Below are 72089 nucleotides of genomic sequence, written 5' to 3' on the forward strand. Positions count from 1 at the left end.
GAGTTGGTTGTACATTGATTGCACGAAAACGCATTCGGTAACTCGGTGTTATAAAACGTGCCTTTGTGTATGATTCAACAAGTAGTAGAACAACCCATATGAGTCAAATTTTATCCATTCCTTTTACCTTCGGGATAAAAGCGATATCTATGGGCCCCTCGATGATTTGATGATGACAAATGGAAGTGCTCGGCCGGGCCAGGACTGATTTGATTTGTTCAATTAGTCAATCGTCATAAATCGGAAATCGGGAAACAACAAATGGACAGGGAGAATGATTATAATCCATGTCTCAGTCCATATGATATCTAGAATGGAGGAATATATGATCCCTTATCTAATGGACAAGTCATTGACAAAGGTCAAAGTTTATCGACAAGGTTAGAGTTCGACAGAAGCTTTTGAGAGCTACGATTGCCAATCGGTTCCTGAAGTCATACGCAATAATAGTTTTAGACTTATCCAAGTGGGATACTGTTGGATTAATGTCTAAGTCCATAACTATAATTGGTAAGAATTTACCCGAACCGGCATGGTCCATTTGGGTTGCATGGCATCATGCACTTGGATAGGCTATAATGAGAGAAATAAGACACTTATGGTTATTAATATATTATAAGTTCTAGTATATTAATAATAAGAATAATAAGATTATTTAATTAGCATTGATCAAGAATTAATATAGGATTAATTAAGTGATCAAAAGAAGACTAATTAAATATATGGGCTGATTGAGCAAATCATCCATACTTATATATAATGGGCTAATGCTCCATGGATTATCTAGTTGGGCTAAAACCCATATGATGCTCCATGGATGCTCTATGGTGTTTTTGTACCCATGGATCATGGAAATGAAAGGCCATGTCAATTAGGGTTTACATGGTGTAACCCTAACTATATATGCATCTTATTCTTGACCAAAATCGGCCACTAGTGTGTGTAAAAGAAGGGCTAGCCAATTTCATGAAGTGTAGATTTCTCTCAAGTTATTCCAAGTGTATTTGGTGTTGTGTGAACCATTTGAGGTGTCACACTTAGGGCACTAGGCACTCAAGCTTCATGAAGACTTTCTACATCAAATAGGTATGTATTCTATCTTCATTGTTTTGTATGCTAGATTAGGATAATACCTTGGATGTTCATATTTGCATGTATAATAGAGAAAACATAGATCCAAGGTATTTAGGGTTGCATGTACACTTAGGAGTGTTAGAATGCTCAAAACCCAACACTTATTTCTAATAGGACTTGGAATCTTGTTCCGAGACCCCTAAGGGCCAATGTGGTTAGGTCTATGTGGTTATTCAAGAAGAAATATAAGGCCGATGGCACTCTTGACAGATACAAAGCTCTCCTTGTAGCAAATGGGAAAAGCCAACATCCCGGAATTGATTGTGATGAAACCTTTAGCCTGGTGGTTAAACCAGCCACGATAGGTACTGTTCTCAGCATTGCAGTATCCAAACATTGGCCCATACATCAGCTAGACGTCAAAAATGCATTCCTTCACGGTCAACTACAGGAAACGGTCTACATGCACCAACCCCCTGGTTTTCGTGACAGCACCCATCCAGATTATGTTTGCAACTTACAGAAGTCTCTTTATGGCCTCAAGCAAGATCCAAGGGCGTGGTTTCAACGATTCATAGAGTATATTACCCACATCGGTTTTGTTCATAGCAAAACCGACTCCTCACTTTTTATTTTTCGGCGGAAAGACGAGGTTTCTTATTTACTTTTATATGTTGACGACATCATTCTCACAGCATTTTCCTCAGCGCTACTTAAACATATCATCACCATGATTTCCCCTGAATTTTCCAATACTGATCTGGGACACCTTTCATACTTCCTTGGCATCTCCGCCTCTCGTCAGCAGTCTGGCTTATTCCTCTCTCAACACAAATATGCGCTGGAACTTCTTGAGCGTGCTCACATGTCTACATGTAATCCATGTCGCATTCCTGACGAGCCTCAGTCAAAGTTATCACATGATGGTCCTCCTGTTTCCGACCCCACTCTATATCGTAGTCTTGCAGGTGGTCTCCAGTATCTTACCCTCACTCGCCCAAACATCTCATATGCAGTGCATCAAATTTGTTTATACATGCATGGCCCTCGCGAGCTTCATCTTCACGCCCTCAAGTGCATCCTTCGCTACATTCGAGGCACGATTGATTGCGGTATTCATATCTAGCCTTCCACAACATCCAGTCTTATTGCGTACTCTGATGCTGACTGGGGAGGGTGCCCTGACTCCAGACGTTCCACCAGTGGTTATTGTGTTTATTTGGGTGACAACATCATTTATTGGTCTTCTAAACGCCAGGCTAACGTGTCTAGATCTAGTGTAGAGGCTGAATACCAGGGGGTGGCGAATGCTGTTGCAGAAACCTGTTGGCTTCGAAATCTACTTCGTGAACTTCATTGCCCTTTGACAAAAGCCACAACTGTATACTGCGACAATGTCAGTGTCGTGTATCTTTCTTCCAATTATGTTCAACACCAGAGGACAAAACACATAGAGATTGACATTCACTTTGTACGGGATCGAGTTGTTACCGGTCAGGGCTGAGTTCTACATGTTCCATCCTCTCTTCATTATGTAGATATCTTCACGAAAGGGCTTCCACACTCTTTGTTTTCTGATTTTCAATCCAGTTTGAGTGCTTGACCTTCATCTACCCCTCGAACTGTGGGGGCGTATTAGTGTATATTACTCTTAGTCCATGTATTGATTAGCCCATTGTTCTGTATATGCCCAATTCTATATTTGTACAGTGTATATATTCTTGATTGATAATGGAGAAAGGCAAAAACTGATTATTTCCATTCAATTAGGTTGTTGCTTTATTTATTGATGATCAGGTTGAAGACAAATAACGAAAATAAGGGTGGGTTAAACCCTAAAAACCTTTTGCTTTGAAATGGTGATTGAGGATGATGATGGTAATGACGGTGGCGGTTGAGTGCGACCGAAGAAGGGAGATGAATGGAATGGAGGTAGGTATGCTGACATAAGGTAGGTTGGGGGTAGGTTTTATTTGTTGTCTTTCATAACTATAAAAAGTAAAACAAAAAGACAAAAAAACATATTTAAAAACATACAAAAGTCAGTTTACATAGTTATCTATCAGTCACGCAAGTAACTGAAACCATAACGACCATACTCGTCAAGATAAAAATAATAAGCACTGAAATTCTCACTTTTTTAAAAGCACATGGGTTGATTTAATCTAATACAAATAGGCACATAAAACAAGTAAATGAAGACATGGTTTTTGAAAAAATCGAGTTCTCTTTTGCAAAATTTGGGTTTAATGAAGGGAAAGGTCATATGACCTTTACTGTCCCGCTGCCTTCCACTTGATTACCCTCTTCCTTATGTTTCTCTACTTTCTCAGTACACTCTTATCTACAAACATAACAAACGGATTTGGGGGTCATTTAGGTTACGATATGGTATGATAAGGATTTAAAAGGTCGAGTTTTACATGGGATGAAAGCGAGATAAGTGTTACCATCGACCTCGATGAAGGATCTCCTCCTCCATGTGAGTTTGTGCAAGTAAGAAGAATTTGTCAACTTTGGTACCTCCTTTCAAGATGTTACCATTTTAAGTTTTAAAATTATAGTTTTTACTTATTTGCCAAAAATACATATCATTTTATGTTACATAATTAATAATAATTATCTTTTAATGTTATTTATATATTTATTGTAACTCTTAAGGGAAATTCAATAAAATTAAATAATGACACGAGTGTTATAATATATTGCATTTATTTATAACCATGGTTGTCTTCCTAAGGTTACTCAAGAACTCATAAATGAGACAATCAGTAGGAATAAATGTAAGTGGAGACTACAATCGTGCATGTTGTCTTGTTTGATTTCTCCATATTCGCTTTGAAATGTGGAAGTTGTTTCTCCTTTGGAAACCGTGGATGAGAGATGTACACTAGATGATAAGTTGTTTTCACTATGAGGAAGATGACGCACGGTATTTGAAAGATAAATCAATGATTTAATTTTATTAAGATTATTTTATTTTATAGTTTTTTCGTATAAGATATATCTTTGTTAGGAATTTTTATGCCCTATATAAATAAAATATTTAGATTTATATAATCTCCTACTTTAGATGATTTCAATCATAATTATGAGTCATTAGGTTTTTAGTTTAATTATAAATAGGTTAGCTGCTTTTCAGTTTTAGGAGTTGATTTTGATTAATTAAGAATGGTATTTAAAACTCTATTTTCTTTCATTTGTGTTCATGTGGTTGTAATCAGATATTCAAACTGATTGTCTTATGTCATGAGTAACATATTGTTTTGTTCTTTAATCCATGAAACTTAGATTTTTCATTTTGTATGTTATTGGGTATTGATATGGATGTAACTACATGTGTTTAACTTGTTTGAAGTAGCAAACAACATGCATACGTTTTCTTTTTCCGTTCATGACCTTGTATTTTTGACATATTTGTTTGTATGTTTGATGCTCTCACTTTCTAGTTACCAATGAATGTCAATAGAAGCTCTTCTGTGGCTTTTTCAAACATAGATTTGTGTGTTTTACTATGTATACTTAATTTTCTTTTAGTTAACGAAATCTTGAAAGGCTGGTCGGAGACCAAACCAATTCGTGATTTCTATTTTTAGGCTTGGATCTTGGGAGGTTTTTTCTTTGATTATAGATGGATATGTTGAAGATAGATGATGCAAATAGGTTTGGGTAAAACCCAATCCACCTTCTGGATGACAACGGTGGTGGAGGCGGTGGAATGCGACAGAAGAAGGGAATGGAATGGGAGTTAGGTAGCTTGAAGTGAGGTGGATGGGGTTGGGGATTATTTAGTTTCGTTGTTAATTATGACAACTAAAATAATAGAGTTAAAAGGATAAAAAAATTAAATTTGTATAGGTCGTTGACCGAACTAGTAACTAATCAAAATACCAAGGACCATATTAACCTTTTTGAAAAATTTGATGGTTGAACTTCTAGTCTTTCTAAAGCAAGTGGGTTATTTACGTAAATTTGTCTTTGTGATTTCTAAGTCTATTTTTGCACACGCTTAGGTTGGTGTTTGTGATTTATAAGTCTATTTTTTGCACACCCTTGGGTTTTTAGTTTATATCTTAATTAGTTTTGAAGTAGTTAATTCCACATAAGTAAATCAAAATCATTATGACAGGAGTATATATATATATATATATATATATATATATATATATATATATATATATATATATATATATATAGAGAGAGAGAGAGAGAGAGAGAGGAGGAGGGTTCAATTGAGAAAAAAAAGGTTGAGAATGGGGGAATCATTCTCAGCCACTCATTTATTTTTGCCGCAAAAGCCTCCGTCGTACCAGCAGAAATGGGAAAGGAATAGACATGTGTTTTGGAACAAAACATGTTTTCTTAAACTATGTTAATCATTACCTTAATCTATACAAAAACATAGTTTTTTCGATTTTTTTAATTTTTAAGAAGCTATTTTTATCGAAAAATGATTTTAAATCTACCAAAATTCATGATTTTTTATTCTCTACAAATAGACATCCATATTGATATAGTTTTAAGATAAAATAATAAAAAAAAATTTATATTTTCAGCTATCGTTATTCATAAGTGAATAAAAATGAATCAGATTTTTGCTACAGTATATTCGTTATTCAGTTATGAATAAAAACTATGATTAATTTTTTTTTTTTTTACAGTTTAACTATCATTCATATATGAATATAGCATATAATAAACATAGTATATTCATATTTAAATATTAGACGATGCATTCACTTATGAATATTACATAGTATATTCACTTGTGAATATTAGATGGTATATTCACTTATAAATATTAAATAATATTTTCATATCTGAATATTACATAATATTACATGGTATATCACATGTAAATGTTACATAATATATTCATTTGTGAATATTAGATGATATATTCACTTATGAATATTACACAGTATATTCACATATGAATATTACACAGTATATTCACATATGAATATTACAAGGTATTTTCACAAATATATATAATTTTTATATGTTATTCACATATGAATAACATACAGACTTGCATATTTTGTTTTTTGTTTTAATAATCATATACCGAGAAAACATATTCATATATGAATATAACGTGCTAATTTAGTTCATGCATTTAATCAAACAGTTGGAGTGCATACAATTTAACTTTTTTTAAAAATGTTAGAAACATGATATTTTGACTATTTAAATCTACAAAAGAGTAGATTGATAGAGAACTATATGAAATTTTTCAGAAAAAAAAAACGATTTCATATTTTTCTAACCTCAATTTTCAAGTTTTATTTGATAATCGATGTTGAATGAATGATATGAAGTGGATTTTTGTTGATTATCGATGATGTTGATCTAATAACGCTGAGAGTATAATTAATCATAGATGTTGAAGATCTGATCGTATTCAAGCACAATTGAAGGTTGAATTAAAAGAACCAAAAACGAATTTTTGTTGTTAACTGTTAAATCATGTTGATTATTGACGAAAATCGATGATTGATTAGCACTGGATGATGTTGATGATGGTTTAATTGAAGAAATCTGGATGATTGTTGAAAGTTGGAGAAGAAATTTGGATGATGAACGATGAATGTGTTTGAACTACAGATACGTATTTGAGATTGAAGGTTGTTCTCATCTTTACAAGTTTGTCACCGTGTCTTTTTATGCTTGAATAAAATGAATGGCTGAGAATAATTCCCCCATTCTCAACCTTTTTTATTTTCTCAATTGAACCTCTCTCTCTCTCTCTCTCTCTCTCTCTCTCTCTCTCTCTCTCTCTCTCTCTCTCTCTCTCTCTCTCTCTATATATATATATATATATATATATATATATATATATATATATATATATATATATATATATATATATATATATATATATATATATATATATATATATATAATTCCATTTTAAATATAATAACATAAACATAACAAATACCACATCTTTGATAAGAAAATCAACATTTTAAAAGCATGTAAAAGCTAGAATTTGGATTGAATTTGATAGATGACGTTGATGTCAACTTGAAAGGCCTTCGCAAGAATATCTCCAGCGATATCGGGATTTGACCCAAAAACAGCGTTTGCAATGGTAATAACACCTGGATTTTGACTACTCAAAGCTGCGATAGCAACAGCATAGCCACTTCCGACGTTTTTCTGGAAGTGAATCAGGCCTTCTGGGAAAACGAAAACATCGCCTTTCTGAAGTTCTTTGGTGATGAGTCGGATTTGAGGGTTGGACGTGACAAATCCGACTAGAATACGGCCTTCCATAACAGTCAAAATTTCAGTGGCCCGAGGGTGTGTATGTGGGGGGTTAATACCCTGTGGTGCAAAGTCAATACGTGCCATTGAGATACCAAGAGTGTTAAGTCCTGGCAACTCTTCTACGGTCACTGGAGTCACAGCAGACCCAACCGCATTCGAGGTATTTCCCATTAGTTGCAGTCCTCTATAAAAGAAATCATCAGCTTGTACAAGCCTCGCCTCTTTACAAACCAAGCCATTCACGAATACTACCAAGAAAAATAAATAAACTATTAATCACAATTAAATATGATATGTTTTCAAATCATGCATGAAAATGCTGGAGAGTTTCTCGACTTTCACAAATAGATTCTTACTGTGCTATTTTGGTCTGCCACACAGAAGTCCTGAAGAGGACGAGGGTCCGAAGCAAAAGCAAGGGAGCAGCCCGCCACCAAGAGACCAAATAAAAGCCAATGAGATGTCATTGTTGAGAAGGGGAAACTTATGCTTTGATGTCTTTGTTAATTAGCTTGAGAAGTTAATTTGTGAATAACATGCAACGTGGTGATGCTTTTATAGTAAAAAACATTGGAACATATCAAGGTAGCCTATGTGTGGATAGAGTAAAAAAATAAACAATGACTTAATCAAACTTGTCATCTTAAGACACATTCAACTTTTTACATTGTCCAATTCTTAACTAGATAAAAAAATCGCATAAAGTATCTTTGATCGGTGGATTTTATTTGTCTAACTTTTTTCATATTTTAGATTTATTTGACTGGAACCTTGAATGTTTATTAGGTCTTGATATGGTCCAAAAAAATTACTTTAGAAAACTAGTATTTGTGTTTACACCACGGATAGTATTTGTGTTTCTCACCACCGAACCAATAGTTGGGAACTAAAGGTAAAACAACGATACAGTCATAAAAAATGTCTTCTTGATCATACATTGAAATTATTTTGTCCAGTTAAAAAAACAAAGTAAAACATTTTGTTTAACTTTTAAGAGGAAGATTCATTCAATTTTGGTTATTTAGTATATTTTCAATCTATAATGAAGGATTGAGTCATCACTCTCATGCGGGTTAGATTAATCTTTGTGGAACGTTGTGTATGTTTATTAGGCATTGATATTCTGAAATGTTTCATTTTAAGTTTACTCACAAATCTAAAGAAACGAATAGTAAATTTTGTTTTTTTACTTTTACCCTCAAAGCTCATTGTTGACACAATGGTCAGTGTTGACATAGTGGTCTGGTCTACGAATAAAAATGATGATTATGACAATGAGCAAGGGTGGATAGCGATCAAAGGGAGGAAAGCAAACAAAAGTCGATCATAAAGGTCAGTATCTTGTGTATCAGAAGTTGGTAAATCACTTGTAGGGGTATCATTGGTACTAAGGACCATAGAAAAAGATGGTATCTAGTGGGGATCTAATGTAGGTCGTTGTTGTCTGGTATGTATATGACTAATTGGCAAGTTAATAGGTTCTTCAGAATATGTGGAGTCACATGCGCTACAATACTCAAGAAACAAGTAGGGTATATACTAAAAAATCATCACTCACTGTAGCGACTTTATAATCAACAATCAAAGCAACGAAAGTGGAATATAAGTAAAACAATTCAGATTGAACATTACAAGAGAGGATTCATGGATAGCTTAATGATTAACAGTAGTAGCACAAATTCTAATGAAGTCTACTAAGCTTTATGCTAGAAAGATGACAACGATTATGTCTAGCTTGTTATATGATTGACTTATCCAACCACATATTTATAGTGGACATGAGATATTCAAATAAGGGACTCACCAATCAAACAATGACACCTAGAATATTACACATGAATACAAATAACCAACTGTGTATGCTAAGATGTACTTGGGTATGTGTAGGGTAAGAAAGGAGTCTTAGGTGGAATCTAGATACAACAAGTCTCCTGATACAAAAGGAAAAACCTATGTATTGATAATATACAGACAAGAAGCTTAACACAGCAAAAATAAGCCCAACAACCATCCCTTTTATGATTCGGTCTTATCGTAGGCTTGTAAGGTAAAATCCAAACTGCCAACCACCAAGAGAGAGCCATTGTACGAACTGCCAACCACCAAGAGAGAACTTTTGCTACGTCATTATTTTTCTCCACATAAATAATTATAAGAACGTGCATTCTCCATAGTATACTCTTAATTGTTCGAGTAGGAAAATGTTCCATGTGAATTAGTCTAGAAAGTTGATTAAAAATTGGATTATGAGAATTTCGCATGCCGTAAACAACTCCTCGGTCAAGTGTTTAAATAATTTTCCGTCAACATACCTTTGTTGATTATCAAGACTACCTTTGGGATGTAACTCATCGAGTTTCAAAAACATTCGCACATCACAGTTAGTCTTGTCAATTTCATTGAAATATTCTACCATATATCGCTTGATATAAGTGGTTGGCAAAGTCTAATCAACGATTTTTTTCTATCAACAAAGTTTTGTACAAGACTATCAAATCTAGAAAATCGATAAGAGAAAAGTACACAACACTAAAATTATAACTTTGAACATCCATTCACAACAAATCAAATGAATAGTCTTAAATTATGTTCTTAGACTTTACCATTGGATTGATGGAAACCAATTATCTATTGTCTTCAAGCGTCTGAACATCCTCTTGTGGTTTTCCATTCATGGCAAAAAAATCTTATCAAAAGATTGCTATTGAGCATTCGATCCTAGTAATATCCTTCGTCTAAAATAACTTAAAAGTGAAAGCCCTTTGTGTGATAGGCCTGTCCAATTGCGCACCCGAAAGATTTATTGTAGAATAACTCCATGAAGGAAGATGATTAAAGAAATATTCGTCTCCAAGTGCCAAATTATGGATGGAGGCTTATTTAATTCCAGGCGTTTTTTGCAAACCTTAATATTGATACGCTTGTTTTCATTTTGGATTTCTAGTTAATCAATTTGCCATCAATAAATTGCTATACGCCCGAAGTTCTTTTCCATTTAATATGACATCCACCCATATCTATATCTAAATATGCTTGAATACAAAATCTTGTTTTGGCTGGATACCATAGACCATGATTTTGAATCTTGTGTTGTTATCAGAAAATGTTCTATATTGCTTGCAAATGAAGTTCTCTCGGATTAGCTTGAAACCTACCTCGGGTTTACTCGCGGTGTGATAATTGCGCATTTCCACAAACAGTTTACCCTTAGGCAGACATAAGTTTGTTTGAAATTCCATTGGGAATATTCCATCCGAATAATTTTTCATACCAAGTATTATCAAGAGACTTTTGGTATAAGATTCTTCATTTATAAAAATTTTGTCACAAAAAATTGCTTTATTCACAACCTAAAATGAAATTTATTTTACCCATCATAATCATTTCAAACTTGATTTGCAATGATTGTTCAAATTCTTTGTAAGAGAAGATCCATAGAACCAAAAAAAATTATGTCATACGTGTAGATTTTCACCAACATGAGCTGATTGCCATCCTTTTTTGAAAAAAAAAATTGGATCTACCAAACCTTCTTTGAACTATGAGATGTTCATAAAAAAAACAACCAATTGTTTCACACCAAGCACATGGAGTATGTTTAAACCATAAATACATTTATAAAAAATATAACTACAATACAGATACTTTTTATTCATAAACCTTAGAGGTTTCTCCATGTACACACTTTCTTCATGTTCATTGTTGAGAAAGGTGCACTTACATCCATTTTATAAATATCGAAGTTTTGCTGAGCATCATACATAAGAAATATTCGGACAACTCCTAATTATGAAACTAGTGAAAAAGTTTCATCATAATCAATGCCTTCTTGTTGACCATACCCTTTGACAACCAATCTTTCTTTATTTTGGATAATATTCCTTTCTTTCACAACCTTATTTCGCAAAACCTACTTTAAACCAACAATAAATGCATCAGAAGGTTTATGAATTAATCTCCAAACATAACTTCTTTCAAACTCCGATATTATAATCGGATAGCTTCGACCCATTCAGAATATTCTAAAGCAACTTTGACATTCTTGGTTCAACTTTGGACAAGAACACATGAAACGTGCAATATTTTCGATGAACATTCATTAAAACTTGATATTCATTTTGTTGAGCACGACTCATCACCCTTTGGGATGGATTACCAATAACTTGAGAAATCAGATTATCCTTTGTCCACTTAGTCAGAGGAGGAAACCTATGATCGTAATCTAAGAGAGCATCTTCCACATGCTCTATAGTATATCCTTACGTAGGAGCATCCTTATCCCCTAAAATTGATCACAACTTTCTTCATTTGCTCCCGTAGAATGTGAGCATCGGATAGTGTAGAATGTTCCCCTTCAACCATATCATCGGGTGATTTGTATTCTCCATGGATAGGTGTAGATTCTGGATTAATTAAATAAGGAGAGTCCATGTCATGAATTTAAGCACTGGGAGTGGTTTGAATTTCAGATAGTTTAGTTTTAAAAAATTGTAGATTTCTCGACATGATTGTCCAAAGAATTAACTTTTTAGGTTTTTCCTATCTCTAGAGATCCGCAGAATAAATCAATATGTACATCAAAGTCTATTAAGGTTAAGGTTTAAATGGGTGGGGAAGAAAATTTTTTGGATGGAAGAATGTACACTTCAATTTTCTTGACATAGTGATCATCAAACATGAGATTGAATGGTTCTTTACTTTTCCTTGTTTTTTTTTTCATTACCTTATAACCCTTTTTTCATTTTGTGAATAACCAAGATATATGTCTTCATTGAATATAGATTGGAATTATGAACGAGTATTTTTCAAATTCATTATGAATCACCTACAACCAAACACACGAAAAAATTTGACATTAGGTTTATGACTGTTAAGTACTTCATAAGGAGTGATGGTGATGAACTAAAGAACGGTTAGATATGAAGCCCGCATTTGAGATTTCTTCTACCCAGCAGTAGAATTGTATTTTTTTTCAAAATTTAACAGTGATGGGTTAGCTTCACAAAGAGATCGATTTCTTCTTTCAAAAACTTTATTCTGTTTTAGAGTGTACGGAGCGGAAAATTTGTAACCGATTACTTTCTCCATAAGATATATATGATATTTTTTATTTTTAGATTTTGAACCATTATCATTGAGTATACTTCTGGTTTAGAAAGATGCAATTTTTTGATAGAGTTGATGAGATCTTGTGAAGTTTCGAGTTTTTTTACAGAGAAAGTAGACCCATGTGAAGCTTGAAAAAATTATCAACAATAACGATGATATACATCTTTACTCTATAATTTTCTTTTGCTGAAGGTCCGTAATGATCAACATGTAGCAGCTAAAGTGGTTTCATGATGTTAGTGTCAATTGTAATTAAAGGACTTTGAGGATGTTCCTTTCCGTGTTCATATACAGCACACAAGTGATCATTATTAAGTTTTAAAATTGGTAATCCTCTCACCAAATCTTGTGTAACTAACTTATTAATGTTCTTGAAATTTAAGTGAATGATTCACTAATGCTACCAACAACATATGTCATTTACCACTGATGCAGCGGAAACCTAAGATTAGATAAAACAATCACAGGTGTTGATTTGTACACACAAATACCAACTGTAACTCTTCCAAACCCGTTGATTCACAGTTACGTGAATACTGGATCAAGGCATCAATACACAATCTTACAAAGAATTAAGTATTGGAACAGATGGAAACAAAATATTCTTTCATTCTAGAAAACTGAAGACTTACTGTCGAAGCAACGAGGTTTTAAACAGGAAGTAAAGCCTAAAAATGAAACACAAAGCAAAACCAAAACTAGGAAAAAAATAGATAATAAGCCCAATGATTTAGACACGCAACTCATCAAAACGATCCAAGAAGGTTAGGGCTCGTTCCTCCACGTCGAGGCCCACATCATTCCCTCCGGGGTGCAAAGAATTCACCCTCGAAGTCTGGTCCTAGTCGTCATCGGAGGAGTCAGCAAGGAAAGGAATAAGGTGTTTGACATTAAACACATCTGTTGTACGAATATGGCTTGGAAGTTGGAGGCGGTAAGCGTTCGGATTAATCTTTTCAATGGTTTCAACAGGCCCTATTTTTTGGACTTAAGTTTACTATAATCTCCAGTAGAGAAGCGTTCCTTAGTAAGAATGGCCCACACAAAATCCCTGACTTCAAACTCGACATGACGTCATTTTTTGTCGGCAACAAGCTTATATTTGTTATTGGCAGTTGTTAGGTTGTTATAGACAGCTTTGTGAGTGTCAATCAGTCCTTCAACAAAAGTAACAGCTCTTCCTTCATCTTGTGTAGTGCTCGGAAATGGAATGAGATCTAATGGTCCCCGTGGTTGAACGGAGTACACGACCTGGAAGGGACTGAACCCAGTGCTACGGTTGGTAGCGTGGTTGTGGGCGAACTCTGCTTGGCTCAATTTATGATCACAACCTTTTGAATGATCACCAACCAGACAACGAAGAAGGTTTCCAAGTGAGCGATTAACAACTTCGGTCTGGCCATCTGTTTGCGGGTGGTAAGCACTACTAAAATTGAGTTTGGTATTCACCATTTTCCATAAAGTACGCCAAAAGTGACTAAGGAATCGCGTGTCACGATCAGAGACAATGGAAGCAGGAAGACCGTGGAGACGATAGATATCTCGAAAGAAAAGTTGGGCAACATTAACAACATCCATGGTTTTTTTACATGGTATAAAATGCACCATCTTGGAGAAGCGGTCAACCACAACGAAAATTGAATCATTACCTCGCTGCGTACAGGGCAAACCCACTACAAAGTCCATACTGATGTCAACCCATGGCTTGGTTGGTACGGGTAACAGTGTGTACAACCCAACATTCGTGGTTGTACCCTTCGACACTTGACAAACGCGACATCGCTGCACAAACTTCTCGATCTCCGTGCACATTCCCAGCCAAAAATATGACTGTTGAACTAGCTGTACAGTTCTATCCCGTCCCACATGCCCCTCTCCATGCAATTCTTGAATTATTTGTAGTCATAGGCTGCAAACAGGTACACATAATTGATTTCCTCGGAACAGAAAACCATTATAGAGGAGCAAATTTGTCCGCTTTCCGGATTGAACATATGTAAGGATGATAGAAAAATAGGGATCTGTAATAAATAATTCGCGGAAAGAATCAAACCCGGGTACTTCGACCCGCAGAGTAGCGAGCATATGGTTTCGGCGACTGAGAGCATCGGCAACTCGATTAGTGATCCCAGCCATATGTTTCACCACGAAGGTAAATCTTTGGAGGAAAAAGCTCCAATGAGCATCTCGAGTAGAGACTTTGTCTTGGCGGTGGAGGTGTCGGAGAGAATCATGGTTGGTGTACAAGACGAACTCGCAATGAAATAGGTAGTGTCGCCAATATTTTATTGCCTGAACTACTACATAAAATTCAACATCGTATGTGCTATAGTTGAGACGAGGACCAGATACCTTCTCACTGTAAAATGCCACGGGCTTCCCATTTTGACTAAGAACGGCTCCAGCCCCTGTTTTTGACGCGTCAGTATGTAGTTCGAAAGGTTAAGAGAAGTCTGGTAGTACTAATATTGGTGCAGTGGTGAGTTTTTCTTTGATTGTTGTGAACGCCTTCTCTGCTTCGTTGGACCAAATAAATGTAGTATGTTTCATGGAATCGGTAATGGGGAACATGATCCCGCTGAAGTGCGGTATGAACCTCCTATAGAAGGATGCGAGACCATGGAAACTTTGTACTTTAGTTATCGATTTCGGACATGGCCATAGTCGGATTGCCTCAACCTTGGTGTCGTCTACCTGTAATCCATCACCTGTGATAACATACCCCAAAAATAGTACCTTAGTTGTCATGAACACGCATTTCTTTATCTCCGCATAGAATCGCTCGCGTCTTAATATGCTCAATACCTCCCTTACGTGTTGGAGGTGTGTTTCTGGATCACCACTATAAATCAGGATGTCGTCAAAGTAAACAACAACAAACCTCCCAATAAATGGTCGCAAAAGTTGGTTCATGACACGCATAAAAGTGCTTGGCGCGTTTGATAAATCAAATGGCATTACTAGTCATTCATACAACCCCTTGCGTGTTTTGAATGCTGATTTCCACTCGTCCCCTGGCCGCATACGGATTTGATAATACCCGCTTTTCAAGTCCAATCGTGAAAATATTTTAGCACCACTAATCTGGTCCAGCAAGTCATCGAGGCGAGGAATGGGGAAGCGATATCGTACGGTGATTTTATTGATTGCACGGCTATCTACAAACATGCGCCACGAACCATATTTTTTTGGAGTTAACAATGCCGGTACCGCAACAGGACTCATGCTTTCCCGTATGTGTCCTTTAGAAAACAACTCCTCTACTTGACGCCTAAGTTCTTCATGTTCATGAGGACTCATGCGATAATGTGGTCGGTGGGGAAGAGCCGCCCCTGGTTCGAGGTCTACATGATGTTGGATGTCACGAAGTGCGGGGAGCTCATCGGGAAGCTCTTCAGGGAACACGTCCTGAAATTCACACAATAGTGACCGAACGAAATCAGATGTTAAACATGGCTGGTTAACTTCTTTTCCATACAGGACATAAACAACACTTGTTTCTTTTATCTCTTCATTGAATTGTGTCATGGACAGTAGGTTTGGAGTGGTGGTGTTTGTTGTGACCTTTGTAGTTGGTCTGGTTGGAACGCGAGTAATCTTGACTCCTTCAAACATGAAACTATATGAATTAGCTCGACCATCATGGTTTACTTTCCTATCAAACTGCCATGGTCGACCAAGCAATAGATGACACACATCCATGTTGACAACATCACACCAGACGTCATCACGATATTTAGCACCAATAGAAAAAGGAACCAATGCGCGTTTTGAAATTGTTACCTCGCCACCACGTTTGAGCCATGCTAGTTTGTAAGGTTTCGGGTGTCGTTCCGTACGACTAGGGCGAACCCTTCATCGCCTTCAACTATTTCTTCCTCGTAATCAGTCTCATCATATACGGGAGGGTTCTGATCCCCTGCTTCCATTTCGTCTTCATCTGCAAACATGACTCTCTTCCCGTTCTATTTACAATCAGCTTGTCGGTGACCGTGGTCACCACACGAAAAACATTTTAGATTATTGGTAGTTGTTTCCCTTGAGTAGGTAGGAATGGTTGGTCTTTTCTCTAGGGCCGAATTTGTACGTGAAGTGTTGGCTCATGTTGGTGTCGGTCCCACTTTGCTGAACGGGTTCGTGAATTGATTCATTGTGATCCGTCGGAATTGTCTTTCAACCATGAGTGCTCTCTGATGGGCTGCTGAAATAGACATGAGATCAAACATGTTCACTACCTCTTGTATTTGGAGTTTCAGCCCGCCAACATACCTTGCCGCCAACTGGTCTTCGGTTTCTTGAATCTCGTTTCTTGCTAACAACTGGTAAAAATCAGTAGTGTACTCATCCACTGTGCGCAGTCCCTGTTTTAGGTTTTGTAGTCACTGGTATATGATTCGTTGGTAATTATACGGTAGGAACATTTCACGGAGGTGTTTCTTCATCTTCTCCCATGTGTTAATCTTTTCTTTTCCCATGCGATGTCGTGTGAGCTTTAGTTGTTGCCACCATGTTGTTGCACGACCCCGTAATCTGGTGGCGATCAATGAAACCTGCCTCTCGTCGGGAACACCTCGGAATTCCAGAATTTCATCAGTTGTTGCAAGCCAATCGAGGAAGTCTTCCGCCTAAAGGTTTCCATAAAACTCTGGAATGTCTGTTTTAAGTCCATATTCCCATCGCATGTCATCTCTTCTATCATTATGCCATGGTGTACGGCTGTGCGGTGGTCTAGCATCGAATTCCTCACCCTCATCTTCTGTTGAATTAAGGACGGAACCCCTCAAATGCCGCCCTGGTTCCCTCTCGTCCAAGAGGGCGGTCATCCTCTCCGTTAATTGATCAACAACATGATCCATACGCTCATCAATAACTCTTCTAACATGCTCCTCAAACTGGTTGTTGTCATCCCACTCGAAGATATCTTCCATATGTGCCTTGTGCTATAGATTTTGTCGTGGAGGCATGATTCAGAATCGCTTCGCTCTGATACCAACTGATGCAGCGGAAACCTAAGATTAGATAAAACAATCACAGGTGTTAATTTGTACACACAAATACCAACTGTAACTCTTCCAAACCCGTTGATTCACAGATACGTGAATACCAGATCAAGGCATCAATACACAACCTTACAAAGAATTAAGTATTGGAACAGATGGAAACAAAATATTCTTTCATTCTAGAATACTGAAGACTTACTATCAAAGCAACGAGGTTTTAAACAGAAAGTAAAGCCCAAAAGTCAAACACAAAGCAAAACCAAAACTAGGAAAAAAAATAGATAATAAGCCCAATGATTTAGACACGCAGCTCATCAAAACGATCCAAGAAGGTTAGGGCTCGCTCCTCCACGTCGAGGCCCACATTAACTACTTTTGAAAAAAGGCATATTGAAGGAGCACCTTTGATCGGATTGATATCCAAAGGATATATATCATCTTTGTTTTGGACTTTAACAAAACCTCATTTGTCATTTTATTCTAGATCATACTACCTACCTCATCGAGAGTGATTTTATTTCTAGTTCCAAAAACCTGTTGAGAAACACTGATGAGATTGTGCTTTAACACATACACATATGCAACCGTTTTATTATTCGTAATGGTTATGTAACCTTTGATCAAAGCTTTGTATTATTTCCAAACTGTACGACTACTATCCACTCTCCAGTTTTGATAATCCCTAAGATGATCCTACATCCAAGTTATGTGACGTGACCACTATCAATGTACAAGTTATGACTATATTTCTCATCACGTAACATTTGCGATTAGAAGAAGGGAGAGGAATCTAATGGGTGGAGTGGTTGTGGTGGCGTAAGTAGACGTGGATGGGAGTGGGTGTGGGGTTAGGGTTTACTTATTATCTTTTTTAATTATAATAAGCAAAACATTATTTAAAATGATACAAAAGTCAATTTGCATAGTTTTTGGATTAAAGACCGATCATGCACCAAGTAATTGAAACCATAAGGACCATACTCATCAAGAAAAAAAATAAGTACCGAACTTCTCACTTTCATAAAGCACATGGAATCATTTAATCTTATTTTGTCTTTGTAATTTGGAAACTACTTCTAGCACAATGCAAGGTTTTAACATTAGATCATAGTTTTGAAGTAGTTAATTTCAAATAAGATTTACATCTAAATCACGGTTACAATAAAATATATATATTTTATTCAATTTTAAATATAGCAACATAAAAATAAAAAATATCACAAGATTGAAGAGTATAAATCACAGAAAACAACATTTTTCAATCACATAAAAGTTAGAATTTAGATTGAATTTGATAGACGAGGTTGACGTCAACTTGAAAAGCCTTTGCAAGAATATCTGCTGCGATATCGGGATTTGATCCAAACACAGCATTTGCAATGGTAATAACACCTGGATTTTGACTACTCAAAGCAGCGATAGCAGCAGCATAGCCATTCCCCACGTTTTTCTGGAAGTGAATTAGACCTTTTGGGAACACGAAAACATCGCCTTTCTGAAGTAGTTTTGTGATGAGTCGGTTTTCAGGGTTGGATGTGACAAACCCGACTAGAATACGGCCTTCCATAACAGTCAAAATTTCAGTGGCCCGAGGGTGTGTATGTGGGGGGTTAATACCCTGTGGGGCGATGTCAATACGTGCCATTGAGATACCAAGAGTGTTAAGTCCTGGCAACTCTTCTACGGTCACTGGAGTCACAGCAGACCCAACAGCATTCGATGTATTTCCCATTAGTTGCAGTCCTCTATAAAAGAAATCATCAGCTTGTACTAGCCTTGACTCTTTGCAAACCAAGCCATTCACGAATACTACGAGGAAAAAAAATTAAATAAATAAACTATTAATCACAATTAAATATGATATGTTTTCAAATCATGCATGAAAATGCTGGAGAGTTTCTCGACCTTCATACATAAATTCTTACCTGCGCTATTTTGGTCTGCCACACAGAAGTCTTGAAGAGGACTAGGGTCCGAAGCAAACGCAAGGGAGCAGCCCGCCACCAAGAGACCAAATAAAAGCAAATGAGATGTCATTGTTGAGAAGGGGAAACTTGTGCTTTGATGTCTTTCTTAATTAGCTTGAGAAGTTAATTTGTGAATAACATGCAACGTGGTGATGCTTTTATAGTAAAAAACGTTGGAACATATCAAGGTAGCGTATGTGTGGATAGAGTAAAAAAAATAAACAATGACTTAATCAAACATGTCATCTTAAGACACATTCAACTTTTTACATTGTCCGATTCTTAACCAGATAAAAAAATCGCATAAAGTGTCTTTGATCGGTGTATTTTATTTTTCTAACTTTTTTCATATTTTAGATTTATTTGACTGGAACCTTGAATGTTTATTAGGTCTTGATATGGTCCAAAAAAATTACTTTAGAAAATTATATATAACTCGAAAACCCATTGTGAAGAATGTTTTATTGTCACAATATGTGATAATAATTAAATATAAACTGTTTAAATACATTTAATTTATAATTTAATGTCCGACTAGTCAAATCAAAGAGCTTTCTTAATTAATCAAAGAAAATATCGTGCCATATGGTAAAAACATTGGATCGTCAACCTAGTATTTGTGTTTCTCTCCACCAAACCAATAGTTGGGAACTAAAGGTAAAACAACGATACAGTCATAAAATATATCTTCTTGATCATACATTAAAATTATTTTGTCGTATTAAGAAAAAAGTAAAACATTTTGTTGAACTTTTAAGAGGAAGATTCATTCAATTTTGGTTGGTATATTTTCAATCTATAATAAAGGCTTGAGTTCATCACTCTCATGCGTGTTAGATTAATCTTGGTGGAACGTTGTGTATGTTTATTAGGCATTGATATTCTGAAATGTTTCATTTTAAATTTACTCATAAATCTAAACAAACGAATAGTAAATTTTGTTTTTTTACTTTTACCCTCAAAACTCATTGTTGACACAGTGGTCATTGTTGACGTAGTGGTCTGGTCTACGAATAAAAATGGTGATTATGACGATGAGCATGGGTGGATAGCGATCAAAGGGAGGAAAGCAAACAAAAGTGGATCATAAAGGTCAGTATCTTGTGTATCAGAAGGTGGTAAATCACTGGTACTAAGGACCGTAGAAAAAGATGGTATCTAGTGGGGATCTAATGTAGGGTACTAAGGCCGTTATTGTCTGGTATGTATTTGACTAATTGGCAAGTTAATATGTTCTTCAGAATATGTGGAGTCACAACTCACATGGGCTACGATACTCAAGAAACAAGTAGGGTATATACCAGAAAATCATCACTCACTGTAGCGACTTTATAATCAACAATCAAAGCAACGAATGCGGAATATAAATAAAACAATTCAGATTGACCATTACAAGAGAGGATTCATGGATAGCTTAATGATTAACAGTAATAGCACAAACTCTAATGAAGTCTACTAAGCTTTATGCTAGAAAGATGACAACGATTATGTCTAGCTTGTTATATGATTGACTTATCTAACCACATATTTATAGCGGACATGAGATATTCAAATAAGGGACTCACCAATCAAACAATGACACCTAGGATATTACACGTAAATACAAATAACCAACTGTGTATGCTAAGATGTACTTGGGTGTGTAGGGTAAGAAAGGAGTCTTAGGTGGATTCTAGATACAACAAGTCTCCTGATACAAAAGGAAAAACCTATGTATTGATAATATACAGACAATAAGCTTAACACAGCAAAAATAAGCCCAAAAACCATCCCCTTTATGATTCGGTCGTAACGTAGGCTTGTAAGGTAAAATCCAAACTGCCAACCACCAAGAGAGAGCCATTGTACGAACTGCCAACCACCAAGAGAGAACTTTTGGTACGTCATTATTTTCCTAAACATAAATAATTATAAGAACGTGCATTCTCCATAGTATACTCTTAATTGTTCGAGTAGGAAAATGTTCCATGTGAATTAGTCTAGAAAGTTGATTCAAAATTGGATTATGAGAATTTCACATGCCGTAAACAACTCCCTGGTCAAGTGTTTAAATAGTTTTCCGTCAACATACCTTTGTTGATTATCAAGACTACCTTTGGGATGTAACTCATTGAGTTTCAAAAACATTCGCACATCACAGTTAGTCTTGCCAATTTCAATGAAATATTCTACCATATATCGCTTGATATAAGTGGTTGGCAAAGTCTAATCAACGATTTTTTTTATCAACAAAGTTTTGTACAAGACTATCAAATCAAGAAAATCGATAAGGGAAAAGTACACAACATTGAAATTATAACTTTAAACATCCATTCGCATCAAATCAAATGAATAGTCTTAAATTATGTTCTTAGACTTTACTATTGGCTTGATGGAAACCAATTATTTATTGTCAAGCGTCTGCACATCCTCTTGTGGTTTTCCATTCATGGCAAAAAAACCTTATCAAAAATCTTATCAAAATATGAATCACCTACAACCAAATAAATGGAAAAATTTGACATTAGGTTTATGATTGTTAAGTACTTCATAAGGAGTGATGGTGATGAACTAAAGAACGGTTAGATATGAAGCCCACAGTTAAGATTTCTTTTACCCATAAGTAGAATGGTATTTTTTTTCAAAATTTAACATTGATGGGTTAGTTTCACAAAGAGACCGATTTCTTCTTTCAAAAACTTTATTTTGTTTTAGAGTGTACGGAGCGGAAAATTTGTAACCGATTACTTTCTCCATAAGATATATATGATATTTTTTATTTTTGGATTTTGAACCATTATCATTGAGTATACTTCGGACTGGTTTAGAAAGATGCAATTTTTTGATAGAGTTGATGAGACCTTGTGAAGTTTCGAGTTTTTTACAAAGAAAGTAGACCCATGTGAAGCTTGAAAAATTATCAACAATAACGATGATATACTTCTTTACTCTATAATTTTCTTTTGTTGAAGGTCCGTAATGACCAACATGTAGCAGCTAAAGTGGCTTCATAATGTTAGTGTCAATTGTAATTAAATGACTTTGATGATGTTGCTTTCTGTGTTCATATGCAGCACACTGTGAGGTGGTGGCTGCCACCACATGCCACCATCGGCCGCCATTAGGTTGTTGTCTATGTGTGTTTGTATTAGTGTGTGTGTGGTGTGTGTGTGTGATTATTTGGGGTTTTAGCATTGTAAATTGTAACCGGAAAGAAAAATAATGAAAAGAAACTCAAACCACCACCGTAGGGTGGTGGCTGCCGCCACCGGCCGTCGTGTCGGGTTGCTGTATGCCTTGTTGGATCGTGACTAGTTTGGGATGTTTCGACAAGGGACTAAAACCGTAATGGGCCTTGTAAGCCGTAATGGGCCCAATGAAGCTTCATGGACTTAAAATCCCAAAGAATCCCTAATGGGCTTAGTGAAACCCTAATGGGCCTAGTGAAATCATAATTAGCCTAATGAACCCTAATTGGTCAAAGGGCCTAGCTATTGGGCCTATTGGGCTAAGAATGGGTTGGAAACCCTAATTAGGGTTTAGAAAACCCTAAATTTGGATATATGGGCTTTGGATCAATCGAGACTCACATTAGAATCGTTTTTTAAATTAAAATGTTAATTAATAACCATTGGCAATTAACCTAAGGCCATGTGGGACTTAATGGTTTAAGTATTTAATAGGTTAAGTAGGAAAAATTAACCCTAATCGTCATTTTATGCAAAACCTTAATTTTCACTTGGGTTATTATTGGTCCTTTCTATTGGGCCTTGATGATTTGGTTATTAATGGGCCATCCCAGAAGGATCATATGGACTAGAGTAATTAGTTGGGCTTTAGGGTAAGGCCTATATGAAGGATTGGGCCCAATTTGGAAAATTGGGCTATAGATGGGCCATAGTTTAGGCCTAGATGGTTGTATGATATTGGGCCCTTAGAATGAGACATGTTGGACTGGACTGAACAATTGGGTCTTAAAGGAAGTCCATGTAGAGGTTTGGGCCCAATTTGGAAAATTGGGCCATATGTTTGGCTTTGGTCCCTAGTTGAATTTGGGCCTATGGATTGGGCCTTGGGCTTGGATAAGCCAAGCTTGGGGTAATGTAGTAATTAACCAAAGTATGTACTTATGGTTATATAGTGGAACCCAATTATTAATTGGGTGTTATTTTGATATTGACAGGTTAGGAATCTACCATCCAGCAGCTATGGTTTTGTCAGCAGGACTTCAGCAGTGTGAGGTGAGTTTTCCTTCCGTAGGAACGGGTCTAAGGCCACAATGTCGGCCTGTTTAAGTAGCTATAGTATGTCGGGGTAAGCCCGATGCCGATTATATGTTTTCGGACTCCGATCCGATGTCGGGGCGGTTTCGAGAAGTAGTTATGTAAGCTTGATGTCTTTGTGATTCATGCATGTTTATGTGTTATGTGTTATATGTTCCGGACTTAGGTCCGATGCCGGGCAAGCCCGATGCAGTATATGTGATATGTTATATGTGTTAAGTGTTCCGGGGTAAGCCTGATGTCGGGGTAAGCCCAATGTATGTTAGTTATTATGTCATGTGTTATGTGTTTCAGGGTAAGCCCGATGTATGCTAGTTTATATGTTATATGTTCCGGGCTTCGGTCCTATGTCGGGGCAAGCCCGATGCAGATTATGTAATTATGTTATGTGATGTATGCTATGTTGTGTATGTGCCGGGGTAAGCCCGATGTCAGGGCAAGCCCGATGCCGGGGTGAGCCCGATGCCCGATGCGATCGGATGCCGGGGTGAGCCCAATGTTGGACAGGAGTCTGATGTCGGGTAAGCTGATGCAGGGATTCGTCCCGATGATGTTGGGAGTAGTCCTAGAGTTAGAGTTATGTTATGTGCTTATGTTATATGCATTGTTGATATGTTTATATGTGTACCGAATTACGGTTCGATGTCGGGCAGGTCCCGATGCAGTGCGCTAGGCCCAAGTTATGTGATTATGGGTATGGTATGTGGTAGTATGGGGAAACTCACTAAGCTTCGTGCTTACAATTATCAGTTTTGGTTTCAGATATTTCAATTTTCAAAATAAGAGCTCGGGAAGATTGCAGTGCACACAACATTTGTTTAGTCTGGGATGTTTATACTCTGATATATTTTGACATGAGACTTGATACATTACTTATGATTTTTAAGAGAAGTTATATATGGTTTTTATTATTATATTAAAAAGAAATTTTAGATTGTATTCTTGGAATGTTTCAATTTTATTCTTGATCATACTACCTAACTCATTGAGAGTGATTTTATTTCTAGTTCCAAAAACCTGTTGAGAAATACTGATGAGATTGTGCTTTAACACATACTCATATCAACCGTTTTATTATTCGTAATGGTTATGTAACATTTGATCAAAGGTTTGTATTATTTCCAAACTGTATGACTCCTATCTACTCAAGTTTCTGATAATCCTTAAGATGATCCTACATCCAAGTTATGTGATGTGACCACTATCAATGTACAAGTTATGATTATATTTCTCATCACGTAACATTTGCGATTAGAAGAAAGGAGAGGAATCTAATGGGTGGAGTGGTTGTGGTGGCGTAAGTAGAGGTGGATGAGAGTGGGTGTGGGGTTAGGGTTTACTTATTATCTTTTTTAATTATAATAAGCAAAACATTATTTAAAATGATACAAAAGTCTATTTGCATAGTTTTTGGATTAGGGACCGATCATGCAGCAAGTAACTGAAACCATAAGGACCATACTTATCAAGAAAAAAAAATAAGTACCGCACTTCTCACTTTCATAAAGCACATGGAACCATTTAATCTTATTTCGTCTGTGAAATTTGGAAAATACTGCTAGCACAATGCAAGGTTTTAACATTAGATCATAGTTTTGAAGTAGTTAATTTCAAATAAGATTTACATCTAAATCACGGTTACAATAAAATATATATTTTTTATTTAATTTTAAATATAGCAACATAAAAATAAAAAATATCACAAGATTGAAGAGTATAAACCACTGAAAATAACAATTTTCAATCACATAAAAGTTAGAATTTAGATTGAATTTGATAGACGACGTTGACGTCAACTTGAAAAGCCTTTGCAAGAATATCTGCTGCGATATCGGGATTTGATCCAAACACAGCATTTGCAATGGTAATAACACCTGGATTTTGACTACTCAAAGCAGCAATAGCAACAGCATAGCCATTTCCCACGTTTTTCTGGAAGTGAATCAGGCCTTCTGGGAACACGAAAACATCGCCTTTCTGAAGTTCTTTTGTGATGAGTCGGTTTTGAGGGTTGGACGTGACAAACCCGACTAGAATACGGCCTTCCATAACAATCAAAATTTCAGTGGCCCGAGGGTGTGTATGTGGGGGGTTAATACCCTGTGGGGCGAAGTCAATACGTGCCATTGAGATACCAAGAGTGTTAAGTCCCGGCAACTCTGCTACAGTCACCGGAGTCACAGCAGACCCAACCGCATTCGAAGTATTTCCCATTAGTTGCAGCCCACTATAAAAGAAATCATCAGCTTGTACAAGCCTTGCCTCTTTACAAACCAAGCCATTCACGAATACTACACCAAGAAAAATAAATAAACTATTAATCACAATTAAATATGATATGTTTTCAAATAATGCATGAAAATGCTGGAGAGTTTCTCGACTTTCACAAATAGATTCTTACCTGTGCTATTTTGGTCTGCCACACAGAAGTCCTGAAGAGGACTAGGGTCCGCAGCAAACGCAACGGAGCAACCCGCCACCAAGAGACCAAATAAAAGCAAATGAGATGTCATTGTTGAGAAGGGGAAACTTGTCCTTTGATGTCTTTGTTAATTAGCTTCAGAAGTTAATTTGTGAATAACATGCAACGTGGTGATGCCTTTATAGTAAAAAACGTTGGAACATATCAAGGTAGCGTATGTGTGGATAGAGTAAAAAAAGAAACAATGACTTAATCAAACTTGTCATCTTAAGACACATTCAACTTTTTACATTGTCCAATTCTTAACTAGATAAAAAAAAATCGCATAAAGTATCTTTGATCGGTGGATTTTATTTGTCTAACTTTTTTCATATTTTACATTTATTTGACTTGAACCTTGAATGTTTATTAGGTCTTGATATGGTCCAAAAAAATTACTTTAGAAAATTATATATAACTGGAAAACCCATTCTGAATAATGTTTTATTGTCACAATATGTGATAATATTTAAATATAAGTGTTTAAATACATTTAATTTATAATTTATTTTCCGACTAGTCAAATCATAGAGCTTTCTTAATTAATCAAATAAAATATCGTGCCATATGGTAAAAACATTGGATCGTCAACCTAGTATTTGTGTTTATCACCACCGAACCATTAGTTGGGAACTAAAGGTAAAACAACGATACAGTCATAAAATATGTCTTCTTGATCATAAATTAAAATTATTTTGTCGTGTTAAGAAAAAAGTAAAACATTTTGTTGAACTTTTAAGATGAAGACTCATTCAATTTTGGTTGGTATATTTTCAATCTTTAATAAAGGCTTGAGTTCGTCACTCTCATGCGTGTTAGATTAATCTTGGTGGAACGTTGTGTATGTTTATTAGGCATTGATATTCTAAAATGTTTATTAGGCATTGATATTCTAAAATGTTTCATTTTAAATTTACTCATAAATCTAAACAAACGAATAGTAAATTTTGTTTGTTTACTTTTACCCTCAAAACTCATTGTTGACGTAGTGGTCATTGTTGACGTAGTGGTCTGGTATACGAATAAAAGTGGTGATTATGACGATGAGCATGGGTGGATAGCGATCAAAGGGAGGAAAGCAAACAAAAGTCGATCATAGCACAAACTCTAATGAAGTCTACTAAGCTTTATGCTAGAAAGATGACAACGATTATGTCTAGCTTGTTATATGATTGACTTATCTAACCACATATTTATAGCGGACATGAGATATTCAAATAAGGGACTCACCAATCAAACAATGACACCTAGGATATTACACGTAAATACAAATAACCAACTGTGTATGCTAAGATGTACTTGGGTGTGTAGGGTAAGAAAAGAGTCTTAGGTGGATTCTAGACACAACAAGTCTCCTGATACAAAAGAACAACCTATGTATTGATAATATACAGACAATAAGCTTAACACAGCAAAAATAAGCCCAAAAACCATCCCCTTTATGATTCGGTCGTAACGTAGGCTTGTAAGGTAAAATCCAAACTGCCAACCACCAAGAAAGAGCCATTGTAGAACTGCCAACCACCAAGAGAGAACTTTTGGTATGTCATTATTTTCCTCAACATAAATAATTATAAGAACGTGCATTCTCCATAGTATACTCTTAATTGTTTGAGTAGGAAAATGTTCCATGTGAATTAGTCTAGAAAGTTGATTCAAAATTGGATTATGAGAATTTCGCATGCCATAAACAACTCCCCGGTCAAGTGTTTAAATAGTTTTCCGTCAACATACCTTTGTTGATTATCAAGACTACCTTTAGGATGTAACTCATCGAGTTTCAAAAACATTCGCACATCACAATTAGTCTTGCCAATTTCAATGAAATATTCTACCATATATCGCTTGATATAAGTGGTTGGCAAAGTCTAAGCAACGATTTTTTTTTATCAACAAAGTTTTGTACAAGACTATCAAATCAAGAAAATCGATAAGGGAAAAGTACACAACATTGAAATTATAACTTTGAACATCCATTCACAACAAATCAAATGAATAGTCTTAAATTATGTTCTTAGACTTTACCATTGGATTGATGTAAACCAATTATTTATTGTCTTCAAGCGTCTGCACATCCTCTTGTGGTTTTCCATTCATGGAAAAAAATCTTATCAAAAGATTGATATTGAGCATTTGATCCTAGTAATATCCTTCGTCTAAAATAACTTAAAAGTGAAAGCTCTTTGTGTGATAGGCCTGTCCAATTGCGCACCCGAAAGATTTATTGTAGAATAACTCCATGAAGGAAGATGATTAAAGAAATATTCGTCTCCAAATGCCAAATTATGGACGGAGGCTTAATTAATTCCAGGCATTTTTTGTGAACCTTAATATTGATACGCTTGTTTTCATTTTGGATTTCTAGTTAATCAGTTTGCCATCAATAAATTGCTATATGCCCGAAGTTCTTTTCCATTTAATATGACATCCACCTAGATCTAAATCTAAATATGCTTGAATACAAAATCTTATTTTGGCTGGATACCATAGACCATGATTTTGAGTCTTGTGTAGTTAACAGAAAATGTTCTATACTGCTTGCAAATGAGGTTCTCTCGGATTAGCTTGAAACCTACCTCAGGTTTACTCGCGGTGTGATAATTGCGCATTTCCACAGACGGTTTACCCTTAGGCAGGCATAAGTTTGTTTGAAATTCCATTGGGAATATTCCATCCGAAAAATTTTTCATACCAAGTATTATCGAGAGACTTTAGGTATAAGATTCTTCATTTATAAAAATTTTGTCACAACAAAATTGATTTATTCACAACCTAAAATGAAATTTATTTTACCCCTCATACTCATTTCAAACTTGGTTTTCAATGATTGCTCAAATTCTTTGTAACAGAAGATCCATAGAACCAAAAAAATTATGTCATACGTGTAGATTTTCACCGACATGAGCTGATTGCCATCCTTTTTTGAAAAAAAATTTGGATCTACCAAACCTTCTTTGAACTATGAGATGTTCATAAAAAAACAACCAATTGTTTCACACCAAGCACATGGAGTATGTTTAAACCATAAATACATTTATAAAAAATATAACAACGATACAGATACTTTTTATTCATAAACCTCATAGGTTTCTCCATGTACACACTTTCTTCATGTTCATTGTTGAGAAAGGTGCACTTACATCCATTTTATAAATATCGAAGTTTTGCTGAGCATCATACATAAGAAATATTCGGACAACTCCTAATTATGAAACTAGTGAAAAAGTTTCATCATAATCAATGCCTTCTTGTTGACCATATCCTTTGACAACCAATCTTTCTTTATTTTGGATAATATTCCTTTCTTTCACAACCTTATTTTGCAAAACCTACTTTAAACCAACAATAAATGCATCAGAAGGTTTATGAATTAATCTCCAAACATAATTTCTTTCAAACTCCGATATTATAATAGGATAGCTTCGACCCATTCAGAATATTCTAAAGCAACTTTGACATTCTTGGTTCAACTTTGGACAAGAACACATGAAACGTGCAATATTTTCGATGAACATTCATTAAAACTTGATATTCATTTTGTTGAGCACGACTCATCACCCTTTGGGATGGATTACCAATGACTTGAGAAGTTAGATTATCCTTTGTCCACTTAGTCAGAGGAGGAAACCTATGATCGTAATCTAAGAGAGCATCTTCCACATGCTCTATAGTATATCCTTACGTAGGAGCATCCTTATCCCCTAAAATTGATCACAACTTTCTTCATTTGCTCCCCTAGAATGTGAGCATCGGATAGTGTAGAATGTTCCCCTTCAACCATATCATCGGGTGATTTGTATTCCCCATGGATAGGTGTAGATTCTGGATTAATTAAATAAGGAGAGTCCATGTCATGAATTTAAGCCCTGGGAGTGGTTTGAATTTCAGATAGTTTAGTTTTAAAAAATTGTAGATTTATCGACATGATTGTCAAAAGAGTTAACTTTTGAGGTTTTTCCTATCTCTAGAGTTCCACAGAATAAATCAATATCTACATCAAAGTCTATTAAGGTTAAGGTTTAAATGGGTGGGGAAGAAAAATTTTTGGATGGATGAAAGTACGCTTCAATTTTCTTGACATAGTGATCATCAAACATGAGATTGAATGGTTCTTTACTTTTCCTTGTTTTTTTTCATTACCTTATAACCCTTTTTCATTTTGTGAATAACCAAGATATATGTCTTCATTGAATATAGATTGGAATTATGAACGAGTATTTTTCAAATTCATTATGAATCACCTACAACCAAACACATGAAAAAAATTGACATTAGGTTTATGAATGTTAAGCACTTCATAAGGAGTGATGGTGATGAACTAAAGAACGGTTAGATATGAAGCCCACATTTGAGATTTCTTCTACCCACAAGTAGAATTGTATTTTTCTTTTCAAAATTTAACATTGATGGGTTAGCTTCACAAAGAGATCGATTTCTTCTTTCAAAAACTTTATTTTGTTTTAGAGTGTACGGAGTGGAAAATTTGTAACTTATTACTTTCTCCATAAGATATATATGATATTTTTTATTTTTGGATTTAGAACCATTATCATTGAGTATAATTCAGACTGGTTTAGAAAGATGCAATTTTTTGATAGAGTTGATGAGATCTTGTGAAGTTTCGAGTTTTTTAGAGAGAAAGTAGACCCATGTGAAGCTTGAAAAATTATCAACAATAACGATGATATACATCTTTACTCTATAATTTTCTTTTGCTGAAGGTCCGTAATGATCAACATGTAGCAGCTAAAGTGGTTTCATGATGTTAGTGTCAATTGTAATTAAAGGACTTTGATGATGTTGCTTTCCGTGTTCATATGCAACACACAAGTGATCATTATTAAATTTTAAAATTGGTAATCCTCTCACCAAATCTTGTGTAACTAACTTATTAATGTTCTTGAAATTTAAGTGAAAGATTCACTAATGCTACAAACAACTTATGTCATTTACCACTGATGCAGCGGAAACCTAAGATTAGATAAAACAATCACAGGTGTTGATTTGTACCCACAAATACCAATTGTAACTCTTCCAAACCCATTGATTCACAGTTACGTGAATACTGGATCAAGGCATCAATAGTCCAAAAGTCAAACACAAAGCAAAACCAAAACTAGGAAAAAAATAGATAATAAGCCCAATGATTTAGACACGCAGCTCATCAAAATGATCCAAGAAGGTTAGGGCTCGCTCCTCCACGTCGAGGCCCACATCATTCCCTCCGGGGTGCAAAGAATTCGCCCTCGAAGTCTGGTCCTAGTCGTCATCAGAGGAGTCAGCAAGGAAAGGAATAAGGTGTTTGATACTGAACACATCTGTTGTATGAATATGGCTTGGAAGTTGGAGGCGGTAAGCGTTCGGATTAATCTTTTCAGTGATTTCAACAAGCCCTATTTTTTGGACTTAAGTTTATTGTAATCTCCAGTAGAGAAGTGTTCCTTAGTAAGAATGGCCCACACAAAATCCCCGACTTCAAACTTGACATGACGCCGTTTTTTGTCGGCATGACGTCGTTTTTTATCGGCATGAAGCTTATATTTGTTATGTATCGGTCACGCAAGTAAGTGAAACCATAACGACCATACTCGTCAAGATAAAAACAATAACCACTGAACTTCTCACTTTTTTAAAGCACATGGTATGATTTAATCAAATACAAATAGGCACATAAAACAAGTAAATGAAGATATGGTTTTTTGAAAAAATCGAGTTCTCTTTTGCAAAATTTGGGTTTAATGAAGGGAAAGGTCATATGACCTTTACTATCCCACTGCCTTCCACTTGATAACCCTCTTCCTCATGTTTCTCTACTTTCTCAGTACACTCTTTTCTACAAACATAACAAACGGATTTGGGGGTCATTTAGGTTACGATATTGTATGATAAGGATTTAAAAGGAAGAGTTTTACATGGGATGAAAGCGAGATAAGTCTTACCATCGGCCTCGATGAAGGATATCCTCCCCCATGTGATTTTGTGCAAGTAAGAAGAATTTGTCAACTTTGGTCCCTCCTTTCAAGATCTTACCATTTTAAGTTTTAAAATTATATTTTTTTAGTTCATTGTCAAAAATACATATCTTTTTATGTTACATAATTAATAATAATTATCTTTTAGTATTATTTATATACTTATTATAACTCTTAAGGGAAATTCAGTAAAACTAAATAACGACATGAGTGTTATAATATATCGCATTTATTTATAACCATGGTTGTCCTCCTAAGTTTACTCAAGAACTCATAAATGAGATAATCAGTAGGAATGTATGTAGGTGGAGACTACAATCGTGCATGTTGTCTTTTTTGATTTATCCGTATTCGCTTTAAAGTGTGGAAGTTGTTTCTCCTTTGGAAACCGTGGATGAGAGATGTACACTCGATGATAAGTTTTTTTCACTATGAGGAAGATGATGCACGGTATTTGAAAGATAAATCAATGATTTAATTTTATTATGGTTATTTTATTTTATAGTTTTTTCGGTTAAGATATATCTTTGTTAGGAATTTTTATGCCCTATATTAATAAAAAATTTAGATTTATATAATCTCCTACTTTAGATGATTTCAATCATAATTATGAGTCATATTAGGTTTTTCGTTTAATTATATATACGTTAGCTGCGTTTCAGTTTTAGAAGTTGATTTTGATTAATTAATAATGGTATTTAAAACTCTATTTTCTCTACTTTGTGTTCATGTGGTTGTAATCAGCTATTTAAACTGGTCGTCTTACGTCATGAGTAACATATGGTTTTGCTCTTTAATCCATGAAACTTAGATTTTTCATTTTGTATGTTATTGGGTATTGATATGGATGTAACTACATGTGTTTAACTTGTTTGAAGTAGTAGACAACATTCACACGTTTTCTTTTTTTGTTCGTGACATTGTATTTTTGACATATTTGTTTGTATGTTTGATGCCCTCGCTTTCTAGTTACCAATGAATGTCAATAGAAGCTCTTTTGTGGCTTTTTCAAACATAGATTTTTATGTTTTACTATGTGTGACATCCTCATTTTCACGGCCAGAAAAGACCGATTTTGTTTATGCTTTATAAAAATCAGAGTATCTCTTTTAATAAAAATGATGCGGAATTTGTTCCCAGTAAAACATGATAAATACGTTATCAAAGCATTTCTGAAGAAATGTATTTTTATTCATTTAAAACATTTGGGATGTCATCGTCAATACAGAAACATAAGCATAAACAAAACTTACATTCATTTACACTAGTGATCTACATCTCTTTTAAATCTCTCAGTGCAAAGTAGCTTCGTATCGACACCTGTGATACAAATAAGCTGGAGTGGGTCAGGTTGGGAAACCTGGTGAGTACATAGGGTTTTCAACCCACAATAATATAATTATTATATTTGAACATCAAACAATCAACCCGATTACCCATCCCCATTATCTTCTTTAATATTCCTTAAAGAATTATCTTAAGGATCATCTCTATATCATATTTACCTCTCATCTTTTTACCTCACATTTCCTTATATGCTCGTTCCTAAGGCATGAATACGTAGTTACAACGTCGCTTGAACTCGTAATTCATAGTAAGGGTTAGAGTATCATCACATTAATATACAGTCACAACATCACCTAGACTCGTAATTCATCACCTACAGGTTATAAGTTTGCTAGTGTTTCCACGGGTTGTCTAGAATAGTCCGTGGTCGCCATCTATACTCTAGTAGATGACTACATCTCCAAATTGCAAGACAAGGTTATAATATCTTTCATCCTACATCACCGATTCATTATCACCTATCCATCACCTAATTATCATCACCTTCCTATCATCACCTATCTCTCATCATTTTATTTCATCACACACCAACTATTTCATCTACCCATGTTTTATCCCAAAATATTTGTAGATATAAAATAAATATATATTTAAATCATTTAAAACATGTATAAAATCATTCATCCATCATAGACAACAAGTATTCAGTTAATATGCACACATAGCACGTAATTTTTAAAAATACTTCATATCAATGTGTAAGATGAAAGGGACCATGCACTCACTTGAAAAGGTGGTGAATCCGAACTCAGACAACGCTTCGCTTCTTAAAAATAATTTACTTCGACGAAACCTAGTATTATTACCACTAGAGTTTAGTCTATTATTCGCCGAGACTAATTAATAGTCTAGCTATTATTACTATTATATAAGCGTTAAACAGTACTTATATAACCCATAATAATAGCCCAAGTACTTATTATAAGTTCCTAATAACGTTACTATAATTAAATAAACGATATATTAAAAATAGTGTAGGCGTAGCTCACTTACAGCGGGTTTTATAGAAAACCGGGCTTTGCTTGAAGCAGCGTTCCCAAGCCGAAAATCTCTTCTTTTCGGAGTCGTCGAGCACTCTGTGGCTTCCGCCTCATGTTAGGGAGGTTCCCTAGGCTTTTCGGGGGTTCGGAGCTAGAGAGAGGTTCTAGAGAGAGAGTAAAGAGAAGAAAGAATGGGAAAGGTGTGAAGAAAATGAGGGTGGAAGAGGTTCTATTTATAGGGTGAAAAATGGTTGAACTTGGTGCCACATGTCACCATCAAGTGGCAAGACCTGGGGAGAAAGCAATGGCCAAGATTGTGCCACATCACCCATTTCCGCACAGCACACTTCCGATTTCTAAAATCCGTAACTTTCACATACGACCCCCCTTTTTGAAGTTCTTTATCTCCACGCGTAGGTAAAAATAAGATATACAACTTTCGTTTTGACTCCGTCGTCTAATTCTCGACCGATCTTAAATTTAACAGTACGAGGAGATTATACTGTTAAATGTCCGCGTAAAATTCATAACTTCTACATACGGACTCTGTTTTCGTCTGTCATTTTACCGTTGAGTTCCTATTAATGAATTATTCAAGTCTCATTTAGGTCGCGTAGGCCAAAAACCGCTCGATCTAAAATTCAAGTTTCGGGTTGTGCACTACTTGGCCAAATCTTAGAAAATTCATAACTTCCTCATACGAAGTCAGATTTGGGCGTTCTTTTTATGGACGCTCTCAGTTTAACATATTCTACGAATTTTGTTTAGATAACTAAGGCTAAAAAGTTCTCTATCGTAAATTCACTTTTTACGTCTCCCGGTGCCGCGCCGGTTTTGCCGAAAAACTTCGACGGGCCATAACTTCTTCGTTATAACTCGGATTTCGGCGTTCTTTATATGTACGGAACCCTTAAGACATATTCTACAACTTGGTTAAGATTAATCCTTCTAAATAATCTTCCATTAAAAACTAATTTCTGACGCTCATTGTCTCTAAATTGACTAGCCCGAATCTGCGGACGTTACACTATGTATACTTCATTTTCTTTTAGTTAACGAAATCTTGAAAGGTTGGTCGGAGACCAAACCAATTCGTGATTTCTATTTTTAGGCTTGGATCTTGGGAGGTTTTTTCTTTGATTATAGATGGATATGTTGAAGATAGATGATGCAAATAGGTTTGGGTAAAACCTTAACCACCTTCTGGGTGACAACGGTGGTGGTGGTGTTGGAAGGCGACAGAAGAAGGGAATGGAATGGGAGGTGGGTTACGTGAAGTGAGGTGGATGAGGTTGGGGATTATTTCATTTCATTTTTAATAATGACAACTAAAATAAAAGAGTTAAAAGGATAAAAAATTAAATTTGTATAGGTCGTTGACCGACCTAGTAACTAATCGAAACACCAAGGACCATATTAATCTTTTTGAAAAATTTGATGGTTGAACTTCTAGTCTTTCTAAAGCAAGTGGGTTATTTACGTAAATTTGTCTTCGTGATTTCTAAGTCTCTTTTTGCCCACACTTTTAGGTTTGTCTTTGTGATTTCTAAGTCTATTTCTTGCACAAACTTAGGTTTGTCTTTGTTATTTATAAGTTTATTTCTTGCACACCCTTGGGTTTTTATTTTATATCTTAGTTTTGAAGTAGTTAATTCCACATAAGTAAATCAAAATCACTATGAATGTAGTATATATATATATATATATATATATATATATATATATATATATATATATATATATATATATAGTATTGTTTATTTCCACCGCAATAAGCTAATCCAATCACATTTTAAAAAAAAAATGTTTATTCTCATCGCAATAAGCAAATAAGCAATATACTAAGAAGCTAAAAACTATTTATCCAATTTCCAAACACCCCCTTAGGTTTGTCTTTGTGATTTCTAAGTCTATTTTCTTGCACACCCTTACATAAATTTAACTTTTTGATTTCTATGTCTATTTCTTGCACACTCTTGCGTTTTGAGTTTATATCTTACTTTTGAAGTAGTTAATTCCACATAAGTAAATCAAAATGACTATGACAGTAATATATATTTATTTCATTCAATTTTAAATATAGCAACATAAACATAACAAATACCACACCATTGATAAGAAAATCAACATTTTAAAAGCACGTAAAAGCTAGAATTTGGATTGAATTTGATAGACGACGTTGATGTCAACTTGAAAGGCCTTTGCAAGAATATCTTCAGCGATATCGGGATTTGATCCAAACACAGCATTTGCAATGGTAATAACACCTGGATTTTGACTACTCAAAGCAGCAATAGCAACAGCATAGCCATTTCCCACGTTTTTCTGGAAATGAATTAGACCTTCTGGGAACACGAAAACATCGCCTTTCTGAAGTAGTTTTGTGATGAGTCGGTTTTCAGGGTTGGATGTGACAAACCCGACTAGAATACGGCCTTCCATAACAGTCAAAATTTCAGTGGCCCGAGGGTGTGTATGTGGGGGGTTAATACCCTGTGGTGCAAAGTCAATACGTGCCATTGAGATACCAAGAGTGTTAAGTCCCGGCAACTCTGCTACAGTCACCGGAGTCACAGCAGACCCAACCGCATTCGAAGTATTTCCCATTAGTTGCAGCCCACTATAAAAGAAATCATCAGCTTGTACAAGCCTTGCCTCTTTGCAAACCAAGCCATTCACGAATACTACGACGAAAAAAAATTAAATAAATAAACTATTAATCACAATTAAATATGATATGTTTTCAAATCATGCATGAAAATGCTGGAGAGTTTCTCGACCTTAACACATAAATTCTTACCTCTGCTATTTTGGTCTGCCACACAGAAGTCTTGAAGAGGACTAGGGTCCGAAGCAAACGCAAGGGAGCAGCCCGCCACCAAGAGACCAAATAAAAGCCAATGAGATGTCATTGTTGAGAAGGGGAAACTTGTGCGTTGATGTCTTTGTTAATTAGCTTGAGAAGTTTGTGAATAACATGCAACGTGGTGATGCTTTTATAGTAAAAAAAAAACATTGGAACATATCAAGGTAGCGTATGTGGGGAAAGAGTAAAAAAATAAACAATGACTTAATCAAATTTGTCGTCTTAAGACACATTCAACATATTACATTGTCCAATTCTTAACTAGATAAAGAAATCACATAAAGTGTCTCTGATCCGTGGTTTTGATTTGTCTATCATTTTTCATATTTTAGATGAACTTGAGTGGAACCTTGAATGTTTATTAGGTCTATATATTGTCCAAAAAAATTACTTTAGAAAAAAATATATAATTGAAAAACCCATTACGAAGAATCTTTTATGGTTACAATATGGGATAAATAATTAAATATAACTGTTTAAATACATTTAATTTATAATTAATTTATTTTCCGACTAGTCAATTCAAAGAGCTTTCTTAATAAAAGAAAATATCTTGCCCTATGGTCAAAACATTGGATCATCAACCTAGCATTTGTGTATCTCACCACCGAAACAACAGTGGCGAACTAAAGGTAAAACAACGATAGAGTCATCAAATACGTCTTTGTGGGATACATTTAAATTATTTTGTCCGAATAAAAAAAAAGTAAAACATTTTGTTAAACTTTTAAGAGGAGGGTACATTCAACTTTGGTTGGTAAATTCTCAATTTATAATAAAGGCTTGGGTCTCATCATTCTCATGCGTGTTAGATTAATGTTGGTGGAACTTGAATCTTTATTAGGCATTGATATTTTCAAATGTTACATTTTAAATTCACACATAACTCTAGGGAAACAAATATTAATTTTTTTTACTTTAATCCTCAAAACTCATTGTTGACGCACTGGTCTTGTCTACGACTAAAAATGGTGATTATGATGATGAGCAGGGGTGGATAGCGATCAAAGGAAGGAAAGCAAACAAAACTTGATCATCAAATTTACTATCTTGTGTATCAGAAGGTGGTAAATCACTTGTACAGTTGTATTATTAGAACTAGGAACTATAGAAAAAGATGGTATCCGGTCGGTAGTCGGTATCTTTTTTTTTTTTTTTTTTGAAACAGCAAACTATCCTACTCCTAATCTAATCTCAAACACTGCCTATATCTTCTAGTGAGACTTGAACCCATGACCTCTGTAACGCCTCGTTCTTAAAGTACTTATTTATGAGTCCCCGGGATTTAAGAGGAAGGGTATTTTGGTCCTTTTATGGGAAATGGGTTTCATCCAAGAAGGTTTCGGACCAGGGTATGTATCTAGAAGCGTAGGGCTTCTCGCTACCTCTTCGTGGATATAAAGTTCATCGAAAACGGAGCTAGAATGAAGGAGTTAGGACACTTTGAAGATATTGGCATTTATGGCCCTTAATGGAAAAGGTTGACAATGTAAGCCATGCATGCATGAGACACGCGTGGGTACGCACAGCGTAGGCTGGGTTACGCCCAGCGTAATGAGTAAATGGACGCGGGTGCAAGGTCGAGTACGCCCAGCGTACTCTCAAAGTCTTAAAACCCTAATTTTAAGGGCAACCACTATATAAGGAACATAATGGTTCCCTCCTCAGCCTCCATAGACACTCTCTTACCCTCAGAAACCCTAGATATCCGTCTTACCTCCATTGTTAGGTGTGGTTGGTCTTGGAAAGCTTGGATTAGCAAAGGAAAGCATAAAGGAAGAAAGGAGAAGTTGTCAAAGAAGGAGTGGAGCGGCTGGAACTTATAGATCTGGAAAGACATCATCCTTTGGAGCCTATCTGAGGTATAAAGCTTCTTGCTTGACATTCATATTGAATAGATCAATGTGTTTTGAAGTATTGACACCATTCTTGTCCCAAAAGTCCTCATCTTGATGCATGTTTCGAGTTGGTCGAGATTATCTGTCCTTTCAGACCTTAGGAGAGGTCTTGAGTGAGAAAAATGTGGTCCCAAGGGTTGTGGTTGTCCCATGTGTGGAGATTGAGTTGCAGCTGAGAGAGCAGAGGCAGGCCCCGGTGCAGTTGCAGCCGGCGCCAAAACGGTCTAAAACCATTGATTTTAGATCAGGTAGTCAAAGCAGCCGCACTTGTGAGAAGTGCGGGAAGGGTCATGTCGGAGCTTGTAGGTCCGGAGGTGTGTGCCGTAAGTGCGGGAGAGAGGGGCACTATGCGAGGGATTGTCGACAGTCAGCCCAAGTTCAGGATATGAGGATTTGTTATCGGTGCCATCAGGTTGGCCACATGCGAGCCAACTGTCCACAGCTTGCTGCAGGACCGGTGCGGGCTCCAACACCGGCCATTTTGAGGATTACGGGTGGAGGTCAGGGTGGAGCGGAGCCCCCAAGGGCTCAGGGTCGTGCTTTTCAGCTTTCAGCAGAGGAGGTCAGGGCAGTGCCGGATGCAGCTGCGGGTATGTTTCTTCCTTGATGTCTTGTTATTTTGGAGTATTGTATATCTGCTAGTCTCGTTGTGTGGTTTCTGGTATTTTATTCGTTGTTCCTTGAGGTTTATGGTATGGTACCGCTCCTCATGATTATGTTTTATGATATGTTTCTGGGAAGACTCTGATAATAATTGTATTGAAAACCTTTTTGTAATAACTTTGTGAAACCGGGTTGTTTTTGAAAAGTTTAAATTGGCTTAAATTTTTAGAGTGTTACAACCTCTCATTTGAGAGAGTTACTCTTTACCGCTAGGTCAAAGATCCTTTGGTGGTATATGATGTAGGTTGTTGTCGTCTAGTATGTATTGTTGATTGTCAAATTTAATAGACATGGAAGGAAACCAGTGATTAATTGCAAAAAAAAAGAATCCTATTAATTATTATTAATATAACTACCAAGTTTCATCTAGAAACCAGATTAATCCTTCTCGATTAGATCTGGTTATAAGAAATGAGTGGAAGTAGATTGAGGTGTTATTAGACGAAAATAAACGCAAGACTATAATGTAAAAACCGACTTGTTAACGTCTAATCTTGAACGTGTAATTACTGCATGGATCAAACTCATTTCCTTAAAGGATTTTACTTCGTTTCTATTGGTTGTAAGCAACAGAGTAAAACTTCGGTATTTAATGCAGATTTACCGAGTTTCCAACAACAACGGAAAACGATAAATGCAAAGTGAACACTAAGACACTGGAAGAAATTGCAAAGAGAGAGAGAGAGAGAGCTTTTTGAAAATTTGGGTGTCAAATACAGCTCCCAAAGGGTTGTATTTATAGGTATTGAAACCCTAGAAGGCAATAAAGTGGCCCCTTATAGGCCAGCCCTTTCGAAACCCTAGGGCGACGCCTTTGTAACATCCCGAAAATCATAAAGTAAAAGTTTCATTTTTATTATAATCAAAAAACTCATGTAACTTTTATTCAAACATTTAAAAGCATTTCAAAATAAAACAATTATTAGAGTTCATTCCCAAAATCACGTATTGTGGAAAACACAGGAGTGTGCGCTTCGATCAAGCCACGCCCTTCGCTTTCGAAACGGAAGTACCTGAAACGATAATCCACAAACTGCAAGCACAAAGCTTTGTGAGTTCCCCAAATACCACATACCATACATATCAAACGAGCCATACATATCATACATATCCAACAATCAATAAAAGTGTTATGTGTCAACCATAGTTTTGTCATTATGACACGAGTCGTATCATGGTCTTCATTACAAACTTGTGGGCCAAAACCCTAGGTCTTACAGACAAGTGTTAGGAGTCACCTCAAGATCTTCCATGCAAGCATCACAAATACGACTAGTACACAATTTACACTACTTAACTAATTAACTGCCAGAGTTCAGACTCTGGTCTTGCATAAAATTCACAAGGAGCCGCCTCCTGGTCTTTCATACAAATGTCAAGGGTCACCCCCGGGTCTTCCTGTAATACATAAACCAAATGGGGCAGCATTGGTGCCTTCGACCCATAGAACTGTGTGGAGACTCACCTCGAATGCTAAAGCTCACTGAAAGAAATCCCTAGATGCTGACCTAACGACTCCCCAAGCTATCAGTACAAAATAACACCCAATTAGCAATTGGGTTCCAATCTATGGCCCATAATCCATACTTGGGACAAAATGACCATTTTACCCCTAGCCCAGCTTGAACCAAAACTGAGGCCCAAATCCATAAAACAAAAGGTCCAAAACTAATAGATCCACAAAGGACAACTAATGGCCCAATTTTCCAAATTGGGCCCAACCCCTGTATGGGCCTTATCCTAAGCCCAATAATTCCCTTAGTCCAACAGTTGATCTTAGTTGGCCCAAAAGGCCCAAAGCAACAAAGTTGCCCACAGATGGGAAACCAGTACACGATAAGTCCAAAGCCCAGCTGAGCATTGTATGCGGGGCGTACACTCAGCTACGTTGGGCATACTCGATGAATCGAAATCGCGACCACAACCATGTACGTTGGGCGTACCATCACTTACGCAGGCCGTAAACTAACTTGCTCCAAAACCGACTTTATGGCTTAACCACTTAAGCACTTTGCACCTAAACTTTAAAGAAACCTTAAAATAAAGCTCTTGGTGTATAAAGTCAGAACCTTTATGCATTTGCATGACTTAATGGGACCTAAATACCTTCTTAATCCATTAAGACCCACTCTAATCCAACTAGAACATGAATGGACCAAAAGCAAGGATCAAGATGCCATTTTTACGAACTTATAAACTCAAAAAGGGCAAGATCTAGCAATCTTAGCTCCTGGAGTGGCTCAAACTTACGAGGATTCAAAACCCAAAAATAAACACAAATCTAACCCTAAACCCTAAAACATAACAAGAAGCCAAGGTATGAACTTGATACCTTAAATGAGCTAGAAATGAAGTTAAGAGTTTGGATCTATAAGTCTTCCTTTGAACCACAAGCTAGCACCAAGCACCCTTTCCTAGAAAATGAGCAAAAGCACACCAAAATGCACATTTAGATCTCTCAAACACTCAATGAGAGGTTAGGGTTTCTGAAATGAGGCTAGAAGCCAATGGAAGCTGATAAATGAAAGAGCCTTGAGCCTTGAGAAAAAGCACACCAAAATGCACCAAGCACCCTACGCTTCTAACAACTCACCATAGCCTTAAAACTTCCCGAACAAAACCCAAAAATTCATAAATGATCGAGTTAACAAATTATGATTATACCCTTGGGCTCCAAAACCACCATTGAACACTTGGATCACTTAAACCATAACATCCACATCCAAAAAGGGCTAAATTCTTTCTTCCCCAAGGCCATAAACCTCATGAAAACTGATGATTGGGCCGCACCCCCTAATAATGAAGCAAATCCAAAACTAAGTGTTACAACTCTCCCCCCACTTAAATTAGAATTCGTGCTTGAAATCGCTCCTTACTAACACTCAGATCATACTAAACAACCCAAGGAATGCAACCGAAATTATTTTTAGCATAAAATGAGCTTCAAAAGACAACCGTACCCAAACATAAACCTTCAACCAGAAGAAGAACAAACCTTAGCCCCTACAGAAAACCACTTCTACCTTTCTGAAGCCTGTAATCTACATTGTTCTGACTCCCCGACATACCGCCCATGTTGAATCATTACTATGCCAATTCCTCATTGAATAATAGACCAAACATAACACTTCCAACCCTAATTATCTTGATGCTACTGATGTGTCGAAATACTGATGTGTCAACATGATTGTCCAAAGAATTAACTTTTGAGGTTTTTACTATCTCTAGAGTTCCACATAATAAATCAATATCTACATCAAAGTCTATTAAGATTAAGGTATAAATGGATAGGGAGGGAAAATTCACGATCGATGAAACTATGCTTCAGTTTTCTTCAAATAGTGATCATCAAATGTGAGATTGAACGTTTCTTTAGTTTTCCTTGTTCTTTTTTTTATTACCTTATAACCCTTTTTCATTTTGTGAATAACCAAGATATATGCCTTCATTGCATTTAGATTGGAATTATGAACGAATATTTTGGAAATTCATTATGAATCACTTGCAACCAAACACATGAAAAAATTTGACATTACGTTTATGAATGTTAAGTACTTGATAAGGAGTGATGTTGATGAATTAAAGAATGGTTATATATGATGCCCGTAGTTGACATTTCTTCTATCCACAAGTAGAATGGTATTTTTTTTACAAAATTCAGCATTGAGGGGTTAGCTTCACAAAGAGATCGATTTCTTCATTCAAAAACTATATTTTGTTTTGGTGTACGGAGCGGAAAATTTGTAACCGATTCCTTTCTCGATAAGTTAAGTAGGATATTTTTTGTTTTTGAATTTTGAACCATTATCATTGAGTATACTTCAGACTGGTTTAGAAAAATGCAATTCCATTTTTTTTTTTTTGATAGAGTTGATGAGATCATGTGAAGTTTTGGATTTTTTACAAAGAAAGTAAACCCATGTGAAGCTTGAAAAATTATCAGCAATAACGAGGATATACTTCTTTCCTCTATAATTTTTCTTTGCTGAAGGTCCGTAATGATAAACATTTAGCAGCTAAAGTGCCTTCGTGATGTTAATCTCTATTGTAATTAAATGACTTTGATGATGTTGCTTTCTGTGTTCACATGCACAACACAAGTGATCAATATTAAATTTCAAATTTGGTAATACTCTCACCAAATCTTGTGTAACTAACTTATTAATGTTCTTGAAATTTAAGTGAAAGATTCTCTAATGCTACAAACAACTTATATCATTTACTACTTTTCAAACAAGGCATAATGAAGGAGCACCTTTGATCGGAGTGATATCCAAAGGATATATATCAGCTTTTTTTTGGAGTTTAACAAAACCACATTTGTCATTTTATTTTTGATCATACTTACTTCCTCATCGAGAGTCATTTTATTTCCAGTTCCAAAAACATGTTGAGAAACAGTGACGAGATTGTGTTTTAACCCGTCTACATATGCAACCGTTTTATTCTGAATTGACAATTTGTAATGGATATGTAACCTTTGATCAAGGCTTTTTATTATTTGCAAACTTTACGAGTCATATCCACTCAAGTATCGCACAATGCAAGGTTTTAACATTAGATCATAGTTTTGAAGTAGTTAATTTCAAATAAGATTTACATCTAAATCACGGTTACAATAAAATATATATATTTTATTCAATTTTAAATATAGCAACATAAAAATAAAAAATATCACAAGATTGAAGAGTATAAATCACAGAAAACAACATTTTTCAATCACATAAAAGTTAGAATTTAGATTGAATTTGATAGACGAGGTTGACGTCAACTTGAAAAGCCTTTGCAAGAATATCTGCTGCGATATCGGGATTTGATCCAAACACAGCATTTGCAATGGTAATAACACCTGGATTTTGACTACTCAAAGCAGCGATAGCAACAGCATAGCCATTCCCCACGTTTTTCTGGAAGTGAATTAGACCTTTTGGGAACACGAAAACATCGCCTTTCTGAAGTAGTTTTGTGATGAGTCGGTTTTCAGGGTTGGATGTGACAAACCCGACTAGAATACGGCCTTCCATAACAGTCAAAATTTCAGTGGCCCGAGGGTGTGTATGTGGGGGGTTAATACCCTGTGGGGCGATGTCAATACGTGCCATTGAGATACCAAGAGTGTTAAGTCCCGGCAACTCTGCTACAGTCACCGGAGTCACAGCAGACCCAACTGCATTCGAAGTATTTCCCATTAGTTGCAGCCCACTATAAAAGAAATCATCAGGTTGTACAAGCCTCGCCTCTTTACAAACCAAGCCATTCACGAATACTACGAGGAACAAATATTAAATAAATAAACTATTAATCACAGTTAAATATGATATGTTTTCAAATCATGCATGAAAATGCTGGAGAGTTTCTCGACTTTCACAAATAAATTCTTACCTCTGCTATTTTGGTCTGCCACACAGAAGTCCTGAAGAGGACTAGGGTCCGAAGCAAACGCAAGGGAGCACCCCGCCACCAAGAGACCAAATAAAAGCAAATGAGATGTCATTGTTGAGAAGGGGAAACTTGTGCTTTGATGTCTTTGTTCATTAGCTTGAGAAGTTAATTTGTGAATAACATGCTACGTGGTGATGCTTTTATATTAAAAACCGTTGGAACATATCAAGGTAGCGTATGTGTGGATAGAGTAAAAAAATAAACAATGACTTAATCAAACTTGTCATCTTAAGATACATTCAGCTTTTTACATTGTCCAATTCTTAACCGGATAAAAAAATCGCATAAAGTGTCTTTGATTGGTGGATTTTATTTGTCTAACTTTTTTTCATATTTTAGATTTATTTGACTGGAACCTTGAATGTTTTTTAGGTCTTGATATGGTCCAAAAAAATTACTTTAGAAAATTATATATAACTGGAAACCCATTCTGAAGAATGTTTTATTGTCACAATATGTGATAATAATTAAATATAACTGTTTAAATACATTTAATTTATAATTTATTTTCCGACTGGTCAAATCAAAGAGCTTTCTTAATTAATCAAAGAAAATACCGTGCCATATGGTAAAAACATTGGATCGTCAACCTAGTATTTGTGTTTCTCACCGCCGAACAAATAGTTGGGAACTAAAGGTAAAACAACGATACAGTCATAAAGTATGTCTTCTTGATCATACATTGAAATTATTTTGTCGTGTTAAGAAAAAAGTAAAACATTTTGTTGAACTTTTAAGAGGAAGATTCATTCGATTTTGGTTGGTATATTTTCAATCTATAATAAAGGCTTGAGTTCATCACTCTCATGCGTGTTAGATTAATCTTGGTGGAACGTTGTGTATGTTTATTGTTAGTTTTAAACAAATAGAAAAGAAGACAATAGATTGTAAACAGGAGAAAAATGAACAGGGGAGATATGCTATGCAATGACTGGAATTGGAAATTAGAATATCAAAATCATTGTACTACATCAGCTTATATAGCTGTTATTCATAACTGAAAATTAACTAGAGAATAACTATCCACTAACTCCTAATTAAACTTATTCAATTCAAAAATAAAAATTGACAAAACCATAACGACTTTTATTGCTCATTAGTGGATTCCTTAAAGCATATTTTCAACACTCCTCCTTGCTTTAAGGACTACACACTCCAATCCTTTGCCTTAAAACTTCAAACTTGCTGACCGGAAGTGGTTTGGTGAAGATGTCTGCTAGCTGGTCTTCAGACTTGCAGTAGACTAGAGAGACTTCACCCTTTTGTTGCACTTCTCTCAAAAAATAGAGCTTAATGTTGAAATGCTTTATCTTCCCGTGAAATACCGGATTATTGGAGATTGCAATAGCTGCTTGATTGTCAACAAAAACATCAATGCTAAATTTTTGTTCTTCTTGCAAATCACACATAATCTTTTTCAACCATAAAACTTGATTTGTGGCTGCTGTAGCTGCTATGAATTATGCTTCTGCAGTAGATTGTGCTACAATTTGCTGCTTCTTTGAACACCATGAGAAAATACTTGAGCCCAAACTGAAACAGTAGCCCGATGTGCTTCTCATATCATCAATTGATCTTCCCCAATCACTATCTGAGAAACCATGCAACTTGAATCTTTGATTTTTCTCAAACTTGACTCCAAAATTGATGGTACCTTTGATGTACCTTAATATTCGTTTTGCTGCCCTAAAATGTATCACACTTGCACAGTGCATAAATCGCGATAAAAGACTAACAGCAAAGAGAATGTCAGGCCTTGTCGCTGTGAGATACATCAAACAACCGATTAGGCTCCTGAAATAAATTTCATCAACTTTATCTACACCATCTTCTTTGCTAAACTTTTCTTTCTCATTCATTGGGGTGCTCACTGCTTTGCAATCTTCCATTTGAAATTTTTTCAAAATTTCATTTGCGTATTTCTTTTGACAGATGAACACCATATTTTTGTCTTGTTTGATCTCCATGCCAAGAAAATATGACATGAGACCCAAATCTGTCATTTCAAAAACCTGCATCATCTCTTTTTTAAACTCATCTATGAGCCTCTTGTTATTTCCTGTCACGAGCAAATCATCAACATAAAGAGAGACAATAAGAATATCATTCTCTTTATGTTTCACATAAAGAGTAGCTTCAGATAAGCTTTTAACAAAACCAAGATCCAGCAGGTAAGTATCTATCCGGCTATACCAAGCTCTCGGAGCTTGTTTCAAACCATAGAGAGCCTTTTTTAGTAGATAGACTTTATCTTATTTGCCTTGAATCTTGAAACCTTCTGGTTGCTCTACAAATATCTCCTCCTGTAGTACACCATTTAGGAAGGCTGACTTCACATCTAGTTGAAACACTTTCCAACCTTTTTGTGCAGATATGGCTAGTAACAATTTGATTGTATCTAACCTTGCAACAGGAGCAAAAGTATCAGAATAGTCAACACCATAAATTTGAGCATACCCTTTAACAACGAGTCGAGCCTTGAATTTGTTGATGGTGTTATCAGCATTGAGCTTTGTTTTAAACACCCATTTAACACCAATGACTTTTCTTCCTTCTGGTCTCTCAACCAACTCCCACGTTTTATTTTTTTCTATCATAGACAACTCCTCCAACATTGCTTTCTTCCATTTTGGATCATTCAGGGCTTCTTTAGGATTAGATGGTTCATTAATTATAACATTACACCTTGCATAGACATCTGTAAGTAACCTTGTACCTCTTACAGGAGGATCATCAATTGACTCGTCTTCCAAGGCATCATCTATCGGTTCATCCTCTGATTCTTCTGTTGCATTGTCACCAAAAGAAACACCTTTTTGTTCCTTTTTCTTGTTCCAGTCCCATTGCTCGTCTTCATTGAAATGTACATCTCTGCTTATTGTCTTCTTTTTTGTTTGAGGATGGTACACTTTGTAACCTTTAGAAACTGAACCATAACCTACAAAGATGCCCGGGATGGCCTTTTTATCCAGCTTGTCACGCTTAACCTGAGGAATGTGAACATAACATACACACCCAAAAACTTTAAGAAAGCTTAGTGAAGGCTTATAACCAAACCATGCTTCAAAAGGAGTTTTACTTTCCAAAGCAAGTGTTGGTAACCGGTTTTGTAGGAACACGGCTGTGTTAGCAGCCTCTGCCCAAAACTATTTTGGCAGCTCCTTATCGTGCAACATACTTCTGGCCATGTCCAATATGGATCTGTTTCTTCTTTCACTAACTCCATTTTGCTATGGAGAATATGGAACTGTGAGCTGATGTTCAATGTCGGCTTCCTCGCAGAACATATTGAATTTTTCTGATGTATACTCCTTTCCATTATCAGACCTCAACACTTGAATTTTGCAATCACTTTGGTTTTCAACCATTTTTTTAATTTCCAGAAAAATCAGTCACTTCTGACTTGAACTTCATGAAGTAAATCCAACACATTCTTGTAAAATCATCAATGAAAATAATGTAGTAAACATTACCTTGCAATGATGGTGTTCTTTGAGGTCCTGCAACATCAGTATGTATGAGTTGAAGTTTTTTTGATGCCCGCCAAGATGATTTATGGAATGGAATCCTCCTTTGTTTTCCGTATTGACACGCTGAACAATTTGAAAGTTGATCATCTAACTTTGGAAGACCTCTCACCATTTCATCCTTTTGCATTTGTAGCATTCTTTGAAGATGACAGTGCCCAAGCTTCTTGTGCCATATGTCAGTGTTGCTACCTTTATTGTAAAAGGCCATTTGCTCTTCTTCTTTTGGATCATAAGCCATGCTTCTTCCTTTCATTTTGACCTTCATCAATTCTTTTCCATTTGGATAATACACACGACAACAAAAATCTTCAAAGTATGTCTTAAATCCTTTTTCTAGCAGCTCGGGAACACTTATTAAATTCTGATCAATTTCTGGTACATACATGACATCTGAGATTGTTTTTGTACCTGAAGTAGTTATAATTGCAACTGTTCCAATTCCTTTGACTGGAACGTATTCACCATTGCCTACTTTCACTCTCCTGGACTTCGAAGGCAATACCTCTTTAAAGAGGCTGATGTCATTACACATGTGGTTTGTACACCCGTTGTCAATTAGCCAACTTTCAGGAGAAATTGTTGTTGAATAACAAGATGCAACAAATATATGGTCTTCTTCATCTTGAGTAGCTTTATGGACTTCTTCATGCTTTTGAGTATTGCTTCTACATATAACAGCTTCGTGACCGACCTGATTACATTTGTTGCACTTTGCATCTGGCCTTTTCCAACATCTGAATGGAGGATGACCCATTTTACCACAATGCTTACAAGGTGGATAATTCTTTTTTGGAGTCTGAACTTTGGTTTGATTCTGATTGTTGATAGAATCTTCAACAACAGAAGTTGATGAGGCCTTTTTGTCACTCTTCTTCTTTTGCTTTCGTTTATCTCGATGCTTGGCTGGTAGAGCACCTTCAACAACATGCTCATGTCTCATAAGCCTACGTTGCTCTTGTGTCTGTAATGAGTTTAACAATTCTACCAAAGTAATTTCTGACAGGTCCCTTGTATTCTCCAAAGTGGTTATTGAAGCTTCATATCTCTCAGGAATAGTAACGAGAATTTTTTCAACGATTCTTGAATCTGAAAACTTAGAGCCAAGCAACCGTACCTTGTTTCCAATATCCAGTAACCTGTCTGAATACTCCTTGATAGTCTTCGATTCTTTCATTCTCTGCATCTCAAATTCTCTGATCAAGTTGAGAGCCTGCATGCCTCGAATTCTTTCATCTCCTTCATATTCCTCCTTCAGATAATCCCACACTTCTTTTCCAGTTTTGAGGCACATAATTCTTGTGAAAATGGTTGTAGAGACTGCAGCAAACAGAGTTGCTTTCGCCTTTGACTTCCTTGATGTCTTCTCTTTGTGAACTTTGATTTGAGCCATGGTAGGATTTTCTGGAAGTTGAGGAACAACATAGTCCTCTTCTATAGCTTCCCAAAGATCCATGGCTTCAAGATAAGATGTCATTCTTGCAGCCCATAGTTGGTAATTATCACCATTGAACACTAGAATAGCGAATTGTGAAACACTACTTTCTACCATTTGTCCTCACAGATCCCTCAAGAAATAAGCTCTGATACCAATTTGTTAGTTTTAAACAAATAGAAAAGAAGACAATAGGTTGTAAACGGGAGAAAAATGAACAGGGGAGATATGCTACGCAATGACTGGAATTGGAAATTAGAATATCAAAATCATTGTACTACATCAGCTTATATAGCTGTTATTCATAACTGAAAATTAACTAGAGAATAACTATCCACTAACTCCTAATTAAACTTATTCAATTCAAAAATAAAAACTGACAAAACCATAACTACTTTTATTGCTCATTAGTGGATTCCTTAAAGCATATTTTCAACATTTATTACGCATTGATATTCTGAAATGTTTCATTTTAAATTTACTCATAAATATAAAGACACGAATAGTAAATTTTGTTTTTTTACTTTTAGCCCCAAAACTCATTGTTGACGTAGTGGTCATTGTTGACGTAGTGGTCTGGTCTACGAATAAAAATGGTGATTATGACGATGAGCATGGGTGGATAGCGATCAAAGGGAGGAAAGCAAACAAAAGTCGATCATAAAGGTCAGTATCTTGTGTATCAGAAGGTGGTAAATCACTCGTAGGGGTATCATTGGTACTAAGGACCGTAGAAAAAGATGGTATCCAGTGGGGATCTAATGTAGGGTACTAAGGCCGTTGTTGTCTGGTATGTATTTGACTAATTGGCAAGTTCATATGTTCTTCAGAATATGTGGAGTCACATGGGCTACGATACTCAAGAAACAAGTAGGGTATATACCAGAAAATCATCACTCACTGTAGCGACTTTATAATCAACAATCAAAGCAACGAATGCGGAATATAAATAAAACAATTCATTTTTGACCATTACAAGAGAGGATTCATGGATAGCTTAATGATTAACAATAGTAGCACAAACTCTAATGAAGTCTACTAAGCTTTATGCTAGAAAGATGACAACGATTATGTCTAGCTTTTTATATGATTGACTTATCCAACCACATATTTATAGTGGACATGAGATATTCAAATAAGGGACTCACCAATCAAACAATGACACCTAGGATATTACACGTAAATACAAATAACCAACTGTGTATGCTAAGATTTACTTGGTGTGTAGGGCAAGAAAGGAGTCTTAGGTGGAATCTAGATACAACAAGTCTCTTGATACAAAAGGAAAAACCTATGTATTGATAATATACAGACAAGAAGCTTGACACAACAAAAATAAGCCCAACAACCATCCCCTTTATGATTCGGTCTTAACATAGGCTTGTAAGGAAAAATCCAAACTGCCAACCACCAAGAGAGAGCCATTGTACGAACTGCCAACCACCAAGAGAGAACTTTTGGTACGTCATTATTTTCCTCAACGTAAATAATTATAAGAACGTGCATTCTCCATAGTATACTCTTAATTGCTCGAGTAGGAAAATGTTCCATGTTAATTAGTCTAGAAAGTTGATTCAAAATTGGATTATGAGAATTTCGCATGCCGTAAACAACTCCCCGGTCAAGTGTTTAAATAATTTTCCGTCAACATACCTTTGTTGATTATCAAGACTACCTTTGGGATGTAACTCATCGAGTTTCAAAAACATTCGCACATCACAGTTAGTCTTGCCAATTTCAATGAAATATTCTACCATATATCGCTTGATATAAGTGGTTGGCAAAGTCTAATCAACGATTTTTTTTATCAACAAAGTTTTGTACAAGACTATCAAATCTAGAAAATCGATAAGAGAAAAGTACACAACACTGAAATTATAACTTTGAACATCCATTCACAACAAATCAAATGAATAGTCTTAAATTATGTTCTTAGACTTTACCATTGGATTGATGGAAACCAATTATTTATTGTCTTCAAGCGTCTACACTTCCTCTTGTGGTTTTCCATTCATGGCAAAAAAATCTTATCAAAAGATTGCTATTGAGCATTCGATCCTAGTAATATCCTTCGTCTAAAATAACTTAAAAGTGAAAGCCCTTTGTGTGATAGGCCTGTCCAATTGCGCACCCGAAAGATTTATTGTAGAATAACTCCATGAAGGAAGATGATTAAAGAAATATTCGTCTCCAAGTGCCAAATTATGGATGGAGGCTTATTTAATTCCATGCGTTTTTTGTGAACCTTAATATTGATACGCTTGTTTTCATTTTGGATTTCTAGTTAATCAATTTGCCATCAATAAATTGCTATACGCCCGAAGTTCTTTTCCATTTAATATGACATCCACCCAGATCTATATCTAAATATGCTTGAATACAAAATCTTGTTTTGGCTGGATACCATAGGCCATGATTTTCAATCTTGTGTTGTTATCAGAAGATGTTCTATACTGCTTGCAAATGAGGTTCTCTCGGATTAGCTTGAAACCTACCTCAGGTTTACTCGCGGTGTGATAATTGCGCATTTCCACAGACGGTTTACCCTTAGGAAGACATAAGTTTGTTTGAAATTCCATTGGGAATATTCCATCCAAATAATTTTTCATACCAAGTATTATCAAGAGACTTTTGGTATAAGCTAGATTCTTCATTAATAAAAATTTTGTCACAAAAAATTGCTTTATTCACAACCTAAAATGAAATTTATTTTACCCATCATACTCATTTCAAACTTGATTTGCAATGATTGTTCAAATTCTTAGTAAGAGAAGATCCATAGAACCAAAAAAAATTATGTCATACGTGTAGATTTTCACCAACATGAGCTGATTGCCATCCTTTTTTGAAAAAAATTTGGATCTACCAAACCTTCTTTGAACTATGAGATGTTCATAAAAAAAAACAACCATTTGTTTCACACCAAGCACATGGACTATGTTTAAACCATAAATACATTTATAAAAAATATAACAACGATACAGATACTTTTTATTCATAAACCTCATAGGTTTCTCCATGTACACACTTTCTTCATGTTCATTGTTGAGAAAGGTGCACTTACATCCATTTTATAAATATCGAAGTTTTGCTGAGCATCATACATAAGAAATATTCGGACAACTCCTAATTATGAAACTAGTGAAAAAGTTTCATCATAATCAATGCCTTCTTGTTGACCATATCCTTTGACAACCAATCTTTCTTTATTTTGGATAATATTCCTTTCTTTCACAACCTTATTTTGCAAAACCTACTTTAAACCAACAATAAATGCATCAGAAGGTTTATGAATTAATCTCCAAACATAATTTCTTTCAAACTCCGATTATAATCGGATAGCTTCGACCCATTCAGAATATTCTAAAGCAACTTTGACATTCTTGGTTCAACTTTGGACAAGAACACATGAAACGTGCAATATTTTCGATGAACATTCATCAAAACTTGATATTCATTTTGTTGAGCACGACTCATCACCCTTTGTGATGGATTACCAATGACTTGAGAAAGCAGATTATCCTTGGTCCACTTAGTCAGAGGAGGAAACCTATGATCGTAATCTAAGAGAGCGTCTTCCACATGCTCTATGTTATATCCTTCTGTAGGAGCATCCTTATCCCCTAAAATTGATCACAACTTTCTTCATTTGCTCCCCTAGAATGTGAGCATCGGATAGTGTAGAATGTTCCCCTTCAACCATATCATCGGGTGATTTGTATTCCCCATGGATAGGTGTAGATTCTGTATTAATTAAATAAGGAGAGTCCATGTCATGAATTTAAGCACTAGGAGTGGTTTGAATTTCAGATAGTTTAGTTTTAAAAAATTGTAGATTTATCGACATGATTGTCCAAAGAATTAACTTTTTAGGTTTTTCCTATCTCTAGAGTTCCACAGAATAAATCAATATCTACATCAAAGTCTATTAAGGTTAAGGTTTAAATGGGTGGGGAAGAAAATTTTTTGGATGGATGAAAGTAGGCTTCAATTTTCTTGACATAGTGATCATCAAACATGAGATTGAATGGTTCTTTACTTTTCCTTGTTTTTTTTTTCATTACCTTATAACCCTTTTTCATTTTGTGAATAACCAAGATATATGTCTTCATTGAATATAGATTGGAATTATGAACGAGTATTTTTCAAATTCATTATGAATCACCTAAAACCAAACACATGAAAAAATTTGACATTAGGTTTATGACTGTTAAGTACTTCATAAGGAGTGATGGTGATGAACTAAAGAACGGTTAGATATGAAGCCCGCATTTGAGATTTCTTCTACCCACAAGTAGAATTGTATTTTTTTTTTCAAAATTTAACATTGATGGGTTAGCTTCACAAAGAGATCGATTTCTTCTTTCAAAAACTTTATTTTGTTTTAGAGTGTACGGAGCGGAAAATTTGTAACCGATTACTTTCTCCATAAGATATATATGATATTTTTTATTTTGGATTTTGAACTTTTATCATTGAGTATACTTCAGACTGGTTTAGAAAGATGCAATTTTTTGATAGAGTTGATGAGATCTTGTGAAGTTTCGAGTTTTTTTACAGAGAAAGTAGACCCATGTGAAGCTTGAAAAATTATCAACAATAACGATGATATACATCTTTACTCTATAATTTTCTTTTGCTGAAGGTCCGTAATGATCAACATGTAGCAGCTAAAGTGGTTTCATGATGTTAGTGTCAATTGTAATTACAGGACTTTGATGATGTTGCTTTCCGTGTTCATATGCAGCACACAAGTGATCATTATTAAGTTTTAAAATTGGTAATCCTCTCACCAAATCTTGTGTAACTAACTTATTAATGTTCTTGAAATTTAAGTGAAAGAGTCACTAATGCTACCAACAACTTATGTCATTTACCACTGATGCAGCGGAAACCTAAGATTAGATAAAACAATCACAGGTGTTGATTTGTACACACAAATACCAACTGTAACTCTTCCAAACCCGTTGATTCACAGTTACGTGAATACTGGATCAAGGCATCAATACACAATCTTACAAAGAATTAAGTATTGGAACAGATGGAAACAAAATATTCTTTCATTCTAGAAAACTGAAGACTTACTGTCGAAGCAACGAGGTTTTAAACAGGAAGTAAAGCCTAAAAATGAAACAAAAAGCAAAACCAAAACTAGGAAAAAAAATAGATAATAAGCCCAATGATTTAGACACGCAGCTCATCAAAACGATCCAAGAAGGTTAGGGCTCGTTCCTCCACGTCGAGGCCCACATCATTCCCTCCGGGGTGCAAAGAATTCGCCCTCGAAGTCTGGTCCTAGTCGTCATTGGAGGAGTCAACAAGGAAAGGAATAAGGTGTTTGACATTGAACACATTTGTTGTACGAATATGGCTTTGAAGTTGGAGGCGGTAAGCGTTTGGATTAATCTTTTCAATGATTTCAACAGGCCCTATTTTTTTGGACTTAAGTTTATTGTAATCTCCAGTAGAGAAGCGTTCCTTAGTAAGAATGGCCCACACAAAATCCCTGACTTCAAACTCGACATGACGTCGTTTTTTGTCGGCAACAAGCTTATATTTGTTATTGGAAGTCGTTAGGTTGTTATACACAGCTTTGTGAGTGTCAATCAGCCCTTCAACAAAAGTAACAGCTCTTCCTTCATCTTGTGTAGTGCTCGGAAATGGAATGAGATCTAATGGTCCTCGTGGTTGAACGGAGTACACGACCTGGAAGGGACTGAACCCGGTGCTACGGTTGGTAGCGTGGTTGTGGGCGAACTTCGCTTGGCTCAATTTATGATCCCAACCTTTTGGATGATCACCAACCAGACAACGAAGAAGGTTTCCATGTGAGCGATTAACAACTTCGGTCTGGCCATCTGTTTGCGGGTGGTAAGCACTACTAAAATTGAGTTTGGTATTCACCATTTTTCATAAAGTATGACAAAAGTGACTAAGGAATCGTGTGTCACGATCAGAGACAATGGAAGCAGGAAGACCGTGGAGACGATAGATATCTCGAAAGAAAAGTTGGGCAACATTAACAGCATCCATTGTTTTTTTACATGGTATAAAATGCACCATCTTGGAGAAGCGGTCAACCACAACGAAAATTGAATCATTACCTCGCCGGCAAACCCACTACAAAGTGAATACTGATGTCAACCCACGACTTGGTTGGTACGGGTAACGGTGTGTACAACCCAGCATTCGTGGTTGTACCCTTCGACACTTGACAAACGCGACATCGCTGCACAAACTTCTCGGTCTCGGTGCGCATTCCCGGCCAAAAATATGACTGTGAACTAGCTGTACAGTTCTATCCCATCCCACATGCCCCTCTCCATGCAATTCTTGAATTATTTGTAGTCATAGGCTGCAATCAGGTACACATAATTGATTTCCTCAGAACAGAAAACCATTATGGAGGAGGAAATTTGTCCGGTTTCCGGATTGAACATCTGTAAGGATGGTAGAAAAATAAGGATCTGTAATAAAGAATTCGCGGAAAGAATCAAACCTGGGTACTTCGACCCGCAGAGTAGCGAGCATATGGTTTCGGCGACTGAGAGCATCGGCAACTCGATTAGTGATCCCAGCCTTATGTTTCACCACGAAGGTAAATCCTTGGAGGAAAAACCTCCAATGAGCATGTCGAGTAGAGACTTTGTCTTGGCGGTGGAGGTGTCGGAGAGAATCATGGTCGGTGTACAAGACGAACTCGCGATGAAATAGGTAGTGTCGCCAATATTTTATTGCCTAAACTACTGCATAAAATTCAACATCGTATGTGCTATAGTTGAGACGAGGACCAGATACCTTCTCACTGTAAAATGCCACGGGCTTCCCATTTTGACTTAGAACGACTCCAATCCCTGTTTTTGACGCGTCAGTATGTAGTTCGAAAGGTTACGAGAAGTCTGGTAGTACTAATATTGGTGCGGTGGTGAGTTTTTCTTTCATTGTTGTGAACGCCTTCTCTGCTTCGTTGGACCATATAAATGTAGTATGTTTCATGGAATCGGTAATGGGGGCCATGATCCCGCTGAAGTGCGGTATGAACCTCCTGTAGAAGGATGCGAGACCATGGAAACTTCATACTTCAGTTATCGATTTCGGACTTGGACATAGTCGGATTGCCTTAACCTTGGTGTCGTCTACCTGTAATCCATCACCTGTGATAACATACCCCAAAAATAGTACCTTAGTTGTCATGAACACGCATTTCTTTATCTCCGCATAGAATCGCTCGCGTCTTAATATGCTCAATACCTCCCTTACGTGTTGGAGGTGTGTTTCTGGATCACCACTATAAATCAGGATGTCGTCAAAGTAAACAACAACAAACCTCCCAATAAATGGTCGCAAAAGTTGGTTCATGACACGCATAAAAGTGCTTGGCGCATTTGACAAATCAAATGGCATTACTAGCCATTCATACAACCCCTCGCGTGTTTTGAATGCTGATTTCCACTCGTCCCCTGGCCGCATACGGATTTGATAATACCCGCTTTTCAAGTCCAATCGTGAAAATATTTTAGCACCACTAATCTGGTCCAGCAAGTCATCGAGGCGAGGAATGGGGAAGCGATATCGTACGGTGATTTTATTGATTGCACGGCTATCTACAAACATGCGCCACGAACCATATTTTTTTGGAGTTAACAATGCCGGTACCGCAACAGGACTCATGCTTTCTCGTATGTGTCCTTTAGAGAGCAACTCCTCTACTTGACGCCTAAGTTCTTCATGTTCATGAGGACTCATGCGATAATGTGGTCGATGGGGAAGAGCCGCCCCTGGTTCGAGGTCTACATGATGTTGGATGTCACGAAGTGCGGGGAGCTCATCGGGAAGCTCTTCAGGGAACACGTCCTGAAATTCACACAATAGTGACCGAACGAAATCAGATGTTAAACATGGCTGGTTAACTTCTTTTCCATACAGAACATAAACAACACCTGTTTCTTTTATCTCTTCATTGAATTGTGTCATGGACAGTAGGTTTGGAGTGGTGGTGTTTGTTGTAACCTTTGTAGTTGGTCTGGTTGGAACGCGAGTAATCTTGACTCCTTCAAACATGAAACTATATGAATTAGCTCGACCATCATGGTTTACTTTCCTATCAAACTGCCATGGTCGACCAAGCAATAGATGACACACATCCATGTTGACAACATCAAACCAGACCTCATCACGATATTTAGCACCAATAGAAAAAGGAACCAATGCACGTTTTGAAATTGTTACCTCGCCACCACGTTTGAGCCATGCTAGTTTGTAAGGTTTCGGGTGTCGTTCCGTACGGATTATAACTTTTGAATTGCTTCTTCAGACACAATATTCTCACAACTACCATAATCGATAACAAAGCGACACACCTTGCCTAGGATGGTGCATGTCGATTGGAATATGTTACTCCTTAACCAATCGTCTTCAGACGCCACAGGAGTCAGACACGATCTTCACACAACTAGGGCGAACCCTTCATCGCCTTCAACTATTTCTTCCTCGTAATCAGTCTCATCGTATACGGGAGGGTTCTAATCCCCTACTTCCATTCTTTCTTCATCTGCAAACATGACTCTCTTCCCGTTCTATTTACAATCAGCTTGTCGGTGACCGTGGTCCCCACACGAAAAACATTTTAGATTATTGGTAGTTGTTTCCCTTGAGTAGGTAGGAATGGTTGGTCTTTTCTCTAGGTTCGGATTTGTACGTGAAGTGTTGGCTCCTGTTGGTGTCGGTCCCACTTTGTTGAACGGGTTCATGAATTCATTCGTTGTGATCCGCCGAAATTGTCTTTCAACCATGAGTGCTCTCTGATGGGCTGCTGAAATAGACATGTGATCAAACATGTTCACTACCTCTTGTATTTGGAGTTTCAGCCGGCCAACATACCTTGCCGCCAACTGGTCTTCGGTTTCTTGAATCTCGTTTCTTGCTAACAACTGGTAAAAATCAGTAGTGTACTCATCCACTGTGCGCAGTCCCTGTTTTAGGTTTTGTAGTCACTGGTATATGATTCGTTGGTAATTATACGGTAGGAACATTTCACGGAGGTGTTTCTTCATCTTCTCCCATGTGTTAATCTTTTCTTTTCCCATGCGATGTCGTGTGAGCTTTAGTTGTTGCCACCATGTTGTTGCACGACCCCGTAATCTGGTGGCGATCAATGAAACCTGCCTCTCGTCGGGAACACCTCGGAATTCCAGAATTTCATCAGTTGTTGCAAGCCAATCGAGGAAGTCTTCCGCCTAAAGGTTTCCATAAAACTCTGGAATGTCTGTTTTAAGTCCATATTCCCATCGCATGTCATCTCTTCTATCATTATGCCATGGTGTACGGCTGTGCGGTGGTCTAGCATCGAATTCCTCACCCTCATCTTCTGTTGAATTAAGGACGGAACCCCTCGAATTCCGCCCTGGTTCCCCCTCATCCAAGAGGGCGGTCATCCTCTCCGTTAATTGATCAACAACATGATCCATACGCTCATCAATAACTCTTCTAACATGCTCCTCAAACTGATTGTTGTCATCCCGCTCGAAGATATCTTCCATACGTGCCTTGTGCTATCGATTTTGTCGTGGAGGCATGATTCAGAATCGCTTCACTCTGATACCAACTGATGCAGCGGAAACCTAAGATTAAATAAAACAATCACAAGTGTTAATTTGTACACACAAATACCAACTGTAACTCTTCCAAACCCGTTGATTCACAGTTACATGAATACCAGATCAAGGCATCAATACACGATCTTACAAAGAATTAAGTATTGGAACAGATGGAAACAAAATATTCTTTCATTCTAGAAAACTGAAGACTTACTGTCAAAGCAATGAGGTTTTAAACAGAAAGTAAAGCCCAAAAGTCAAACACAAAGCAAAACCAAAACTAGGAAAAAAAAATAGATAATAAGCCCAATGATTTAAACACGCAGCTCATCAAAACGATCCAAGAAGGTTATGGCTCGCTCCTCCACGTCGAGGCCCACATCAACTACTTTTGAAAAAAGGCAAATTGAAGGAGCACCTTTGATCGGATTGATATCCAAAGGATATATATCATCTTTTTTTTTTTGGACTTTAACAAAACCTCATTTGTCATTTTATTCTTGATCATACTACCTACCTCATCGAGAGTGATTTTATTTCTAGTTCCAAAAACCTGTTGAGAAACACCGATGAGATTGTGCTTTAACACATACACATATGCAACCGTTTTATTATTCGTAATGGTTATGTAACCTTTGATCAAATCTTTGTATTATTTCCAAACTGTACGACTACTATCCACTCAAGTTTTGATAATCCCTAAGATGATCCTACATCCAAGTTATGTGACGTGACCACTATCAATGTACAAGTTATGACTATATTTCTCATCACGTAACATTTGCGATTAGAAGAAGGGAGAGGAATCTAATGGGTGGAGTGGTTGTGGTGGCGTAAGTAGAGGTGGATGGGAGTGGGTGTGGGGTTAGGGTTTACTTATTATCTTTTTTAATTATAATAAGCAAAACATTATTTAAAATGATACAAAAGTCAATTTGCATAGTTTTTGGATTAAAGACCGATCATGCACCAAGTAATTGAAACCATAAGGACCATACTCATCAAGAAAAAAAATAAGTACCGAACTTCTCACTTTCATAAAGCACATGGAATCATTTAATCTTATTTTGTCTTTGTAATTTGGAAACTACTTCTAGCACAATGCAAGGTTTTAACATTAGATCATAGTTTTGAAGTAGTTAATTTCAAATAAGATTTACATCTAAATCACGGTTACAATAAAATATATATATTTTATTCAATTTTAAATATAGCAACATAAAAATAAAAAATATCACAAGATTGAAGAGTATAAATCACAGAAAACAACATTTTTCAATCACATAAAAGTTAGAATTTAGATTGAATTTGATAGACGAGGTTGACGTCAACTTGAAAAGCCTTTGCAAGAATATCTGCTGCGATATCGGGATTTGATCCAAACACAGCATTTGCAATGGTAATAACACCTGGATTTTGACTACTCAAAGCAGCGATAGCAGCAGCATAGCCATTCCCCACGTTTTTCTGGAAGTGAATTAGACCTTTTGGGAACACGAAAACATCGCCTTTCTGAAGTAGTTTTGTGATGAGTCGGTTTTCAGGGTTGGATGTGACAAACCCGACTAGAATACGGCCTTCCATAACAGTCAAAATTTCAGTGGCCCGAGGGTGTGTATGTGGGGGGTTAATACCCTGTGGGGCGAAGTCAATACTTGCCATTGAGATACCAAGAGTGTTAAGTCCCGGCAACTCTGCTACAGTCACCGGAGTCACAGCAGACCCAACCGCATTCGAAGTATTTCCCATTAGTTGCAGCCCACTATAAAAGAAATCATCAGGTTGTACAAGCCTCGCCTCTTTACAAACCAAGCCATTCACGAATACTACGAGGAACAAATATTAAATAAATAAACTATTAATCACAGTTAAATATGATATGTTTTCAAATCATGCATGAAAATGCTGGAGAGTTTCTCAACCTTCACACATAAATTCTTACCTGTGCTATTTTGGTCTGCCGCACAGAAGTCCTGAAGAGGACTAGGGTCCGATGCAAACGCAAGGGAGCAGCCCGCCACCAAGAGACCAAATAAAAACAAATGAGATGTCATTGTTGAGAAGGGGAAACTTGTGTTTTGATCTCTTTGTTAATTAGCTTGAGAAGTTAATTTCTGAATAACATGCAACGTGGTGATGCTTTTATAGTAAAAAACATTGGAACATACCAAGGTAGCGTATGTGTCGAAAGAGTAAAAAAATAAACAATGACTTAATCAAACTTGTCATCTTAAGACACATTCAACATATTACATTGTCCAATTCTTAACTAGATAAAGAAATCACATAAAGTGTATGATCCGTGGATTTTAATTATTTTGTCAAACATTTTTCATATTTTAGAATTATTTGAGTGGAACCTTGAATGTTTATTAGGTCTTGATATGGTCCAAAAAGATTACTTTAGAAAATTATATATAATTGAAAAACACTTTACGAAGAATCTTTTCTTGTTATAATATTGGATAAATAATTAAAAATAACTGTTTAAATATATTTAATTTATAATTAATTTATTTTCCGACTAGTCAACTCAAAGAGCTTTCTTAATCCAAGAAAATATCTTGCCCTATGGTAAAAACATTGGATCATTAACCTAGCATTTGTGTATCTCACCACCGAAACAACAGTGGCGAACTAAAGGTAAAACAACGATACAGTCTTCAAATACGTCTTCGTGAGATACATTTAAATTATTTTGTCTGAATAAAAAAAAAAGTAAAACATTTTGTTGAACTTTTAAGTTCACTTTAATCCTCAAAACTCATTCTTGATGCAGTGGTTTTGTCTACGACTAAAAAGGGTGATTATGTTGATGAGCACGGGTGTATAGCGATCAAAGGAAGGAAAGCAAACAAAACTTGATCATCAATTTCACTATCTTGTGTATCAGAACGTGGTAAATCACTGGTACAGTGGTATCATTAGTACTAGGAACTATAGACAAAGATGGTATCCAGTCGGTATCTTTTTTTTTTTTTGTCTGTATCTGTAGTCGGTATCTTTTTTTTTTTAAACAGCAAATTATCCTACTCTTAATCTAATTCTAAACACCATCTATGCCTCCTAGTGAGACTTGAACCAATGACCTCTTATTTGAGAGAGTTACTCCTTACCGTTAGGCCAAAGACCCTTTGGTGGTATCTGACGTAGGTTGTTGTCGTCTAGTATGTATTGTTGATTATCAGATTTAATAGACATGCAAGGAAACCGACGATTAATTGCGAAAAAAAATCCAATTATTATTAATATAATTACCAAGTTTCGTCTAGAAACCAGATTAATCATTCTCGATTAGATTTGATTATAAGAAATGAGTAGAAGCATATTGACCGATTATTAGACGAAAATAAACATAAGACTATAATGTAAAAACCGACTTGTTAAAGGCTAATCTTGAACGTGTAATAATTGCATGGATCGAACTATTGTCTTTAAAGGATTTTACTTCGCTTCTATTGGCTATAAGCAATAGAGTAAAACCTCAGTATTTAATGCATATTTACCGAGTTTCTAACAACAATGGAAAACGATAAATGCAAAATGAACACTAAGAAACCAGAAGAAATTGCAAAGAGAGAGAGAGAGAGAGCTTCGGAAATTTGCGTGTCAAATACGGTTCCCATAGGGCTATATTTATAGGTATTGAAACCCTAGAAGGCAATAAAGTGGCCCCTTATGGGCCGGCCCTTTAGAAACCTAAGGGTGACGCCATTGTAACATCCCGAAAATCATAGCATAAAAGTTTCATTTTTATTATAATCAAAACACTCATGTAACTTTTATTCAAACATTTAAAAGCATTTCAAAATAAAACAATTATCAGAGTTCATTCCTAAAATCATGTATTGCGGAAAACACGGGTGTATGCACTGCGATCAAGTCGCGCCCTTCCCTTTCGAAACGGAAGTACCTGAAACCATAAACCACAAACTGCAAGCACAAAGCTTACTGGGTTCCCAAAATACCACATACCACGCATATCAAACGAGCCATACATATCATACATATCCAACAATCAATAAAAGTGTTATGTGTCAACCATAGTCTTGCCATTATGCCACGAGTCGTATCATGGTCTTCCTTGCCAAGCTGGGGGGCCAAAATCCTGGGTCTTACGGACAAGTGCCTGGAGCCACCTCTTGGTCTTCCATGCAAGCATCATAACGACAACTAGCACACAATCTATATTACTTAACTAATAAATTGCCAGAGTTCAGACTCTGGTCTTGCATATAGTTCGCTAGGAGCCACCTCCTGGTCCTTCATACAAATGCCAAGGGCTACCCCCGGGTCGTCCTATAATACATAAACCAAATGGGGCGGCATTGGTGCCTTCGACCCATAGGACAGTGAGGAGACACACCTCGAATGGTGAAGCTCACTGAAAGAAATCCCTAGATGCTGCCCTAACGACTCCCCAAGCTATCAGTACAAAATAACACCCAATTAACAATTGGGTTCCAATCTATGGCCCATAATCCATACTTGGGGTAAAATGACCATTTTACCCTTGGCCCAGCTTGAAACAAAACGGAGGCCCAAATCCATAAAACAAAAAGGTCCAAAACCAATAGATCCACAAAGGACCACTAATGGCCCAATTTTTCAAATTGAGCCCAATCCCCATATGGGCCTTATCTTAAGCCCAATAATTCCTTTAGTCCAATAATTGATCTCAGTTGGCCCAAAAGGCCAAAAGCAAAAAAGTGGCCCAAAGATGCAAAGCCCAAAACACAACAAGTCCAAAACCCAGTTGAGCGTTTTACACGGGGCGTACACTCATCTACGTTGGGCATACTCGATGAATCCAGATCGCAACCACAACCAGGTACTCTAGGCGTACCTTCAGTTACGCGGGGCGTAAACTGACTTGCTCCAAAACCGACTTTATGGCTTAACCACTTAAGCACTTTGCACCTAAACTTTAGAAAACCATAAAATAAAGCTCTTGATGTATAAAGTCGGCATCTTTATGCCTTTGCATGACTTAATGAGACCCAACAACCATCTTAATCCATTAAGACTCATTCTAATCCAACTTGAACATGCATGGACCAAAAGCAAGGATCAAGATACCATTTTTACGAGCTTATAAACTCATAAAGGACAAGATCAAGCAATCTTAGCTCTTGGAGTGGCTCAAACTCACAAGGAGGATTCAAAACCCAAAAATAAGCACAAATCTAGCCCTAAACCCATAAAACATAACAAGAAACCAAGGTATGAACTTGATACCTTAAATGAGTTGGAAATGAAGCCAAAAGTCTGGATCTATAAGTATTCCTTTGAACCACAAGCTAGCACCAAGCACCCTTTCCTTGAAAATGAGCAAAAGCACACCAAAATGCACACTTAGATCTCTCAAACACTCAATGAGAGGTTATGGTTTCTGAAATGAGGCTAGAAGCCAATGGAGGCTGGTAAATGAAAGAGCCTTGAGCCTTGAGAAAAAACACACCAAAATGCACCAAGCACCTTACACTTCTAACAACTCACCATAGCCATAAAACTTCCCGAAAACCCAAAAATTCATAAAAGACCGAGTTATCAAATTTTTATTATACCCTTGGGCTCCGAAAACACCATTGGACACTTGGATCACTTAAACCATAACATTCGCATCCGAAAAGGTTTAAATCCTTTCTTCCCCAAGGCCATAAACCTCATGAATACTAATGATTGGGCCGCAACCCTGAATAATGAATGTAACATCCCGACTCCCAGGAATGATATTTAATTATTTTATTTATTTTGACATGGAAAATCGACGAGTTGGGGAGAACCAACTCGCCGAGTAGAGACTATTATGGTCGCGGGATTTTTAGAGTCTACTCGACGAATCGAAGGACCCCGACTCGACGAGTAGGAGCTGTGTGAGGAAACCCTAATTTTCTGGGTTTTTGTCCTATTTAAAGGACTTTAAGCCCTTCATATCCGCCTCCCTTGTCACCTCGGATCTTTATGAGAAACCCTAGACCAGTTCCACTTGCTATGTGTGAGAGAGAGGGAGAGAGAGAGAGAGAGAGAGAGAGAGAGAGGGAGAGTTTATTTTGAGTGTTCTTGTGCATTGTTGGAAGGAGATTTGGAGAGGAACACGGAGTGGATCGAGGAGGGACTTTTGGATCTGGTGTTCTTCAGTGGTTAGCTTTTGTTTGGAGGTAAAAAGCTTTTATCTTGACCATTTCTTTTGTTAGATCTCATTCTAGGGAGTTTTAGGGTTTTCTCCTATCCATCTTTTGGTTATTGAGTCATTTGAGCATGTTATAAGATTGAAACCTCAGATCTGGACTGTCGGAGGTCCTTTGAGCCCAATGATCCAAGCTTTATCAAGCTAGAGGCAAGCCTTTATGCATTAAACCCTATAATAGAGATTGTTTTGTCATTTCGAGCTGTAGGTGCCATGCATGGATGTAAAGCTTGCAGTTTTACGTGGTATTTCAGCCTTGGGAAGTTAGATCTAGAGTTTGGGATAGTATTTATGCTTAGAATCGACTGAATGAGAATTAGTCAAGAGGGACTCGACGAGTGCATGAGTCAACTCGATGAGTCTGTTAGGGTTTTCCCCCGATAGGCTAGACACGCTACAACTCGGCGAGTTGACGAGACAACTCGACGAGTTGAGATGGAGTTTTTCTAGACGAGTTGAGTATCGTGTGTATCAGAAGGTGGTAAATCAGTCATAAGGGTATCATTGGTACTAAGGACGGTAGAAAAAGATGGTATCCAATCTAGTACGTATATGAATAATTGGCAAGTTAATAGGTTCTTCAGGATATGTGGAGTCACATGGGCTAGGATACTCAAGAAACAAATATGGTATATACCAAAAAATCATCACTCACTGTAGCGACTTTATAATCAACAATCAAAGAACCGAATGCGGAATATAAATGAAACAATTCAGACTGAACATTGCAAGAGAGGATTCATGGATAGCTTAATGATTAATAGTAGTAGCACAAACTCTAATGAAGTCTACTATGCTTTATGTTAGAAAGATGAAAACGATTATGTCTAGCTTGCTATATGATTGACTTATCCAGCTACATATTTATAGTGAACATGAGATACTCAAATAAGGGAAATGCCAGTCAAACAATGACACCTAGGATATTACATGTGAATACAAATAACCAACTATATATGTTAACATGCACTTGGGTGTGTAGCGTAAGAAAGGAGTCCTAGAATCTGGAAACAACAAGTCTCAGATACAAAAGGAAAAACCTACGTAATGATAATATACAGACAAGAAACTTATAACAACAAAAATAAGCCCAACAATCTCCCCCTTTGTGGTTCAATCTTCACATAGGCTTGTAAAGTAAAATCCAAACTACCAATCACCAAAAGAAAACCATTGTACGAACTGCCAACCACCAAGAGAGAAATTTTATTACATCATCATTTTCCTTAACATAAATAATTATAGGAACGTGGATTCTCCACAGTATACTCTCAATTTTTAAAGTAGGAACATGTTCCATGTGAATTATTCCAGAAAGTCGTTTCAAAATTCGATTTGAGAATTTCGCATACCATAAACAACTCCCCGGTCAAGTGTTTAAATAATTTGTCCGTCAACATACCTTTGTTAATTATCAAGACTACCTTTGGGATGTAACTCCTCAAGTTTCAAACACTTTCACACATCATAGTTAGTCTTGCTAATTTCATTGAAATATTCTACCATAAATCGCTTGATATAGGTTGTTGGCAAAGTATAATCAGCAATTTTTGTTATCAACAAACTTTTGTACCAGACTATCACATAAAGAGAACTGATAAGGGGAAAGTACACCACATTGAAATTATAAATTTGAACATCCATTCACAACACATCAAATTCATAGTCTTAAATTATGTTCTTATACATTTCTATATGGAAACCAATTATTAATTGCCTTCAAGCGTCTGGACATCCTCTTGTGGTTTTCCATTCATGACATAAAATCTTATCAAAAGATTGTTATTGAGCATTCAGTCCTAGTAATATCCTTTGACTAAAATAACTGAAAAGTGAAAGCGCTTGGTGTGATAAGCATGTCCAATTGCTCATCCGGAAGATTTATTGTAAAAAAACTCAATGAAGGAAGATGATTAAAGAGATCTTCATCTCCAATTGCCAAATTATGGATGTGGCTTCATTCCAAGCGTTGTGGTGAACCTTAATATTGATACACTTGTTTTCTTTTTGGATTTCTAATTGATCAATTTGCCATCAAGAAATTTCTATAAGCCCGAAGCTCTTTTCCATGTAATATGACATCCACCCAGATCTATATCTAAATACGCTTGAATCTAAAATCTGGTTTTGGCTAGATACGATAAACCCTGAGTTTGAGTCTTGTGTAGTTATCAAGAAATGTTCTATGCTGCTTGCAAATTAGGTTCTCTCGGATTAGCTTGAAACCTACCATATTAAAAAACAATGAATATCAGGCTTACTTGCGCATTTCCACGGTTGGTTTACCCTTACACGGACCAAATTTTGTTACAAATTCCATCGGTATTTTTGCGTCCGAACAATTTATCATACCAAATATTATCGAGAGACTTTTGGTATAAGATTCTTGATTTATAAAAAAATCACGAAATTGCTTTATTTATAACCTAAAATGAAATTTATTTTACCTTTCATACTCATTTCAAACTTGATTTGCAATGATTGTTCAAATTCATTGTAAGAGAACGATTCGTAGAACCAAAAAGTATGTCATCCATGTAGATTTTCACCAACATTTGTTGATTGCCAACCTTTTGTGGAAAAAAAAGTTGGATCTACCAAGCCTTGTTCGAACTTTCAGATTTTCAAAAAAAAAAATTAATTGTTTCGCACCAGGCACATGGAGCATGTTTTAACCTATAAACAACTTTATCAAAAATATAACAACGATAGGGATAGTTTTTATTCATAATCCCCGGAGGTTTCTCCATGAGAAATATTCGTACATAAGAAATATTCGTGAGCATCATACATAAGAAATATTTTATAAATATCAAAGTTTTTGTGAGCATCATACATAAGAAATATTCGTACAACTCCTAATTATGCAATTGGTAAAAAAGTTTCCTCATAATGAATGTCTTCTTCCTGACAGTATCCTTTGACAACCAATCTTTCTTTATTCTGGATAATATTCCCTTATTTGTCAACCTTATTTCGCAAAACCCACTTTAAACCAACGACAGATGCATCATGAGGTTTAAGAATTAATCTCCAAACTTAATTTCTTTTAACCTCCGATATTCTAACTGGATAGCTTCGACCATTCAGAATATTGTAAAGCAACTTTGACATTCTTGGTTCAACTTTGGAGAAGAACACATGAAACATGCAATATTTTCAATAAACGTTCCTTACAACTTGATATTCTTTTTGTTGAGAATGAGTCGTCACCCTTTGTGATGGATTATCAATGACTTGAGAAAGTGGATTATCCTTTGTCCACTTAGTTAGAGGAGGAAACATATTATCATAATCTAAGAGAGCGCATGCTCAATATTATATCCTTTCATATGACCATCCTTCTCTCCATAAAATTGATCACAACTTGGTTCATTTGCTCCCCCTGAATGTAAGCATCGGATGGTGTAGAATGTTCCCCTTCAACCATATCATTGGGTGATCTGTGTTCCCCATGGATTGGTGTGGATTCTAGATTAAATAAATAAGAAGAGTCTATTTCATGAATTGGAGCATTGGAAGTGGTTTGAATTTTTGATTTTATAGTTAAAAAAATTGTACATTTTATCAACATGATTGTCCAAAGAATTAACTTTTGAGGTTTTTGCTATCTCTAGAGTGTTGGATTAATGTCTAAGTCCATAACTATATTTGGTAAGACTTGACCCGACCCGGCATGGTCCATTTGGGTTGCATACCATCATGCACTTGGATGAGAGAAATAAGACACTTATGGTTATTAATATATTATAAGTTCTAGTATATTAATAATAAGAATAATAAGATTATTTAATTAGTATTGATCAAGAATTAATCTAGGATTAATTAAGTGATCAAAAGAAGACTAATTAAATATATGGGTTGATTGTGTAAATCATCCATACTTGTATAGTGGGCTAATGCTCCATGGATAATCAAGTTGGGCTAAAACCCATAGGATGGTTCATGGATGCTCCATGGTGTATTTGAACCCATGGATCCAAGGAAATGGAAAGTCATGACAATTAGGGTTTGCCCTAATTGTAACACTATATAAAGATATTATTCTTGGCAAAATTGGTGACTAGAATCACACTAGTGTGTGTGAAGAAAGGGCTAGCCGATTTTGATGAGTGTAGAATTCTCTCAAGTCATTCCAAGTGTTTTGATGATTGTGATTCCATTTGAGGTGTCACACTTGGGGCACTAGACACTCAAGCTTCATGAAGACTTTCTACATCAAAGAGGTATGTATTCTATCTTGTTACATTCATTGTTTTTGTATGCTAGATTAGGATAATACCTTGGAAGTTCTTATTTGCATGTATAATAGAGAAAACATAGATCCAAGGTATTTAGGGTTGCATGTACACTTAGGAAGTGTTAGAATGCTCAAAACCCAACAGTGGTATCAGAGCCTAGGCTTGTTTTCTTGTTATACCTGCAATAGAAGCTGAAAAAACGAATCTGGTGCTGTCTGGCCATCAGACTCGGCGAGTCCATCAGGAGACTCGGCGAGTCCATGCCTAAAAAGTGATGAATTCGATCCAACTCGCCGAGTTTGTTCATGCACTCGACGAGTTGGACCCCCAGACAGCATATTTTCGAGTTTTTTGGCTAGAAATGGACTAGGAACATTACCCTAAGTTGTTTTTGATCTTATAAACTTGTTTTTGATGTGGTAATGTTCATGCTAATCCATTTCCAAAGAGATAATTGTCAATAGATTCATGTTTTGTATTAGTTTAAGGTTTAGACTAATTACATGAAAAAGTTTGATTTGAATTATCTTGTTCTTATGAGTTGCTTAGATTAATAGAAATGTTGAGTGAAATAGTTGTTTTCAATCCATTTTAATCTAAGAGTTGAGTATAAAATGTGTTTGTGTAACTTGTCCTCAAGTTACATGAAGAGTCACATTAAAGACTCATAAAATTCATAAGAGTTGGCAATGGTTACAAAATGAAGAGTCTTGTGTCATTGAATGTTTTTTTATGACTCCATAACTTGTCCTCAAGTTATGGAAGTTCAAGAGTCACTTCATTAAAAGGAAAATATGTAACCATAATTAAATCCATAAGTTATAAAATAAAGAAAAAGTTAGTTCTTTTAATAGTTTAAAGTCTTCCATAACTTGTCCTCAAGTTATGGAACTTGAAGAGTTTTTGGATTAAAACTACTTTAAACACATAAGTTATGGAATTAATTAGTTTTGAATAGTTTCAAAACTTGCCCTCAAGTTTTGGAATTTGAAAAGTTTTCAAGTATGAATACTTTAATTCCAAGTTAGCCCTTAGAATTTTAAAAGTTAAAATTCAACCCTTATACTTTATAATATTATAAGTTAATAATATATATATATGTATAAGAGTAAAGTCAGTCTTACCGCTAGTACGCCTCATTCACGAAGTCGGTCTATAAGGTGGGTATAAGGTTGTTGCCTATAAAATGGCAACTTAATGGGTGTCCACTCTCACCCACCGCTTGCTTGACTGGTGGAGGGTCGTTAGCCGAACGGGTTTGACAGGACTAGAATTCTCCCTTCATTAAAAGTATTAATGAAAAATACTAAGTAACTAAACTCTTAATAATACCCAATCTTAGTTACTTAGGAAAAATGTGAATAAGGTGCTAATCCATGAAATTACACTTTACACTTTGTCTAAGTCGTTAGTGGAGCGTGTGTGGTTAACCGGCACACTAACTTGGACTTAACAAGGTAGGTAAAGGGTGACTTAATATTTATCATAGTATCGATGGAGCGTGTGTGGTTAACCGGCACATCGATTGAGGGGTAATTTATTAAGGGTACCAAGTGATTTGCATGGTTACTTCACACCTTGTTTTGTGATCCTCGGCATCCCAGTCACAAAACCTGAAGGGCACACTCGAGATTGAAACATGCCTTTGAACAGTTCAATGAATCTCAAAGATCTAGGAGTTTCAAAACCAATTAAAACCTAATAATACATTTCGTTTATCTTGGTGGAAATTGGTGAATCGTCATTCACCTACCTTCAAATATTTTATACCTTGGATTACGGC

General features: G+C 36.2%; 6 protein-coding genes across 6 annotated transcripts; all 6 read right to left on the reverse strand.

The window, feature by feature from the left end:
- Positions 1-7062: 7062 nt before the first annotated feature.
- Positions 7063-7817, reverse strand: LOC145073932 (putative germin-like protein 2-1). Its single transcript, XM_079020401.1, has 2 exons — positions 7703-7817; positions 7063-7595 (listed from the first exon to the last, which is right to left on the reverse strand). Exons 1-2 carry the CDS (start codon positions 7815-7817, stop codon positions 7063-7065), a joined length of 648 nt encoding a protein of 215 aa, XP_078876527.1.
- Positions 7818-18609: 10792 nt separating this feature from the next.
- On the reverse strand, positions 18610-19529 carry LOC145073219 (putative germin-like protein 2-1). The gene is made up of 2 exons (XM_079019779.1): positions 19385-19529; positions 18610-19268 (listed from the first exon to the last, which is right to left on the reverse strand). Exons 1-2 carry the CDS (start codon positions 19494-19496, stop codon positions 18733-18735), a joined length of 648 nt encoding a protein of 215 aa, XP_078875905.1. The 5' UTR covers positions 19497-19529; the 3' UTR covers positions 18610-18732.
- Positions 19530-25327: 5798 nt separating this feature from the next.
- Positions 25328-26239, reverse strand: LOC145073052 (putative germin-like protein 2-1). The gene is made up of 2 exons (XM_079019596.1): positions 26090-26239; positions 25328-25979 (listed from the first exon to the last, which is right to left on the reverse strand). Exons 1-2 carry the CDS (start codon positions 26199-26201, stop codon positions 25444-25446), a joined length of 648 nt encoding a protein of 215 aa, XP_078875722.1. The 5' UTR covers positions 26202-26239; the 3' UTR covers positions 25328-25443.
- Positions 26240-36503: 10264 nt separating this feature from the next.
- Positions 36504-37400, reverse strand: LOC145072893 (putative germin-like protein 2-1). Its single transcript, XM_079019389.1, has 2 exons — positions 37249-37400; positions 36504-37132 (listed from the first exon to the last, which is right to left on the reverse strand). The coding sequence occupies exons 1-2, from the start codon at positions 37358-37360 to the stop codon at positions 36597-36599; spliced, it is 648 nt and encodes a 215-aa protein (XP_078875515.1). The 5' UTR covers positions 37361-37400; the 3' UTR covers positions 36504-36596.
- Positions 37401-44450: 7050 nt separating this feature from the next.
- On the reverse strand, positions 44451-45404 carry LOC145073165 (putative germin-like protein 2-1). Its single transcript, XM_079019728.1, has 2 exons — positions 45258-45404; positions 44451-45141 (listed from the first exon to the last, which is right to left on the reverse strand). Exons 1-2 carry the CDS (start codon positions 45367-45369, stop codon positions 44606-44608), a joined length of 648 nt encoding a protein of 215 aa, XP_078875854.1. The 5' UTR covers positions 45370-45404; the 3' UTR covers positions 44451-44605.
- A 15638-nt stretch (positions 45405-61042) lies between these two features.
- On the reverse strand, positions 61043-61950 carry LOC145073449 (putative germin-like protein 2-1). The gene is made up of 2 exons (XM_079019996.1): positions 61818-61950; positions 61043-61701 (listed from the first exon to the last, which is right to left on the reverse strand). Exons 1-2 carry the CDS (start codon positions 61927-61929, stop codon positions 61166-61168), a joined length of 648 nt encoding a protein of 215 aa, XP_078876122.1. The 5' UTR covers positions 61930-61950; the 3' UTR covers positions 61043-61165.
- Positions 61951-72089: the final 10139 nt, after the last annotated feature.

The sequence above is a fragment of the Lactuca serriola genome, chromosome 9 (genome assembly GCF_051521515.1).
Source record: "Lactuca serriola cultivar US96UC23 chromosome 9, Lser_US96UC23_V15, whole genome shotgun sequence".
Classification (NCBI taxonomy): Eukaryota; Viridiplantae; Streptophyta; class Magnoliopsida; order Asterales; family Asteraceae; genus Lactuca; species Lactuca serriola.

Excerpts from the sequence above, each read along its gene's own strand:
- LOC145073932 (XM_079020401.1), bottom strand. The coding sequence starts at position 7,817 with ATGACATCTCATTGGCTTTTATTTGGTCTCTTGGTGGCGGGCTGCTCC. Across the intron at positions 7,596-7,702 it reads AGACCAAAATAGCACAGTAA|TCGTGAATGGCTTGGTTTGT; the intron begins GAATCTATTTGT and ends TCTTGGTAGTAT.
- LOC145073219 (XM_079019779.1), bottom strand. The coding sequence starts at position 19,496 with ATGACATCTCATTTGCTTTTATTTGGTCTCTTGGTGGCGGGCTGCTCC. Across the intron at positions 19,269-19,384 it reads GGCAGACCAAAATAGCGCAG|TATTCGTGAATGGCTTGGTT; the intron begins GTAAGAATTTAT and ends TTTTCCTCGTAG.
- LOC145073052 (XM_079019596.1), bottom strand. The coding sequence starts at position 26,201 with ATGACATCTCATTTGCTTTTATTTGGTCTCTTGGTGGCGGGTTGCTCC. Across the intron at positions 25,980-26,089 it reads GGCAGACCAAAATAGCACAG|TATTCGTGAATGGCTTGGTT; the intron begins GTAAGAATCTAT and ends TTCTTGGTGTAG.
- LOC145072893 (XM_079019389.1), bottom strand. The coding sequence starts at position 37,360 with ATGACATCTCATTGGCTTTTATTTGGTCTCTTGGTGGCGGGCTGCTCC. Across the intron at positions 37,133-37,248 it reads GGCAGACCAAAATAGCAGAG|TATTCGTGAATGGCTTGGTT; the intron begins GTAAGAATTTAT and ends TTTTCGTCGTAG.
- LOC145073165 (XM_079019728.1), bottom strand. The coding sequence starts at position 45,369 with ATGACATCTCATTTGCTTTTATTTGGTCTCTTGGTGGCGGGGTGCTCC. Across the intron at positions 45,142-45,257 it reads GGCAGACCAAAATAGCAGAG|TATTCGTGAATGGCTTGGTT; the intron begins GTAAGAATTTAT and ends TGTTCCTCGTAG.
- LOC145073449 (XM_079019996.1), bottom strand. The coding sequence starts at position 61,929 with ATGACATCTCATTTGTTTTTATTTGGTCTCTTGGTGGCGGGCTGCTCC. Across the intron at positions 61,702-61,817 it reads GGCAGACCAAAATAGCACAG|TATTCGTGAATGGCTTGGTT; the intron begins GTAAGAATTTAT and ends TGTTCCTCGTAG.